We start from the raw sequence: 72089 nt of genomic DNA, 5'->3' as shown, positions 1-72089 counted from the left end.
GTGGAGTGTGACCGGTTTGACTTTCTTCAACTCCATTCGGCTCTGGATAAAAAATTCGATTGACGAATGATTGGACCAGGTTAATTGTTGGGCAGGGTTCACACTGAATCCTAGGAGAGTTAGAAAAAAACTATAATGAAGGCATAGACATAGATGGCAGTAAGACACATTTGAGCAACTCAATCAACTAAGTATTGGTATGATAAATAGTTGATAAGACAAAAAGCAAAAAATGGCATTATAGAAAGGTAATGGCAATCAAAATATTGATAAGGTGTATATCAAACCACACACTTGGTAACAGCATGCGAATAGCCTTAGTTTGCAGGAATAAACTCTAAGTTCCAATCTACCTTTTTTCTGAAACAAGTGTCCCCTGTGAAAGGGCATTATCATAATCTTTGATTGCACTCAAGGCCTAAAGCTGTATGTCGCATACCAAGCACAGAGCCCCAACTGCACATTTTTAGTAATATAAATTTGTGTTCCAAAAGTCCCATTTTATAGTTGCCTTTCCCTTTAAGAGAAAGGTAAGTAAACTTGCTATGATGTCCTACAAAATGAAGTCCATTCAGCCTTTATGCAGCCTCCTGAGAGAAGATGTAAGAGACACATAACATGTTAAGGACTCAGAACTGAATCAATTGTATCAAGTGCAGGTGAAGAAGGAACTTATCCATGCCATATTTTCAGAAGTTCTATATTAAATACATGTACAGAACATACATTTACATCACAATCATGTAATTTAATTATGTAATTAGCCAGTGGTCATCTTGAAAATCTTCATCTTGGATATATTTGTTTCCCAATGTTCCTATTCACCGTTCATCTGAATGTTTCTTTTGGCCACTTTGTTTTGTAGAGGTGCAATGCTGTCAAAGGTAATATTAATCCAGTTAAAGTAGACATCATGCTTAGAATATTACTTGGAATTTTTGTACAATTCCAGCCATGGTTAAATTAAATATCTATGTCAGGACACTAAGGGCCAAAAATGTGACAGATATCCTGCTCACAGTATTACAAATGCATATATCTTATAGCTAGTGTAATATAGAATATGGGATATCCGTCACATTTATGATGGAGTATTCTGTCCACCAAACTCTAAATACTGTGTGAAGTGCCTGACCTAGGCATCTGTGGTAAAAGAAACTCTTTTCTGCAGGCAGTGCCGGATGCATTTAAGATTCCACCAGCAGAAGTATAGTTTGGTGGTTGAAGCTTTATCAAGGACGCTCTACTAGATGTAGCAGTTCCTTTTGAAACCAGCAGTCTTTCCTTTACAACCCAATTCACCACCCAGTTCTAAATTAGGCTTTAAATCATCTACCACTAGTATTCACCAATCACGTATAAGCATATGTTGGATGCTGTGTCTCCTCTATGGCATAAGGTCGATCTGAAAATCATAACAGATTCCTTCATGATCTGACCAACTGAATGATGTCAATACTTATTCCTAATCCTTATGCACTAGTTTGTCACTTTTTGCACTGCAAATCTTCAGCACCACTGACTGAGATTAAGTTGTGGCTGTATCAATCACTAGGCTATGAATCTAGTATAGCTTTTCATCGATCATTGTTGGCTACACTTGTTGTGCAACCCACAGCAAATCCCAGATGATGAAGTTCTACCACTTTGGTGGGATGATGGGATTCCTTTTTGCTTTTTGAATATGTCATATTACTTTTTTTTTTTTTTTTTGTTTAATAAATTTTTATTGATAAGTTTTCAGGTAAAAACAAGGTACATGCCATACATTAGAACATATGAACGAAAATAGGTGGATATTATCGGGCATAACAGTAAGTGAGGAAATACAATAAAAACAAGGGATGCAAAGGAAGGGAAAGGGAAAATAGGAGGCAAGAAAGAAAGAAGAAAAGAAAGAAAGGAAAAAGAGAAAGGAAAAAAGAAGAAGAGAAGAGAAAAGACGAGAAAAGACAGATAGTGGTCAGTGAGATATAGCATTAGAGGAAAGGTAAGAAACAAAGGGTAACCAGATAAGATCAGATTTAATTTTTTGAGGGATAGAGGAGGAGGATACATTGGCAATTCTGTGTTCATCACAAATAAAATTCCACCACATGGATATAGATATTTTGGAATTATCTTTCCAGGACGATAGAATAACCTTAATAGCTAGAGCAATAAATAGGTCAAATAACTTAGAGGCACTAGCCACTGTTGAAGCCTGTAACGTCCTACTTAAAATCAAATCCAAATACCATGGTGGTCAAAACAAAGCGGGTAAGATGTTGGCCAATTACCTGAAAATTAAAGCTGAGCGTAAAACCATCGGACCCATTCTTAATGATTCCACGAACAAACTGGTATCCTCTGATGAAGATATTGCTGATGTCTTCCATAATTATTATCAATCCCTTTACTCAGATGATACTTTACCCTCCACTCAGAACCTTGACTCTTTTTTTTTAGGCCTCCCTCCCCCTCCCAATCTCTCAGATGAGTTTGCCTCTTTAGAGAAGGATATTACCCTCCAGGAAGTGATCTCTGCCATCCATGCACTGAAACGCTCTAAAGCCCCTGGCCCAGATGGCCTCCCTGTCGAATTTTATTCCACGTTTTCCTCGATTTTTGCCCCTAAGTTGTTACAACTTTTTAACTCTTTTATTGCTCAAGCCAGGGCCTCCGGCTCCTTCATGGATGCGTTAATTATTATTATTCCCAAGCCAGATAAAGACCACTCCCAATGTAAAAATTTCCGCCCTATATCCCTGATTAATTATGATTGTAAAATTTTTGCCAAACTCATCGCCACACGTCTTGATAATATTATTCCCCTTTTGATTAAAACAGATCAAGTTGGATTTGTTAAGGGTAGGCTTGCTTCAGATAACGCCCGTATGTTTGCTAATATTATCTCTATAAGTAAAAACTATAAGGACCCCCTTGCCGCCCTTTCTCTAGACGCGGAAAAGGCCTTTGACCGCATCAATTGGCAATTTATGTTTAAGACTCTCCAATGGTTTGGTTTTGGGCCTTCGTTTATTTCTTATGTGAAATTGTTATATTCTTGTCCCCGTGCCAGCATTTTTGTAAATAATCAATTTTCTAAATATTTCCCCTTATCCCGTGGAACGCGACAAGGCTGCCCATTGTCTCCCCTATTATTTATTCTCTGCCTTGAACCGTTCCTTGAGCGTATTCGTAATAACGATTTGATTACAGGTTTTAAGTTCTCCTCTGTTCATGCCAAACTCTCTGCTTATGCGGATGATATCCTTGTCTACATGTCCAACCCGGTTGCCTCACTACCCCATTTTATGTCCGAAGTCCATTTATACTCATCGGTTTCTGGTTATAAACTCAATTTATCCAAGACTGAAGTCCTGCCCTTAAATCCCACTTGCTCCCAATACATGTTTAGTGATACTGAATTTACATGGTGTCCCACTAAACTTAAATATCTAGGTATTTGGTTTTCGTCTTCTCTAAAAGACACCCTTAAATATACCTTTAATAATTTAGTCCAGAAATTACAAGCTCTGCTTCTCCTATGGTCCCCGCTATTTCTTTCCTGGTGGGGTAGGCTTGACACTATTAAAATGATGGTTACTCCTCATGTCTTATATACAGTCTCTATGCTACCTTTCAGAATTCCTAATTTATACTTCTCACGTATAAACTCTCTATGCACAAAATTCCTATGGAATAATAAACACCCTCGTATTGGATTACTCAAACTTACTAGACCAAAGAATGAAGGAGGTGTTCGTTTCCCTTTGTTTAAATCTTACCATTCTGCGTTTCTACTTAAACAATCATTTTCCTTAGCTTATGATTTTCAAGCAAGACCAGTTCCCAAATGGGTTATTTTTGAACGTTCGCTTTTGAAGGATTTTCCTTTTGCTCATATTGCTTTTATGTCCAATTGCTCATTTATATCCAAGTACCCCATTTTGAAGTACTCGCAAACTCTTATTAATGACACTTTTTCTAAAGATGTTAACCCCCTGCACTGTTTTTTGTCTTCTCTTGTTTGGTACAATCAATTTCTCAAATACAAGGGTAAATCATTTTACTACAAATATTGGAAAGAGAAGAATGTTTCCTTTGTATATCAATTTCTTCATGACTTTAATATTATCCCTTTTCAAGAATTGCAACTGCGATATCATTTACCTGATGCCCTTTTATGTGAATATACCATTATTGTTACTGCTATTTCATCACATCTAGCTACTTTTACACTCCCAACTGAATTTCCTGTTGTTACCCCACCATCTCCTTTATATCCTTTGTTCTCTACCCAAATCCCCAAAGCTGCCCTGGTTTACAGCATGTTGTTAGCTAATACCCAACCCCGTCCTAAAAGTCCTGTTGAACTTTCTTGGGAAAATGACTTATCTGTCTCTTTTCCCATTAATTTATGGGAGAAAGTTTGGGCAAAGTTATTTAAAGTCTCCGCAGCGGCCCGTGTGACTCAATCTCTATATTTTGTATATTGTAGAGCGGTTATTACTCCTGTTAGCATTTGTAAATTTTCTCCCACTTCCTCTTCCCTATGTTGGTCTTGTTCTAGTGCCCCAGGTACATTAATACACTTGTTATTTGAATGCCCTAAGGTTTATTCCTTTTGGAGTTCAGTTTGGAAGGTTTGCATGTCAATTTTTAAATTCAAAAATGCTATATCGTTCCCGCATGTTTTTCTAGGTTCCCTTTCCCCTGATCTTGATATGTCATATTACTTTTGACCCAGGCACTTTAGTTTTTCTGCCATTCGTTGTCTTACTGTTTATAGACCGGTAGTTTCTTTGTGTTTTTTCAGGTTGTAGTATGGGGACAGAACACTTCCTGGTCTTTAAATATTGAATACCTAGGTCCCTCTGTGTAAAGTATTTGTGTAGTGGGCTTTCTACAGTAGCCTGCATTACGTAATGTGATTTCTGAAATGTTGATTGATGTCTGTAAGTGTAATTTAATGAGTACACGTCATGGTACCACTTCACACCATGCAAAGGGCATGAGTCTCCAGTGCAGGGAATCAATAAAATATGTTGTTTTGGGATATGTGCCAGACTTTTATGAGACTATTCTCAATAATGTACTTATGACAGACTGTTTTTTCGTTTTGTACTTATGTTTCAGACTTTACCTTGCTCTCTCCACAGGCAGATATCATGTCAGTTCTCTTTTTGCTGTTTTACATAGATATGTTACAGAGTGCTTTCCTTGAGCAGTCCCTATGTCAATTTGCAATTTGTCTCTATACAAATATTTTTGCAAGTTGACTTTATGTGATGCTCTTAATAAAGAGATTTGCGGCACTAGGGATACTCCTACTCTGAAGCAGTTTATGTTACATAGGGGGATTTTGATACACATGATTCCTTGATTGTTGCAAAAAATTTTAATGCAACATTTGATCCACTAGACATCAATGGTATGTCCCCTACTGAGGTTGAGGATGAAGAATGGGGTATCCCTGCTTTATCAATCCCTCCGATAATGCAGCGCACAGACGCTACTTATCAACTGATGCCCTTGGCTGTGCTTTATGGCCTCCAGGCTTGTAATGGTCACACAAGTTCTGATTGTCGAGCCCTGCACACATATGTCCGCCAGGTCACTCCAGCAGAATAGGTTATGTATTTGTTTCCCTGCCCCTATGGAAGTTTGTACAAGATTTGACAGGGGTTCGTAGGCAGGATAATGATCATAATGCTGTATGTTGTTTAATAAGGGATTTTTTAGGGCACTGGGAAGATGGCCTGAAATCACTATCTAGGAAAATAAAGCCAGCAAACAACAAATGCTCTGTGAAACGGACGAGAATGGCTATTTAATTTGAAACCATGGATTTTATAAAAATTATGCTTAACACTGCCCTAGAGGATATATATTAGATTCTACTGAGGCCAGGAACCTTCTCATTCCTGATATTTACAGGGATCTCTTTTCTAAAGTGGATGATTGTTTTTGCCAAGATGACAAGAAGGCCCATGTTCACCATAAACTAAGCTCCTCCTGGCTTAATAAAGAATATATGTCTGCAAAAACCGAACTGCTCCATGCACTGGAAGCTTGTAAAGGTGATCTCATAAAAACCAAGAGGGCACAATATAATAAAGCTTGTTGAACTTGGGACACCAATCTTTGAGATCAAATATTAGATGCCACAAAATCAAAGGAGGGTTAAAGTTTTGCCAGGTATTGGCCAATGGGGGCCAGCACAGTAGCTTAACTCTAAAAAACTTTATCTTCAGCCCCAGGTATGTAGGAAGCACTTCTCTGACCTATATGACATAGCAGGCGAGGATTCTTCTATTATTTGTCACTAGTCTGAGACAGAGTGCCCTATAACTAATTCTGAACTACCCATAGAGTTTGAAGCTACTAGGAGTGCCATTCATAGCATTTTGCCAGGTAAAATGGCAGGACCTGATGGGATACCATGGGATCTTTACAAAGCTGATACAGAGAGCTAGACTTTATACTTTAATAAACTTGCAAATTAAATTTGAGAAGGATCTCAGATCCCCTCCTCTTGGAAAGCAGTTGAAATTGTACCCATCCACAAAAAGGGCCCTACGGATTTACCACAGAACCAGAGACTGATTTGTCTAATAGACGTATCCCAAACAATATTTTGTAGGCAGCTTCTAAGTGCTCTTGAGTCTTGGGATGAAGATGCAGCCGCTTTGTCAAATCTACAAGCTGGTTTCAGAAAATGTGTCAGCATCATAGACCAGGTGCTCAGATTTATGACTATAGTTTGGAAACAGTGGTCATCCAGAAAGTCCATTTATATGTAATTTTTGTGGATTGAAAATTAGCATTGATTTAGCTCCCCTTCACATGCTTTGGGAGATGTTAAGGCAAATAGGGATTCTTTTTCTACTACTTGATCTCTACATTTGTTTACACTCTGAAACATAAGCACAGGTAAGATTGGGCCAGCGAGGTGAGCTCACAAATCGTATCAGAGTTCATATAGGGGTGCAGCAGTTGGATGCACGTTGTTACAACGCATGCTTTTACCACGCATGCTGTAACAACGCACGTTTTAAAACGCATTCCATTACAACGCATTACACTGGGGGGTGCTGGATAGTGAATAGTTCAATTTACTATTCCAACACCAGTCCCCGTGGACACTAGGGAAGGTGTTGGATAGTAAATTAAAACTATTCCCTATCCTAGAGCGCCCCCCAGTGTAATGCGTTGTAATGTTTTTCATTTTAAAGTCTGCGTTGTAATAGCACTGCGTGCTAAAAGTTGCGTGGTAAAGGTTGTTCCCAGCAGCAGTTGTGCGTGTTAGCTCTTACCCTCTTCTCCGTGTACCTAAATGATGTAGTGGCACAGATGGAACAGTGTAGGAGTGATGCTCCAATAATTGCTGGCTGCAAAATACTGATGCTCCTTTTTGCTGAGGACACTCTGTTGGTGTCCAAGACAATGTCAGGACTTCAAACCCTGATCGAAAACTTTGCTGCTTTTTGTTTAGACCGGGGAGAGTCCATTAACCTTAATTGCCGTTGCCTGGATGTGGTGTATAATTTGTATTATCTGGGCATCAGGCTGACCTCTAATATGTCCTGGTCTTCCCAAATCAGAAAGAGTGGCCTAGACCTATGTCATTATGCAACTGGTGTGTCAAGGTTATTGAACTCATCAAATAAAAGACAGAGGTCCCCAGACCTTAATATATACCAGACAAAGGCAATAGTAAGTGCCTTCTATGGAGCCGAGCTGTAGGCAACTGCTGAAAATAAATTTTTAAGATCTATAGTGAAGTTACCCCAGAGAACCCCTACGCTGCCTTTGCTGTCAGACACTGGCAATAACCCAATTATGTGTAAGGCCAAGCTATGCCCCATCTTTTTCTGGTTGAACACTGGCAATAACCCAATTATGTGTAAGGTCAAGCTATGCCCCATCTTTTTCTGGTTGAGACTGAGGAACACCCCGACACCGAAAAAATATGTATGTGCTTCTAAAGAAATCATCAATTTGGACCCGGGTAGGAAAATCAAGTGGGTAGCGAACCTCAAGACCTCTCATATCCTTGGGACTTGAGGTGTATTGGGGTACTGAGACTCAATCGATCCCCTTAACTGGATTCCACTTGAAGGAAGTTTATTGGAAGAATATTTGGACCTCAGAAGTTAGGAGATCCAATTTAGGCACATTTTCCTTAGACTTTATGAATATTAAGAACTGTGGTGGGTTTGAGGATGTTTTTATTACATCAAGGTCCCATTAGCTAAGCATCTATAAAGTAAGTTTTGCTATGGCACTCCTCCTGTGGAGATCTTCAGGAAAAAGTGGAGGGATACTTATGATTCAAATATTGTATGTCCATTCTGCCTCAAAGCTGTTAAAACATTTGTACATTTCTTCTTCTTTTGTCTGGACTATGAAAGACTGAGGAAACATTGGATTGTTTCAGCTTGCATGCAACTTGGAATCATACAAAGTGTCAGGGCACTTAGATTGCTGTCTGCAGATAATACTGTGATGATGTTTGTGCTGTTGCTAATTTCTGACATCAAAATCGGAGCATAAGAGCAAATACTATGAGCCAGTCATAACAGGCTCTGTTGTACTGTGACCTACCCTGATTACATATTTACAGAGGCATTTTTGCCTCCTGGATTAATTCTTTTGCCCTCTTGATCACTACAAGGGAAAGCCACTCTTTGAAGGAGCCAATTGGTTATGTATGGAACAATAAGGGGTACAATTTACTTTTTGTTTTCTTCTATATATTTTTCTGATGGAATCCAAATATGCAGTTGAGCAATCAGAAAACTAACCAATTGGGATACATTTCAGTCTTTGGCACCTGGGCTGCATGTATGGTTTTTATACTGTGTGTATTACGAAATTCTAATGTGTGTCATCATTTGCCTTAAGATGTGCTTTGCATATAAAATCTTTCTCATGTATTATACATTGGATTTTTAAATCTTCCGGTTTTATTTGTACTTTTATGGTTTTAAACGAAATAAAGTTTAATATTTTATGTTATCCTCTTACGGATAATGAATTATTGAATTGCATGACTAACTGATCTTTTTGCTGTCTTTAATAATTCTTAATCTTTAAATCAACCTTCATGGTTTGGGCTTTGAATCTTGCCATGGGTGAGTTTTCCTGTACGGACTTTCCTGTTTAGATTTTCCTTCATTTGCAGGGGGGCTTCCTACTTTGGGACTCATATGGCCAATATGTCCAACTGGCCCTTTATTAGTGGAAAGTGCAGAAGAGTCCAATCACCTCCAGATAGAAAACTGCAATTTAGGAATAGAAAGCATCCAAGTCCTAATCTATCCTATTGAATACACAAATAAAAAGAAAGTGACAAATTAACGATAAGCACAAAGATATATATTCTATGTAAGCCATCGAGTGTACTCAAATAAATGAGCAGTTGTCAAAGTTGATTACTAAAAAGCATACCAATACATGCTACATCACAATGGAGGTTTCAATGTACAGAGTCATTTGAGCACAATGTTGTTCATTATCATAGGCTGTTACCAACAAAGGGGATAGAGAGCTCAAGAGTGGAAACAGAACACGCTTCGACCAATGTCAGGGAAGGGGTGAGTAGAATGATTTATGAACACATACAGGCAAACCATCCTTAAAAAAGGTAGAGAAAAAGTGCACTTTAGGCTTTTATTTGTCTTCATGAAATCCCAAAATTTAGGGATTTTTTTTAATTGAGTAATTTCTTTAGTGTCTTTAAAATAGGAGTTTTGTTTTAAGTAGTGAAGGCTTTTTTGCAGTGAATTTGTGAAGACGAAAGATCACAAATAACTTATAAAGATGAATTTTATCTTTTGCCGAGTTCACTCTTAGAAAACTTTTGAAAGTCAGAGCAAATGTAAATTTTATGTTCAGAGGCAAGCTAGAAAATATATTATACGTCAAACTTGGGTAGACTGAAAGATTAAAATCAATAATGAGTTATGCGGCAAAAACGATTGGACAGTAAACCCTAATCAAATACTTATTTCTCTAGCAAATTCATTTCTCACAGGGTACTTTATTTTTTAATAGGAAGTAGTACTTTCTGTAATTGGGACAGGTGTTTTGATGTCAGTTTGTGTCTGAAGCATGTTAGAGGTTTCACTTGCCATATTCAATAAAAAGCCCAGGATCATGGAGAACACTTTGTAACAGACTTTACGTCCATGTCTAAACAAAATTATTCAGTTCCAGCGTACTCTTCACTAGCTGCCTCAACAAAAAATATATCAATTATGGGACACAGAACTTAAGTTAAGATGCCTGCCCTTAGATCTCTCTGGGCCAGACTGGTGAATATCTTATGCACAAACAGCCTGTATGCCACATATGTTCAATGGATATTGGGACAAACTGTTGTAGGTGAGTGATGTAAGAAGGCACAGGAATCATCACTTATGGGCACATGCATCAAGGGTTTTTGCATTCGCAAACGGTGCGAATCGCAAAATTCGGCCGTTTGCGAATGCAAATCCCTTTTTTGGGATGCATTAAGCTTTTTGCTTTTTTCGCAATTTAAGAAATTGCAATTTATTAAATTGCGATGGCATTAAGAAATAGCAATTTTGCGATTTCTTAAATGCAATGCATGATTTTTTTTAAATTGCGCAATCACAAATAGGTAGTGGTAAATTACCATGAAGTTAACCTTCATGGTAATTTGGGAAAACTTTCAAAAGTGCACAAAAGTGCATTTTTGAAAGTTTCATTTTACACACACACATGCCCTTGGGGCATGTGTGTGTGAAAAATGTACCTAAAGGTACATTTCAGGGGTGCAGGCGGGGGTCCTTTGGACCCCCCCTGCACCCTTAAAATTGCATTCTCATTTTGCGATTCCTTAATTGCGAATCGCAAAATGAGAATGCCTTCACATTCATTCCTATGGGCCTCTAGGCCCATAGGAATCAATGCAAAGGGATTCCTTAATTGCGATTCGCAAATTGTGAATCGCAATTAAGGAAAATTAAGAAATCGCTAAAAAATTGCGATTTCTTAATGCATAGCCGTTTGCAAATTCTTAATTGTGATTCCTTAATTTTCGCAATTAAGAATTCGCAAACGGAACATTAATGCATGTGGCCGTTAGTTCCCTTGAAACATTATACAGAGCCCCCATGGCCTTTAATCTGCTGAATGAACCCCATAGCCAGAGCGAGCCATTGAGCGCCCATTGCCTTATTGAAAGAACAAGCAGTCTGTGTCACTTCAGAGACAACTGGCTTTTGCAATGGAGTGGGTCCGAGACCAACAGTCAGTGTCACTAAATTCTCCAACCACAGAACCCATTATTCCCATGTACTCTTGTTTCTCTAAAAATCCTGAGTGGTGCACCAAGACAGAAGAATCACAACAAAGTAACCTGGGCAGAAGGTTGCTATAACGGGAATCTGCTAAGGTTTTACCTGGACACAGTTTGGCTTGACACAAAAACTAAAAAAGTGATGTGTTTCGGAAAAAAGAGTAAGGCACTCCATATCCCATTAGATAATATTGGTAACACATATGGTTCCCTAAATATGCATTCTCAGCAAATGAACATTAACAGGATGCAGAATAGTTTCCTATAATCTAGTGAACAGGGACTGAACTGAAATTCTTATTTGAAATGTTTGCTCTGTATTTCAAGGATTCATGATGCTTTCAGAGATAATGATCTGTAATTACCAAACCATGAAATGCCTCTGTAAAGTTGGGGCTTAGTAGTAGTAAATAAATAAAGAAGAGACATTTCCAGGTAAGCCCGTTGAAGATTTATTAAGTTGGAAAGCAAACACCACGAGTGCGTCTTTATTCGTTGAAGTATCAGCTAATAATAACTTTACAACAACAAGCTTCAGTTACAAGTTTAACATACAAGTGAATGCACATTTGAAAATATACTTGATATGCATTTAATAGTATGGCACACGGTGGTGCGCATGCAAGAACAATGAAAGAGCGGGCAGGCTGAAAGAGGTGATGCACGAGCTGATGCACAAGCGGATGCGCATGCAAAGTTCAGCTCATTACATTACCCCACCTAGTAATGAAAACAAAAATGTACATATGTACAATGACACCAATAAACTACAAGGTAACAAGTTCATGTATTAGCTGAGATAGAAATCCTTAAATTTTGAGGGAACAGCACAATTCTGAGAGGGTCTTGAAGTGGTGATATTAGGTGTCAAAATCAAACCAGAATGTGAAGATGAAATTGCTGAGGTAGAACCTGGATTGGAAACTGCAATAGAAACCTGGGAATCAACACCATTGAATGTAAGAGAACCATTGAAAGATGAATCACCAGAAAATTGAGAAAAATGTAAATCATCAAGTAGACGCGTTTTCTGGTTTTCCAAAATTTTATAAGCTTGATCAGGAGTTAACCTGACTACCATTTTTTTGTTCCACCAACCTTTAGAATCCAAAAACAAGGATCCTTTGGCAAGCTTGAGAATTTGTAAAGGAAGGGAACATTTGGAAATACCTATTTTAACCTTATTGGACGACTTAACCATGACCCAATCACCAACCTGAAAATCATGTGCATTGTTACAAGATTTCGTGCCAAACGTTTTTTTTTTAACAAGGTGTTAAGTAGCAACATTCTTAAGCATATTTTCTTTATCCTCGCACACCTGTGCACCCCTGACATGAATTGTCCTCTTTTCTTAATAGCGTCAGCCAAGCAGGGCAGAGAGTACAATTTGGTTCTCTCTTTTTCAAAAGTCTATAGGGAGAAACATCTGTAGAAGAGTAAGGTGTAGTGAGATACGACCAAATCTTTTTTTTAAGAAAAATTTCTACAAGTGAGTTAGATGCCAAAGCAGACTGAATACCCTTCTTTATGAATCTGTTCATACGTTCCACCAGACCATTCGATGAAGCAAATTATAATGCTACCTTTAGATGTTTGATGTCATGAGTAGAAAGAAAATTATCCATTGATATTGAAGTGAAGTGAGGGCCATTATCTGTGACCAGTTCCTTGGGAAAAGCTTCTGACAGAAAAACTCTGGAAAGAAAACTGATCACAGATGAAGAACAAAATTCAAACTTTACCCACTTAGAAAAATAGTCAACTAATACAATCAAATATTTCTTGTCACTTGAAAGAACTTCAAAAAGCCCTTAAGATAATTAGGTCCAGGCACCCTCTGGAGCAGCAATATTATGTAAAGAAACTTTAACAGTTTTCCGGTGCTTATCAGACAAGAGACTAGTTTGACACAAATTTATCCAATTTGAAACGTCTTTCTCCTACCCAGGCCACCAACATTTTTCTTCCAGTCTTCTGGATGCGGCACCCACTCCAAGATTCCCTTCATGAGCTATGTTAAAAAATTTAGAACGAAGAGAAACAGGAGGGACAGCAAGATCACCACGCATAAGCAAACCTTCAACCACAGAAAGTTCCTCACTACCTTGGCAAAGAATTTTAAAGGTACAGATAATGACTGCTCTTTTGGCCAGCCCGAAATGATCATGTTCTTTATTGCCAAAAGGATTGAGTCTTGCTCTAAAGCTTTAAGCCAATCTTCTTGGGTGATGAATGACATATCTCCAATAAAATCTTCAATACAAGCCACAACACACTCAACATCATCAAACCTAGAGGAAGATGATTCATCCTCGATGGGCAGTCTAGAAAGGCAATCTACCCTGACGTTGCATCCGAATTTATGACAGAATATCGACAGACAAAATATCGACCTACAGAAACATCGACGCTGGAATATCGAAGGCAAGTATATCGACATCCTATCTACAACCTATTCTTAGGACACCCCCGTGCCGCACGGCCACCAGCTGTAGCGTGTGCTCCCCGCCTGCCACTGCTCTCAGCCTCGCTGAGCCTTCCTGACCACGCCCCCCACCATCGCTCGGTGTTGTCCCCAGCATTTACTGTGTTTGTTTTCTGTATTTAAAGTCGGTCTCCATGTTATTTTGCCCCTTCTGCGTGTTATTTTGTTCCCCCCTGTGCAGTTTTCCCCTGCAGTGCCCCCTGCGCCCATCCGCCCCACTCCCCGCTTCCCGCCGTTAGTGCGGACACGCCCCCTTCCTTCAGTGCCCTCCCCGCTCCCGCCTCCCAGCTGCTCCTCCCTCCCTCGCACTACGCCATAAATGGCGACCGTGCGCACGCGCAGCGTTGACGTGCAGCGGGCGCGCCGATTGTGAGCCGAAGGCGCGCCAAAGGTAAGCCCGTCTGCGCCCGTCCGCGCCTGGACCGCGCCCAGCACCAGGACCCCTGGTCCCCACCGCCGATGCCAGACTTCACGACCGACCTACGACGCCGCCACTCTCAACGCCCTCAATGCCGGCCGGAACCCTGCCTGCTACCGAGCCACCCCGAGACGCACCCACGGACCTTTCACCTGCAAAGCTTGCCGCTTCACCTGCATCCGGACCTGCACCACCCCCACCGTCTCCAACACTAACAGCAACCACCTGAAGTGCATCCTGCTGAACACCCGCTCCGTCCACAGGCACGCCGTGGAACTCTGGGACCTGCTCGACGCAACAGCACCGGACGTCGCCTTCCTCACCGAAACCTGGATGAACGCCTCCTCAGCGCCCGACATCGCCACTGCCATCCTGGACGGATACAAGATCACCCGGAAGGACCGCGTCAACCAGACGGGAGGATGCATCGCCATCGTACACAAGAACACCATCCGCATCTCGACTAACTCGGACAAAACCTTCTCCGCCGCCGAGCACCTGCACTTCCAGATACACAACGAGCCCAAGACCACCCTCCGAGGCACCCTCATCTACAGACCACCGGGACCACGCACGCAGTTCAGCGAAGACATCGCAGACTTCATCAGCCCGCACGCCCTTCCCTCTGCCGACTACATCCTCCTAGGGGACCTCAACTTCCACCTGGAGAAAAACAACGACAGAAACACCACCGCCCTGCTGGACAACCTCACCAACCTCGGACTCAAGCAACTGGTAGACACCCCCACCCATTACGCCGGACACACGCTCGACCCCGTCTTCTCATCCAGCAAGCACGTCTCCTTCAGCCACGCCACCGGACTCCACTGGACAGATCACAGCTGCGTCCACTTAAGCTTCAGTAGAACTACGACCCACCACCAACCGCAACGGGTCCCCCGCCGCAGCTGGAGCAAGATCACCGCCGAGCAACTCACCGCCTCCCTCAGCCAGCACACTCCCACCAGCACAACAGACCCCAACGTAGCAGCCAGCAACCTCACCAAGTGGCTGACCGCCTGCGCCGATGACCTCGCACCACTAAAGAACCCTCCCAGCAGACCCGGCAGCAAGAAAACCCCCTGGTTCACCGACGATCTCAAGGAATCCAAGAAGAACTGCCGCACCCTCGAGAAAGCCTGGCGGCTCGACCACACCACAGACAACTGGACCGCCCTCAAGCACGCCACCCGCAAACACCATCAACTGATCCGCGCCACCAAGAAGACGGCACTCAAAGAACGACTGGACAACAACGCCCACGACAGCAAGGAACTCTTCAGCATCGTCAAAGAGTTCTCCAACCCCAGCGCCGGAACCAACGACATCACTCCCACGCAAGACCTCTGCGACTCCCTCGCCTCCTTCTTCCACCACAAGATCGCCGACATACACAACAGCTTCGACTCACAGACCACGCACCCTACCACCGAACCAACGCCCGCCACCACCACCCTCTGCAACTGGACCATGACCAGCACCGAAGACCCCACCCACACGATGAACTCCATCCACTCAGGATCACCAACCGACCCATGCCCACACCACGTCTTCAACAAAGCCGCCGCCATCATCGCACCCCACCTCCGAGACACCATCAACTCCTCCTTCACACCGCCACCTTCCCGGAGAACTGGAAGCATGCCGAGCTGACCGCCCTCCTGAAGAAACCAACGGCGGACCCCACCGACCTCAAGAACTACTGTCCCATCTCGCTCCTTCCGTTCCCGGCCAAAGTCATCGAGAAGACCGTCAACAAACAGCTTGCCGCCTTCCTCGAGACAAACGGATCCCTCGACCACTCGCAGTCCGGATTTCAGGCCAACCACAGCACCGAGACCGCCCTGATCGCAGCCACCGACGACATCAGAACCCTGACCAACAACAGGGAAACAGCGGCCCTCATCCTCCTGGACCTCTCTGCAGCGTTCGACACGGTCTGCCACCGAACCCTAGTAAAGCGCCTCAGCAACATCGGAATCCGAGAGAAAGCGCTGGAATGGATCATCTCGTTCCTCACCGGAAGAACCCAGAATGTCCGCCTCCCTCCGTTCAGATCCGAAGCCACCGAAGTCATCTGCGGCGTACCACAAGGATCTTCTCTCAGCCCGACCCTCTTCAACGTCTACATGGGCCCCCTCGCAGCCATTGCACGCCAACACCACCTCAACATCATCTCCTACGCCGACGACACCCAGCTGATCCTCTCCCTCACCAACGACCCCACCACCGCCAGAGCCAACCTACACGAAGGGATGAAAGACGTCGCCGACTGGATGAGGAACAGCCGCCTTAAACTGAACTCAGACAAGACGGAAGTCCTCATCCTTGGATCATCACCCTCCGCCTGGGACGACTCCTGGTGGCCCCTGGCTTTGGGCACCGCCCCCAAACCAATGGACCACGCACGCAACCTGGGCTTAATCCTGGACTCCTCCCTCTCGATGACCAGACAAGTCAACGCCGTTTCCTCATCGTGCTTCAACACCCTGCGCATGCTCCGCAAGATCTTCAGATGGATCCCCACTGAAACCAGGAAGACCGTCACCCAGGCACTCGTCACCAGCCGACTGGACTACGGGAACGCCCTCTACGCCGGAACCACAGCCAAACTCCAGAGAAGACTCCAACGCATCCAGAACGCCTCCGCATGACTCATCCTGGACATCCCCCGACACAGCCACATCACCGGACACCTGAGAGAACTGCACTGGCTCCCCGTCAGCAAGAGAATCACGTTCAGACTCCTCACCCACCCACGCACACAAGGCTCTGCACGACCTGGGCCCCAAGGACGTCAACGACCGCATGACCTTCTACACGCCCACGCGCCAGCTACGATCAACCAGCCACGCACTCGCCACCGTACCACGCATCCGCAGAGCCACCACCGGAGGAAGATCCTTCTCCTACCTGGCAGCCAAGACTTGAAACTCCCTCCCCATTCACCTCCGACGTACCCAAGACCATCTCTCCTTCAGGAAGCAACTCAAGACCTGGCTGTTCGAGCAGTGACACACCCCTCTCCCCCAGCGCCTTGAGACCCTCCCGGCTGAGTAGCGCGCTATATAAATGCCGTGATTGATTGATTGAACATGGTAAGTACAAAAATATCGAAACAAAAAAATTGATGTTAAAAATATCGTAATTAAAAATATTGTTTTATATCTGTTAAAAAATAATGTGTAGAATAAAGTAAATAATACTTATAAATAAAATAAACATGGTTAAACATATTTAGTAATTTTTAAAATTAATAAATAATACATATATAATAATGGAACATTAATTAAACACATTTATTTATTTTATTTTATTTTATTTATTTTGAGAGTTTTATACAGCGCGAACAAGATCTTTGCAGATATCAGAGCGCTTTACAGAAAACAAAAGCAAAGGATAAGAAAAATAAGCAGGTATTGAACAAAGTCTCTGTAAAATATATATTATATACTTACCTAATAATAAGTTTTGATAATTACTTTAATTACTTATAAATTATTTAAAAATATTATAAATTACAAATAGATCTGCACACATAAAATAATAACAAAAAAGTAAATAATTAAATATACTTTCAATATTTTTAAAATTAATAAAATAATACATTATCTAAATTCATTCAAAAAATATTTAATAGAGAAATAAATAAAACTACTATTTAAAGACCCAAAAAAACTACAGTATTAAAACCATTAGATAGTGTAAGACATAAAATTACTATTGCCATTCCAGAAAATTGAAAAGTAGGGAAAACATTGGAGGATAGCGTAGAGATATAAATTACTATTCCCGCTCCAAAGAGTGAAACAGTAGAGAAGGCGTTGGATAGCTTAGGGGTAAAAATAGCTATTCCAACTCCAGTGAGTGCAACAGTAGGGAAGGCGTTGGATAGCGTAGGAGTAAAAATTACTATTCCCACTCCAGAGAGTGAAACAGTAGGGAAAGCGCTGGATAGCGTAGGGGTAAAAATTACTATTCCCACTCCAGAGAGTGCAACAGTAGGGAAAGCGTTGGATAGCATAGGGGTAAAAATTACTATTCCAACTCCAGAGAGTGAAACAATAGGGAAGGCGTTGCATAGCGTAGGGGAAAAATTACTATTCCAACTCCAGAGAGTGAAACAGTAGGGAAAGCGTTGGATAGCGTATGGGTAAAAATTACTATTCCAACTCCAGAGAGTGCAACAGAAGGGAAAGCGTTGGATAGCGTAGGGGTAAAAATTACTACTCCAACTCCAGAGAGTGAAACACTAGAATAAGTGTTGGACAGCGTAGGGGTAAAAATTACTATTCCCACTCCATAGAGTGCAACAATAGGGAAAGCGTTGGATAGCTTAGGAGTAAAAATTACTATTCCAACTCCAGAGAGTGAAACAGTAGGGAAAGCGTTGGATAGCGTAGGGGTAAAAATTACTCTTCCCACTCTAGAGAGTGCAACAGTAGGGAAAGCGTTGGATAGCGTAGGGGTAAAAATTACTATTCCAACTCCAGAGAGTGAAACAGTAGGGAAAGTGTTAGATAGCATAGGGGTAAAAATACTATTCCCACTCCAGAGAGTGCAACAGTAGGGAAAGCGTTGGATAGCGGGTGGGTAAAAATTACTATTCCAACTCAGAGAGTCCAACAGTAGGGAAAGCATTGGATAATTAAATATAAAATACTTATAAATTATTTTTTTATTTAAATGTATTAATATTTTAAATTTTAAATAACTAAACATCATTTAGAAATACCCATTAATAATAAAAAAACATAGAATTGAATAGTTAATTAACAATAAATTAACAATTAATACCAATAAATATTAATTAATAAATATTAGTTACCAAATAATAAATATTGAGCAATAAAATATTTTTTTAAAACAAAAGAATATTCTTTATTAAAAATTGATTAGCAATTACAAAACATTAAACAATACAATTATTTGTATACCAAAAACTTTTTATAAGACATTAATTACCAATTATAAAACAAATCCAATAAAAAATAAATAAATTACCAATTAAATAAATTAATTACTAATTACACATATTAATTGCTAATAAATAAACTAATTACCAATTAAATAATTTAATTACCAATTACAAATATTAATTACCAATTACAAACATTAATTAAATTGATTGCCAATTAATAATTAATTAAAAATACATAAATTATCAATACCAATAAATAAAAATAATTCATTACTTAATTACAATTAAAATACTTCCCACCCAATTCCCCTATAAACCCACTACCGTCTACAGAACTTAAACCCAAAAATTAATTCAAATAATTTATAATTCCTTAAAAATAATAATTAATTTAGTATAATTAAATTACTTCCCACCCTATTCCCCTATAAACCCACAACCCGCTCCGGTACTAAAACATAAAATTGACTTAAAAATAACATTATAAATATATGAAAATAGTTCACATATAATTTAAAACAAGTAAAATACTTAAGAAAAAAGATATAACACATACATATTAAATACATATTAAAATACATAACAATAGTACAAATATCGATATTAGTAACATCGAAATTAGTAACATCGATATATTTGATATCGATATTACTGACTTCGATATTACTTACATAGATATAAAAAAATCGATATTACTTACCTTAGTGTCGATATTCTGTCCAAAGATATTCTTGACATCGATATTCTTTACCGTCGATATTTCTAACTCAATATTTCTGTAGGTCGATATTTACAACTCGATATTTTGACTGTTTACCGTTGCATCCACCAGGGAAGTGTTTTATGAGGAAGTGGTGCTCATGTAAACGTGAAAGAAGGCAGACAAGTCTGACCAAGGCTTTCCCCCTGCAATTCCCATTGAGTAAGTGGGTTAATGTTTGTGGTCCGAGCAAATTTCAAAATGTGTGCCCCAAATAAATGTTCTAAATTTCTCTACAGCCCATGAGCAGGCTAAAGCCACCCTTTCAATGCTGCTGTAGTTACTGGCAGAAGTTGTCAATGTCCTCGAAAAGAAAGCAACAGTATTCTCTTTCCCATTGATCCATTGACAAAGAACTGCTCCTATAACATGTTGACTTGCATCAACAGAAATGGTGCATTTTTTAACCAGGTGATGAAGTAGCTAGGGCTGGATCCTCAAGAATGAGTATTTTAACCTTATTAAAAGCCTCCTGAGCTTCTTGATTCTAAACAAAATTTTCATTTTTCTTGAGTAGTATGCGTGAATGTTGAACAACCTGTGCATAACTAGAAATAAATCTAGAATAGTACACAGTCATGTCCAAAAAAGATCTGAGTAAATCCTTATTTTTGGGTATGCTAACTTGAGATATAGCCTGAGTAAGTAAAAACGCTGGTGCAATTCCAGCAGCTGAAATTGTGTGACCTAAATAATCAACGGAGTTGACCATGAACTTACATTTCTCCCCAATGTGACTCCAAACTCTCTAAATTTGTGACAAACTTTTCTTAAAGTGACTAAGTGATCTGACTTTTTTTAAATAAATAAGCACATCATCCTGATATGCCTGCACTGATCCAATGCCTTCTAACATAAAATCCATAAATCTTTGAAAAAGACTGGCCGCAGAGGCCAAACCAAAAGGTAACCTTAAATCATTAAATGCCCCAAAATAGGGTTACAAATGTGGTGAGTTCAGTGGAATTTGATGAAACTCCGATCGCAAATCTAAAATGGTAAAACATGTGGCACCAGCAATGTTAAATAACAGATCTTGAATTGTGGGTAATGGGTGACAATCTACTAAAATATTCCTGTTAAGTGAGCGTAAGTCAGCACACAATAGATTGATCTTTCTTTCTAACTATCACTATGGGACTGACCCATTCAGATGAATCAGTAGGTTTGATAATATCTTCAGCAACTAATTTGTCCAACAAAATCATTAGGTCATCTCTAACACTCAAATGAATGGCCCTGGCTTTGTGAATGATGGGGATGGCAGTGACCTTTAGTTTAATAACATGGTCAACCCTTGAAATGTGTTCTATTTTTGAAGTAAAAACATCAGGAAATTCAGAGATGATTTTAGAAGAAACATCTTGAAAATCAGGATCATTCTCTAAAATTCTTGCAATAAAGGAAACACAAACATCCTCATTGATTGGAACTGGGTTGTCAGAGCCAGAAACCAACTTGAGACCCATTTTTTGCTAAATCCTGCCACTCAACAATGTTTTTACCTTTGGGAGCAACATAAATGTTTGTTCAAATTTTGCGTCCAAGACAAGTTATAAATTCAAGAAACAAACCTAACATATCAATGATATGGTCTCCATAGGCTTTGGGAATGATGTCTAACGTTTCTAATGACTTATGTGATGACCAATGTTCTTTAAATATAATATCTGAAACAATAGTGACATGTGCCCTTGAATCTGCCATCATATTAACCCCTTGACCGCGGCGAAAATTACGCCGCGGTGCGGGTGATTTACGACGTGGGCGTGGTTCGGACGGCCCCCGGCGGTCCTCCGCACACGCTCACCGTGACGTCGGACGGCCGCCGGCCGTCCGACGCATGGAAGGGGTTAAAAACATGATCATCCACGGTAACCTCACAAAATGGGTCATTGGCTCTATGAGTAGAAGAAGCTGTCAAAGAACGTGAGTCAATGGAAAGCATGAGTCTCTCTACATTATCAGATAAAGAAGCATTAGAATCAGACGTATGAATATTTATGTGATCAGAGGTTTGTAGACTGCTAACTCTAGTCACTTTCCTACTTCTACAAACTGTTTGAAAGTGACCTATTTTATTACAATTGGTACACTTTTTTTCCTAGACATGTGCAAACAGGACTATCACCAAAATGACATTTGGATCCGCACCTGTACCAAAATGAATTAGTTTTGTTTTGTTTGTATTGAAAAGGTTTAGCAACCTTTGGCCTGAAAGAAGGAGCATTAACAGTTGAATCCTGTTGAACACCATAAACATTAGTGACATTTTCATTAGAAATGCATTTTGAAGTAATAATAGATCTTTTTATGCCCTGTGACATATTAATAACTTCAGCCAAAGAGGGATCTCTGCAGCTGAGAATGTGTTCTTGAATTTTCTTATGATAACAACTGTATCTGAATTGATCTCTTATATGAAAGTCTAACGTAGGGCATAAATTGCAATTTGCAGCCAGGTTTCTTAATGCTAAGATGACATCCTCAACTGATTCATCAGAGTTTTGCTTCCTTTTCATGAAGTTGAATCTTTCCAACATAATGCATGGCTGCTCTTGAAATTTTTTGTTCAATCTTTGTACAGCGTCAGAGGAAACATTCCAACCCTCCCCTTCACCAGGAGGAGATACGGAAATCGAAAGATTATAAAAAGTTTCATGACCTGCGCTGCCAAGAAAACTGTAAAGAATAGCTAATTTACGCTTAGGTGAGTATTTTTCTGCATCAATTGCCACTAAATAGTATTCAAAAGATCAAAACCACTATTTCCAGGTTTCCTTTGGTTTGCCTTGTTTAGGTAAGAAATTATCTAGCTGGAATAATTGTTGAGAGGAAGCCATTTAGAACAGAAATAAATTAAGCATTAAAATAACAGTACCTTGTATGTTGGAAATTGGATTTTGCTGTATTTTGATGAAAATACGCAGGTAACAAACCGGAGGTTGTCTTCAAATGAAGTTTGAATAAATAAACGTTGCATGCGTGAAAAGCATGTTTAAAGTAAAGGCTGACATGCCTCAAACCAGGAGGTCCACCGTACGTCAATTTCCTAGACGACGTATCGCAGGGCGGGGACTGAAGTTTGGAGATTGGCTCCATAGCAAATGATGAGCAGGAGGCATGTCCATTCCTTTCCAAGTCCGGAAGTAAATGAAGTAGGAAGCAATTAAGCAATTAGCATGTGCTGGTCCGCTGCGGGAAAAACAAGTGCAGAAGACCGAAGGTGAAAAGTTGATAATTGTGCACAAAAATTGGTGGTGAAGCTTCAAAATCGTCGCCAGATGTAAAGTTGGGGCTTACTAGTAAATAACTAAAGAAAAGACGTTTCCAGGTAAGCCTGTTGAAGAGTAATTAAGTTGGAAAGCAAACACCACAGGAGTGCGTCTTTCCTCTTTGAAGTATCAGCTAATAATAACGTTACAACAACCAGCTTCAGTTACAAGTTTAACATACACGTGAATGCACATTTGAAAATATACTTGTTATGCATTTAACAGTATGGCAGGCGTTGGTGCGCATGCAAGAACAATGAAAGAGCGTGCAGGGTGAAAGAGGAGATGCACGAGCTGATGCACGAGTTCAAGCGCATGCAAAGTTTAGCTCATTACAGCCTCATGGTCCCTTTCCAGTCATGGTACTTACTGAGTGTGGTACTAAGTGCTCTGTGATGAAATGTATAGTTTCAGTCATTGTTCTTACTTGCGGGGTTTGGGACTTCCTCCATGAGGCGTCCCTCTGCATTCAGTGCTCTAGCAGCACCACCGATTGCTGAAAGGAAGAACTTTCACATATTAGAAGGAGATATGTGTGTGTGTGCTCCTGTAGGCCAAGATTTGTGTAATAAGATACCTGTCCCCCAACTGAGCTAGGAAATCAGTATTTCACCTGGATCTTGTGATTGCATTCCATATGTGATGATGTAACCCTGAATTAGTTCTTCTTATTAGTTTGTGCAATGTAACCAATCGTTTACTCAACAGGAATCAAAAAATGTTTCAAAATATCATACCAATCATAGATTAATTGCTCTTATTAAATCCAGGGGAGCATCATGCCTAATGGCACTAGTGAATCTCTCTTGTCTGCAAAGCTAAATGCAACCCATAAGTGAGAGTTACGTTTTGCACTACTGTATGTATAAAATCAAATTCAAATGCACCTCGCTGAGAAATTAACTTTTTTATCAGGATCAAAAAGATCACCTTTTTGTTCCATTTGATGTGGTTTAAGTCTTTCTGTTATTGTGCACATACACGGATAATTTGCATCATGTCCTTACTTACAAGTGGTGATTATTCGCGTCTTGGGTCTAGGTTTGTCAAAAATATCAAAGGCAGTGAGTGCTGTGTGCATCCTGCAGTCTCTCGATCTCGAATTGTAAAAGAAAGTACTGCACGTCCGAGTTGTTTCAACAGTAGTTGCTTCGTCCCAGGAGTCCCCGAGCCCAGCTTCTGCCTTGTCAGCCACATTTATGATGTGTTCATAATTAAATGTCCACGGAGCTCACAGCATGCTGACCACAGAGGGGCCATAAGCGCTAAAGATAAATGAGATCGAGAGATGTAATATTGCTTCACTTTTGGGCTTTATCTGATGTGGAACATTGTCAGTGATAATTATTAATGGGAGGCCAGCTTCAGTCGTTCTTCGAGCGCCAGCCATTTTAATAAAATGCCAAAGTAGTCCATCCTCTTCCATTATCCATCTTCATTCAACGCTGTAGCTGATGTTGTTTCACAAAAGTTGATTTTAATTCTGATCAGTCCAATTGTGTAGGGACGATGCAAGTCTTTATCTACACTGGGTGCACAAGTTTATTGTTTATTCTATTAATGTTACAAAAAAATTGAGCTATATTAGGATCTTATCTTGATCGTTGTGAGGTGTTTGTCATAGCAAGGCCTAATTCGGAAAGAGTAATATTTGTTTAAAAAACATACATATTTTTGTAATGAAATATATGAATCGCAAGTAATGCAAAAATATGATATGTTGCATACTGTTGTAACTGTGAATGTATTGAATGGGGGGAACAGTTTAAGGGAAACGTGTTATGTAAGTAGTTTTCACGATCCATAGTTTTTTTCCTCCTTAATCCCCAAAGCATTTAAAAATCCAGCTCTAAATATTTCTTAAATGTGCACAAATGTGTTGGTTTCTTAGTTGCAAGTGTATGTATGATAAAGAAAATGAAAAAAATACATGTAAAAACACACCCTGGGCGGGTAACTCCGCTCTGCCAGCGGAGTTTGCAAATTTTTGCATACTCCGCGCTCCGTTGCAAATGCAGAGTTTAGGCAAAACTCAGACTCTGTGGCGGAGCGGAGTTAGCCAGCCGCTCCACCCTCCCAAATTAATTAAAAATGAAAAAAGAAGGCACTTACCTGTGTGTCTACCTCCTCCTCTGCCTGGCAGCTCTCCTTCCTGCTCCTTGCCGTCCTTCTTCTATGAAAAAACCCCATGTTGTACGTCTTGCGTATGCACGTGCATATGCGCAAGACGTACAACGTAGGAGTTTTTTCATAGAGAAGGACGGCGAGGAACAGGAAGGAGAGCGGCCAGGCAGAGGAGACGGCAGCTACACAGGTAAGTGCGTTCTTTTTAAATTTGTTATTATTTCGGGAGGGAGCGGAGCAGAGTTCCGCTGAGTTTTTTGCAAACTCCATGGAATTCCACGTAGAGGCATAACGCCAGCTCCGACCGCCATTGATAAAACCTTAAGTTTGAAAGTAAATGTGTAACAACCTACAGCACAAAACAGCTGTAAACATCAGTTCCTTGTCAAAACGACTGAGAGAAGTAGGAGGGTCCATTCTTTTATTAGATTTGCCAAATTCCCATCGCTGTTTATCATAATTATTTAGCATATCATTGAATTCAGTATCAAAGAAGATATTTTTTATTTGTTGTTTTCAGGTCCACAAAATCATAACACACAATTTATATAAAGTCAACAACAGTTTTAATACACAGCTAGATAACCTAAACAAATATTATACAATATAGTAAAAGATGTCCTCCGAATACAGGTTTATATATGCATCTAATTTAAGAACACATGAATTAGCTTTTAGATGTTCAATGACAGTACCAATCAGAGTTAGGGCCAGATTACAATTTTCGCGCTGTTGCACTGTTGCACTGGCTCACTGCCGTCAAGGCTGCGCCAAAGGCGTGCAAGGACAGCCATCCTGATTATGAGTTCAACTCGTGCAGGAGGACAATCTTTTTGCCTTTCCCATGGCGATGACAGACAAACATGCAACACAATGGAACGGTAAAAATGTTCCAGCGTGGGCTGGATGGTGATATCCATGCCATTCTGGAATTGGGGGTGCAAGCAGACAGGGGGGCACATGTTGTGCCAATGCATCCCCATGGCGGTGGGCATGGGGACCCTTTAGGGCCCCTTTGGAATCACTGTCTAAATATAGAAGGTCACTATATTGACCTGCAAAATATTGCAGCAAAAATATCGAAGTCAAGAACATCAACATTCTATCAACATTATGGCAAGTACAAAAATATCGAGAAAAAAATATCGAGCTCCAAAATATCGTTGTTAAAAAACCATTGTTTATTTAAGTTAAAATAAAGTAAATAATACATATAATTAAAATAAACCTAGTTAAACATATTTAAAAATGCTTACAAATTATAAGTAATATATATATAAATAAACACATTAAACATATACATATAATATATAATATATACTTACTTATTAATATGTTTTAATATTTATTTTAAAAATTAATTAATTGTTTACTTTTATTTATAAATTATAAATACATCTATACACATAAAACAATAATATAAATACAAAATAAATAAATATATGTAACAAATAAAACAATTCATTTTTTATATTAATTATACATTATATTAGCTAAAATAATACAAAAATAGTAGATAGCAGAGGAAACAAAATTACCATTCCAACTCCAGTGACTGCAACAGTAGGGAAAATGTTGGATATTGTGGGGTAAAAATTACTATTCCAACTCCAGTAAGTGCAACAGTAGGGAAAGTGTTTGATAGCGTAGGGGTTAAAATTAATTTTCCCACTCCACTGAGTTGAACAGTAGGTAAAGTGTTGGATAGCATATGGGTTAAAAGTACTATTCCCACTCCAGTGAGTGCAACAGTAGGAAAAGTGTTGGATAGTGGAGGGGTGAAAATTACCATTCCCATTCCAGTGAGTGCAAAAGTAGGGAAAGTGTTGGATAGCGGAGGGGTAAAAATTACTATTGCCACTCCAGTGATTGCAACAGTAGGGAAAGTGTTGGATAGCGTAGGGGTTAAAATTACTGTTCCCACTCCAGTGAGTGCAACAGTAGGGAAAGTGTTGGATAGCGGAGGGAGAATTATTATTATTCCTACTCCAGTAAGTGCAACAATGGGGAAAGTGTTGGATAGCTGAGGGGCAAAAATTTCGATTCCACTCCAGTGAATGCAACAGTAGCGAAAGTGTTGGATAGCGTAGGGGTAAAAATTACTATTCCCACTCCAGTGAGTGCAACAGTATGGAAAGTGTTGGATAGCGTAGGGGTTACAATTACTATTCCCACTCCAGTGAGTGCAACAGTGGGGAAAGTGATGGATAGCGGAGGGGTTAAAATTACTATTTCAATTCTAGTGAGCGTAACAGTGTGGAAAATGTAGGATAACGTAGGTGTTAAATTAACATACTTATCAATTAAATATTTTCGATAAAATAAATAACATAGTCATAATTATTTAACAATCAAATTATTAATAAATACCCAATAAATTAAATTAATATTTATTTAATACCACTAAATTACTTTCCACCCTATTCCCCTAAAACACACAACGTGCTACACATACAAAAAGAATGATTTAATTATCAATTAATTAATTAATAGAAATTAATTACCAACTAATCATTGATTAACAATAAATTAGTTAACAATAACAATAAATAAAAATGAATATTAAATGAATTATTATGAATGTAATTTAAAATTAACCAATCAATAAAAATGTATTCCCAATTAATAATTAATTACCAATAAATGAATAATCAATAACAATAAATAAAAACATATTAATTAATGTATTAGATTTAAATTATTTCCCACCCTATTTCCCTATAAACCCACAACCCACTACACTTTAAAAATAATATAATTAGTTTAATTATCAATTAATCAATTAATAAAACAATTCGAATTAATAATTAATTTACAATAAATGAACAATAACAATAATTAAAAATTAATATACATCGATTATAATTAATATAATTATAAATTAACCGGTTAATAAAAATTAATTACCAATTAATAATAAATTAACAATCAATAACAATAAATAAAAATGTATTAATTCATTAATTATAATTAAATTACTTCCCACTCTATTCCCCTATAAACCCACAACCCCCTCCGATACTAACATGCAACATTTATTTTTTTTAATGACTATTTTCTAAATATTTAATACATATCCTTAAAAATAATGAAAAAACATTTAAAAAAATGTTAAACTTACATATAAAATACATACTAAAGTACATAACACAAAAAAATTCGTTATTATTTACAACAATAGTTTTATTAACGATAATATTTACTTCAATTTTACTTACTTCGATATTTTAAAAAAACGATAGTACTTACCTTGCAGTCGATATTCTGGCCAAAGATATTCTTGACTTTGATATTTTGTCCCTACGATATTAAAACTCGATATTAGTGTAGGTCAATATTAAAAATGTGATATTTTGACTGTTCACGCCCCCCCCTTTGTTCCTCCATTGCCAGCCTTTTCATGGGAGGGAGCCTGCCTTGAAATGGCTGTCGGTGGAGGAACTCATAATATGCTCAGCGGGACTTCGCCAGTCCCATTCAGCTTGTTGCATTGGGCCTCTGCCATGCCAGCTCATGGGAACCAAGGTTCCCTGGTGTGGTGTGGTCCACCACTGATACAATTTGAAAGTCATAATCTGGCAGACGCTAGACCACCACTGATACACCACTGCGAGTGTTGCGTTCGGAAGACCTCCGCACTCATAATCATCCCCTTTGTCAGAATAGGTAATTTCACACAGTGTATCAGAAGTCACAGTAAAAATGTAATTTCATTATGGTAAAAAAAACACACTGATGTTGGTGCCTTATACTGTTGCCCTCACGGTGCTGTCTCTCAGTGCATTTTAAAAATCCTGATCCTTATGCACCATTTTTTTATTTGTGCAGTCATCAAGGAAGAATACATTTGTTTGCTATAAAGTTACTCACAGAATTTCAAGCAATTAGGTACAAGGACCAGTGCAATCCTTTAAGAGAGAAAAATAGAGGTAGGATTGGTTGCAAAATGCATAAGTGGTAGAATGAGTTTATAAATGCATTATTCATTAAAGGCATCTCTGCTAATTTACAATTGAGATGAACACTCAGAATGTTAAAATATGCGAGAAAGATATATTCTAAGAGGTTTATGGAGGGGTAAAATATATTTGCAGGTGGCGCCACTTTAATTTTAAAAAGACTGGTGAGAGAGTACAACTCAATATTTGATTTTTGTAGAGTTGGATAGAGCAATTTTTACTGTTGTGACATGGTGGTTGGAAATGAGGTAAAACCATTTAAGGGCAGGCTTTTTGACACCACTCATGGTAAAAGATGTTCCCATAGTATTCTTCTTTCAACAATGTTGGGCACCACTAAAAAATCCTGAGTATTAGCACACAAAGCTATCCATTATCCAAAGTCGTGACTAGGCTTTCTCATATGTTGATGACAAACATTGCAATTCCTTGACAGGGTGGAAACCTTGATTAAAAATCACCCACGATGATGTGTTGTTCCACATGAGCTGAATTAGCAAATTTCAGAATCTGGAATGAAGGAAACTTTTCGAAGTTTACTGTCATGGGAAGTAATTGCACTACTTAGTGGCAGAAGAAATTGGAAAAAGGCATTTTTGGTCACTATTTTGTTCTGAAAATAGCAGTGATGATAGATACTAAGCGGAAATAATTAGTGAGATAGTGTGAAACCCTTTTCTAGGGCTGAGTTGTCCATTTCACTAATACAGATTTGAAAGAATTTATAATTAAAGGCGTGCACATGTGTAGGCTCTATGATGGCTGAGTTAATCTGTGTTATCAAAAGACGTTTTTTTTCTTTTCTACTGCGTTTTAGGGTCTCTACCTTAGTGTTTCAGATGGCATTCATCATTATTGTGCCATTTGTTGATTGGTGACTCCACCGATTTAGACTTTCATTTGGTATAAGGGGGCACATGAATGAAAGCAGTGGGTAGGCAATTTCCAAGTAGCATTAGGATATAAAGAGATATGATAATCAGTAGGAGGTGATCCCTGTATGGTTGGAAGATGGAGGAAGCTGTAATCTTTTGTGGGTTTTGGAGCATACAAAGAGTTTTCAATATACAGAGAAGCACGATAGCTGAGCGAAATTGTTGTCAAAAGTGGGGATATAGTAAGTAAAAAATTCTGGAGGTTCACACAAGCGATCAGGGGCCAAATGTACTAACCTATTTTGCTGTCACCAACAAAATTGGACCATTTGAGACCGCAAAATAGGCTTTTGCTTTGTATGGACCCAATTTTAGTAGATGGTAAACTATGACTGTGCCCTAAAATGAGTTTTCAATTGGTTACTGATTAACTATTTGTAAGGGGTGTCTTGTAAGTGTCCCTTCCAAATTTTGAATCGGTAACATATGTATCATTGATTAATTCTGGTTGCAAACCGTTGAAAAGATATTGACTCCCAAGTTTTTCAAAAATTATTGGGTCCCATTTGGCCCTCTTCATCTTTTTGAATTGTGGAAAACATTTTTAAAAATATATATTTTTTGAGACAGCCCTTTTCCTTTAACGAAAACGGGCTGTTTTAGAATAAAATATTCCTTTCCAAATAAGGAATCACTGACATGCTTATCTGCTGATCCTTGCAGCTCACTATCCCAGTGATGGCCACCAACTGAAATGAGTTGCAATTAGCGACCTACCTTATATGAATATTAATGAGGTAGGTCAGAGAGACCCATTCTGATGAAGACATTTGGGGAACTGATCTATTAGCTCATAGTTTGGTTTAAAACATGAAATACTAGTCACAAATATACTTGTGGCAACTTGCAACACGTTTTTCCAACCAATGTAATAATACATCTGGCACCAGTTTTCCTACACTGTGAGTTATAGGAATCTATGTAGACAATGTCACCTGGTAATGATGAGGAATCCTATTGGTTTAATGCTACCTCTAGATCTCTTCCTCAAATATATTTTTTTAATAGACCTCCACTCTGAAATGAAACCTGTATTTTTCATCTAGTTACAATATGGTCCCTTTAATGGATTCCTCATTCATCCTGGTTAGAGCCACAGTTGTAAAAGAAGTGAGGCTAAGTACCCCAAAGTGATTGTCTGCGTATGTGAACAGATATCCCTTCCAGCCATTGTGCAGATGGTAAATACAATGGAAAATATTTGTTTACCTGAATGATTATTTGCCTTGCTTTTGTGCCTTGATAATGAGCACTGTTGTGCATAATGATTCCACTGGCCAGCATGCTATTTAACATATCCACTGAATTACGAGCAAGACAATTCAGATAAGGGACAGTTTTAAGATATAACAAGATATCAGTATTAAAAACACCAAGAGAATTGTCTGGGGATTTTAGGGACAGGGCTGACCTATAAGTAGGGCTCTTGACATGTAAATGAATCCAAGTGAAAAAGTTGTTGTTCTCCGAAACGAAAAAGTCCAACAAATTAAATGTCCAATTGTCCATGACCGTCCATAAATAAAGTGAAAACCCCAACGCCCGATTCTCACCCACCAAACAAAGCAATAAAAAAGGGGCAAACAACAGGGTCTGTTTATCGGCGGTCTCACCTCTCCAGGACACAAATTCGCTCCTCTAGGCGTGCCACGCAGTGCTTCAATGCATGGCAATTACATCCACAGACGGGAGCAGCAGTGCTACTAAATGAAGTGCAATAAAACAAATCAATTGCCAATACTGAGCACCAACTCGAAACACTTTTGTTGAAAAACCAGAACCCTATGAATGAAACATATGGTCCGTACTTCTTACTCAAACCACAATTATTTATTCATTAACTCATTTTTAGAGTATATTTCTCAGACATTTTTTACATGTGTGTCAATGAGAACATACAAAAGAGACTATATACACCACTTTACTTATTCAACAAAGAAATCTCCTCAAGAGACCACCTACAAATTAATTCAACCATTCAACCATTGTTGTTTTGGCCTCTTTTTTAGAAATTTATGGTCCTGATGAAAACCCCAAAACAGCTGGGTTTGAAACGCGTCAACTCTTTTCCCTGGTCAAACAAACCATTTCTATTAAATTAAGTTATATTTTCAAAATGATAGTTGTTGATTGTAGTAAATAGTGTGGAGTTGTGCTCTCCTACAATCGCCTTTGATTTAATTTTTCATTGATATGGTTGCTTGTTTCAGGGTGTGTGAGTGTGGCACACCAGATTTGGGGTCAAGTGATATGATTTTTTGATTCCCTCTGGTGTGCAGTTTGGATGATAGGATTATTGGGGAAGAATGTCTGATTGGATGAGTGTGAGGTATATCTGAATGGTTGAATTAATTTGTAGGTTGTCTCTTGAGGAGATTTCTTTGTTGAATAAGTAATGTGGTGTATATAGTCTCTTTTGTATGTTCTCATTGACACACATGTAAAAAATGTCTGAGAAATATACTCTAAAAATGAGTTAATGAATAAATATTTGTGGTTTGAGTAAGAAGTACGAACCATATGTTACATTCATAGGGTTCTTCTTTTTCAACATAAGTGTTTCGAGTTGGTGCTCAGTATTGGCAGTTGTTTTGTTTTATTGTTATATTGACTCAGCCTTACTGAGTAGAGTCAAGGCCCTTTGGTGTTTCTTGACTAAATGAAGTACATGGGCGTGCGGCTGCCAGACGGTGGTGCCGTGACATTGGAGGTGGCTGGCTGGGGTCCGGGGCATTGTAGGAGGCTGCGGCTGCTGCCGCCTCCTGATCTACCACCAGTACCACCAGCCAGCAGTATTCCGTTTGTATGGCCTCCAGCTTCCAGCGCCAGGCCATGGCTACCAAGTCCTTCCTATCTGGATTCCCTTTGGAAGGAGTAGCTATATCAAGAAGAAAAACCAAGACTAATGTAAAATATACACTTAGCAAAGCAGTAAGACAAATGAGTTCTACACATAGTGGCACAGTAGCACTAGCAAGCACAATACATAACATGTGTGGTATGTATCTATCCTCCCACTTCCTCGGCCTCCAACTTTTGTGGGAGTTTCAGGCATGCAACCACCCATGCATCTGATTCCTATCAGCCACCTATACATGCATCCCATGTATCCTTCTCTGCCAGTCATAAATATTAAATCTCGTCCGTCCTTCCTCCTTCCACCCTTCTTTCCCTTTTCATTCAACCCATCTATAAAGGTAATCTGATCTGACTTTTACTCTTCTCCATAAAACTTTCACAGCTGAGATGAAGTCAGATAGAAGAGGCCATTGGTTACTCAACACTACTTCCACTAATGCTTTTGCTAATGATAAGTAGAGGGTGTCTTCTTCAACCGTTCACAACAACTTCCTACTTAACTCTCAACAGTACAGTATACAGTACACCCTTGCAGCAAGTTTAATGTCAATAAGTAAGGATTAGGAATATAACTTACCACCTCCCGCCACTGCTGCTGGCTCACCCCGGCCACTATTTCTGCAACTGTCGCATCTCCTTCTCCTGCACCCTAAGCTGCCGCGTCACCATCGCCGCTGGCTCCGGCACTGCTGGTCGGCAGTAAGCCTAGAAAAAACATTACATATTTTTTAGATGCCATAACACCTCCCCCAATTTATTCTTTTTCACTAGCAAGATTGAAAAAAAGTCAATACATACACATACAACATACATCACTAGTACAAATCAGTTAGTAGAGTAGACACTAGTAGTGGCATATGGTCCATAGGGTCATTCTAGTCTTTGCTAAGTTAGCCCGAGTCATGCAACCATTTTAGCTTTGTGTCTTTTATTTTTGCGCATGTTACCTCGCAGCTTGTAGTTTAAGACGCATTTGAGCCAACATGAGCTCATACTGCTACTGTCTGAGTGCTGCATACAAGGTAGAAAAACCAGCCACTTTGTTATGTAGTTCGGTGTTAGTCCATATTGCTTATCCATAAAAATGCTACACTTTTTGGCACGACTGAGAAATGCTTGCAATATACTAACGCGCACCATTTTTCACATAACAGACGGAAGATTCCCTTCTAGGAACCACAGCATTGCAGAGCTTATGATGCAACCAGTACTAGGTTCTTCTAAGGTAAGGGGTCCCCAGAATTCGCTCAGAGATCTTCATTTATAATGTATATAAACTATATTCCTACTAAGGGGAGGGTGGTTCTTCCACCACTGTTCATTTATCATGATTTCAACTTTTGTCTTCTACGGACTTGTAGTGTAACTAAGTGTAACAATGTTTATTATTTTAATCTTATGCATTTTGCTGTAGGTGTTGCATTACAGAACAATGTACAGAGCTTGTCTGTTGAAAATAAACCTTTTAAACTTACATAGACTCAGTGGTATTTCGTGTGGGCTTACACGAGTGAGTGAGCGAAAGGGTGTGCATTGCTTCCGCAACTGAGAGGATGGGAGTGTTATGTTCTGGGTTGTCTACTCATTGGGTATCTGGGGGGTTCGGAGAGCTAATGAGACACTATAATTAGTGGGTCATGGGATTGTGGTGGGTTCTGATTGAGGTGTGAGGAAGGTCCAACCTCCCATCGCCAATGTCCTATTTTATTGTGAAAAGTTCTGCATGTGCAGAATCCCTACAACAGTAGTAGTATGTCCTATCCTATCAAAAATAGTAAAATCTCCTTTCTTTTTCCCTTTTCCCTTCTTCACAAGAGATGTGGCATACTATCCTGAGCCGCTTAATTCCTCGTATCTGGGTGTCGAATGTTAGATTTTCATATCCTGTCTTCTGGGCTGGCGGGTTCCGATGATGTTTGCTTAAGGTTCTCTGTACCGTATTGCTTTGCCCCAGCTCTAAGCTGGTGTTGTTGACTTTTAGATGCCTATAATTGTTGTGTATTTCCTCAAATCATTTGCCCGTTCGCCTTTACAATATGTTCCTCCAATGACACCAGATATGTACATTTCTTCTCTTGTGTTATAATTAATAAAAATATATATAAAAAAAAATAGTAAAATCTGGTTGGGCATTTTGTTGGTGGGAATTGTCAAAAAGCCTCAAGATTAAGAAGACTAGAAGTAGTGGAAGAGGACATCCCATAGGACTGGACTCAATGGCTAGAGATATTGGTGAATCTGAGTTTTATTAAAAACCTTTTAAATAAAGAGTGGCCAACTGGGCAAGCTTACCTCAAGGCAGACTAATAGTAGTAGTACAGAGAGTCATAGCAGAGGCAGTTAGAGGCAGGGGTAATAAGAATTTAGAAATACATAGTCTAGTTTGAAGAAGAATTTGTAAAAAATAGAATTAGGAAACCGAAATAATAGTTAGGAAAAATTAAAGTGCATTAAAAGTTAGGGAAATATAATTATTAATATTAACCACACTGGAGGACTTACTGGGGCCAACAGCAGAGCCCTCGGTTGAGGAGTGGTCCTGTGACTGACCCTGGGAGGCATGTTGTTGTTGTCCCACCAACTCTGAGCCCGTCTTCTTGCCCATGGGAGCTGATCATGTAAGATTTAATAAAGAAAGAGACAAACATTAATGATTGGTGTGAAACAAATAAAATATTTTAAAATACGCTCCAAAAACATTTTGGGGAACAACAATTGCAATAAAATTGAGCTATCTTATCTGATCGACTAGTAGTATTGCGAGATTCACTGACCGTCTAGTAAGCCTAAGTACCACCTGACCTAGCCCACCTATTCCAGACCGGCCAATTGTTCACTAAGTCTGCATTTCCATTTATTTTAGTCCTCAAAAATTCATAGATGGAGAACACATGCATACATTTTTGCATACACCAAATTGTTGGTTGTATGCTGCTGATGTTCTGCTAGTGATGATAAGCCTTTTAACACCCACTAAACAAACTACAAAAGGTTCTATTAAGGACTTGGGTAAGCAGCACTCATTAATACGTGACGTGACAGAGGATGTGTCATGCACACCACTTAAAAATGACCAACTAATACTATTAAGTAACTAAACCTGTCAATCCACCACTATCTCTTCTTAGTGGCAGGAGGACAAAGGAAGGAAAAGAGTCTTTCTAGCATTACCTAACTTAAGTTCTCTAAAGTAAACTCTTACATAATCAGGCCAAGCGAGTGCATATTTCTAGGACAAGAGCATTATGGTCACTATCATGGCAGGGACTGATTTTAAAGCCTATCACCCTGTTCCATGACGCAGAATCTAACATAGTGTAATTAATGATTGAAGTATGTCCCAGTCCATTAAAGTGTGTTTCCCCGGGCTATCAGATGTAGTGTGTCCATTGCATGCTCTCAATGAAAAGTTTAATGTTAAGGTGCATACCAGTATTGGTCCTCCTCGTCCATTGTGCCTGTGACCAGACCGGTCAGGGGCTCAAATTGGCAGTTGAAGATGCTGCCAATAATTACCCCACAGTTTGGGGGATGGTTGGGAGAAGGGTACTTAATTGGTCAAGGGTGGTAGACTCTTGGCCGCGGGATGTTGGTTGCAAATATAAGTTTATTAGGAGGATACTTAATCTTGTTTGGAAATTTAAAAGGACAAAGAGAATGTCACGTGAGGAGCTCTCAATTTGTTTTGCTCACAACCCAGATGCACTCCTATCCAAGTGGACAGACCCCCTGAGTGTCTACCTCTCCCGCATGGGTGGCTGGGATATTGAAAGACGCATAACCCGGTCCATTTGGTTCATACCTAGCCCTTGTATCTTGGAACATACAGATCTCGTAATGTTCGATGAAGAGTCCCCAGTCCAGATTATCCAGTTTAGACCCTAGTTCCGCTATGTTCCAAGAAAGTATTTTTATACTTGGGGGGTGCACTAGATTTATATGCGAGGGGAGTTTGGTGATATAGCTGACTAGGGTGCACTCCTTTGGCCCAGATGAGCTTAAGCTGGGTTTCAAGGTATGTGTGCCTTTGGCACCAACACTAACAAAGGCAACATGCCTATGTATAAGGATTGCAAAAACGGCCCAAAAGGAGGGCCCCAGTATTATATACCAATAACCCGGGCGGACAGATGCATATTTACAAACAGTTTGACCATACAGTTGATAGCAAAGTTTATGTTTCTTTTATTGTCATCATGTCAAAACAAAATTATCAAGCTTCAGCAATACATAAATAAATACATGAGAATCATTAATAATAATATACAATGTCCCACCACTCGCATTCATAATTGTCATTCATACTAGCATTCACTCACAATAATATTCATTCATTCTACGACAAAGAACAACTTACTGCAACATCACACATCAATCAAGATGGTAAAACTGCCAAATGATGTTAAGATGGAAAGGTCTTGGGTATCATCCCAATGGTAAGTGGGAACGAAGTCCAGAAACACAGGAATAGTTAAACTCCTACGCACATTTCGGTGAGTAACCCAGGACGGGGCAACATCTTCATCAGGGCGGAGATGGTTTAGGCAGTGTGGGACACGCAAAACACCCCTGAGATCACAAGAAATTATATCATCAGTATGTACATCTGTATAACTATAACATTTTATATCTACATTCATAAAAGCATGAACGAGAGTCAGCCCAAGAGGGGAACACCCATCTTTTTTCTGATAAAGAATACACAATGGTCAAAAACCGGAATAGTGTGCACCAAGAAAAGGCTAAGAAACAACAGTTTGAGAAAAAGGAGAAAAACACCTGTGTTCATTTGAGTGCTATACAAGCTGTCTGTATAATTAAAATTCCCAGTAGTGATAGACAGGTGGTGAGAGCGTCATATCATGCAGCGACCCAAAATAGTAGGACTCATAAAGTGCTCAGAATATACCTAAAGGAGTATTCGCTAGAGTTCTTTTTACAAGGTCAGGAGATAGACCTGACGGTAAAATGAAACAGGATCTGTAACAAAGATCAATGGATCAAGTTTATCAAGCAGATAATGCGGTAGTTGTCCCATCCAAGGGGAAGGGATAGTCATATGTTGACAAGAAACCTACTCGTATTCCGCAGAACTACATATAAATCGATAATAGGTCAAGTCCAGGGGCCGTTCAGGCTACCAGGAACATGAATAAGGAATAGTTTGAAGATTTATGCAAAGAGTGAGTCACTCGATTTCATCGATGCTGGCGGCAGCAATTCTGGATGGTACAGAAAAAGTAATATACAGCTGGTCAGGGACACAGCAAAGTTTTTACCACATAATTGCATAGAAACCCGGGCCCATTCTTAGCCGAGGTGTCAAGACGGTAGTTTAAAGGGAGAAAGTGGCTTCTAAACACTGGGGGATCAAAAGGGAAATATAACTAACAAACATATGTGTAGGGCACCCTGCTCGGTCTCATCAATTAGAAAAAAGCCTCAAGACGGGGCAACATCTTCATCAGGGCGGAGATGGTTTAGGCAGTGTGGGACACTCAAAACACCCCTGAGATCACAAGAAATTATATCATCAGTATGTACATCTGTATAACTATAACATTTTATATCTACATTCATAAAAGCATGAACGAGAGTCAGCCCAAGAGGGGAACACCCATCTTTTTTCTGATAAAGAATACACAATGGTCAAAAACCGGAATAGTGTGCACCAAGAAAAGGCTAAGAAACAACAGTTTGAGAAAAAGGAGAAAAACACCTGTGTTCATTTGAGTGCTATACAAGCTGTCTGTATAATTAAAATTCCCAGTAGTGATAAAAGTTAAATAGACAGGTGGTGAGAGCGTCATATCATGCAGCGACCCAAAATAGTAGGACTCATAAAGTGCTCAGAATATACCTGAAGGAGTATTCGCTAGAGTTCTTTTTACAAGGTCAGGAGATAGACCTGACGGTAAAATGAAACAGGATCTGTAACAAAGATCAATGGATCAACTTTATCAAGCAGATAATGCGGTAGTTGTCCCATCCAAGGGGAAGGGATAGTCATATGTTGACAAGAAACCTACTCGTATTCCGCAGAACTACATATACATCGATAATAGGTCAAGTCCAGGGGCCGTTCAGGCTACCAGGAACATGAATAAGGAATAGTTTGAAGATTTATGCAAAGAGTGAGTCACTCGATTTCATCGATGCTGGCGGCAGCAATTCTGGATGGTACAGAAAAAGTAATATACAGCTGGTCAGGGACACAGCAAAGTTTTTACCACATAATTGCATAGAAACCCGGGCCCATTCTTAGCCGAGGTGTCAAGACGGTAGTTTAAAGGGAGAAAGTGGCTTCTAAACACTGGGGGATCAAAAGGGAAATATAACTAACAAACATATGTGTAGGGCACCCTGCTCGGTCTCATCAATTAGAAAAAAGCCTCAAGACGGGGCAACATCTTCATCAGGGCGGAGATGGTTTAGGCAGTGTGGGACACTCAAAACACCCCTGAGATCACAAGAAATTATATCATCAGTATGTACATCTGTATAACTATAACATTTTATATCTACATTCATAAAAGCATGAACGAGAGTCAGCCCAAGAGGGGAACACCCATCTTTTTTCTGATAAAGAATACACAATGGTCAAAAACCGGAATAGTGTGCACCAAGAAAAGGCTAAGAAACAACAGTTTGAGAAAAAGGAGAAAAACACCTGTGTTCATTTGAGTGCTATACAAGCTGTCTGTATAATTAAAATTCCCAGTAGTGATAAAAGTTAAATAGACAGGTGGTGAGAGCGTCATATCATGCAGCGACCCAAAAAAGTAGGACTCATAAAGTGCTCAGAATATACCTGAAGGAGTATTCGCTAGAGTTCTTTTTACAAGGTCAGGAGATAGACCTGACGGTAAAATGAAACAGGATCTGTAACAAAGATCAATGGATCAACTTTATCAAGCAGATAATGCGGTAGTTGTCCCATCCAAGGGGAAGGGATAGTCATATGTTGACAAGAAACCTACTCGTATTCCGCAGAACTACATATAAATCGATAATAGGTCAAGTCCAGGGGCCGTTCAGGCTACCAGGAACATGAATAAGGAATAGTTTGAAGATTTATGCAAAGAGTGAGTCACTCGATTTCATCGATGCTGGCGGCAGCAATTCTGGATGGTACAGAAAAAGTAATATACAGCTGGTCAGGGACACAGCAAAGTTTTTACCACATAATTGCATAGAAACCCGGGCCCATTCTTAGCCGAGGTGTCAAGACGGTAGTTTAAAGGGAGAAAGTGGCTTCTAAACACTGGGGGATCAAAAGGGAAATATAACTAACAAACATATGTGTAGGGCACCCTGCTCGGTCTCATCAATTAGAAAAAAGCCTCAAGACGGGGCAACATCTTCATCAGGGCGGAGATGGTTTAGGCAGTGTGGGACACTCAAAACACCCCTGAGATCACAAGAAATTATATCATCAGTATGTACATCTGTATAACTATAACATTTTATATCTACATTCATAAAAGCATGAACGAGAGTCAGCCCAAGAGGGGAACACCCATCTTTTTTCTGATAAAGAATACACAATGGTCAAAAACCGGAATAGTGTGCACCAAGAAAAGGCTAAGAAACAACAGTTTGAGAAAAAGGAGAAAAACACCTGTGTTCATTTGAGTGCTATACAAGCTGTCTGTATAATTAAAATTCCCAGTAGTGATAAAAGTTAAATAGACAGGTGGTGAGAGCGTCATATCATGCAGCGACCCAAAATAGTAGGACTCATAAAGTGCTCAGAATATACCTGAAGGAGTATTCGCTAGAGTTCTTTTTACAAGGTCAGGAGATAGACCTGACGGTAAAATGAAACAGGATCTGTAACAAAGATCAATGGATCAACTTTATCAAGCAGATAATGCGGTAGTTGTCCCATCCAAGGGGAAGGGATAGTCATATGTTGACAAGAAACCTACTCGTATTCCGCAGAACTACATATAAATCGATAATAGGTCAAGTCCAGGGGCCGTTCAGGCTACCAGGAACATGAATAAGGAATAGTTTGAAGATTTATGCAAAGAGTGAGTCACTCGATTTCATCGATGCTGGCGGCAGCAATTCTGGATGGTACAGAAAAAGTAATATACAGCTGGTCAGGGACACAGCAAAGTTTTTACCACATAATTGCATAGAAACCCGCGCCCATTCTTAGCCGAGGTGTCAAGACGGTAGTTTAAAGGGAGAAAGTGGCTTCTAAACACTGGGGGATCAAAAGGGAAATATAACTAACAAACATATGTGTAGGGCACCCCGCTCGGTCTCATCAATTAGAAAAAAGCCTCAAGACGGTTGCGGTGTTCACGTGTCGACTAGAAAACAAACTTGGCGACAGCCTCACAACAATGAAATCAAGTGAACCAAGTGAATCATCGGGTTAGTAAAACCGAGAAGGATAAGTGAGGCCCTCTCTTAGCACATGTCAATAGAATTCGCAAGCCCAGTACCTCAGCTCTGAGGGGATCGATAAGGCAGTGCACGCAGTAACATGCTTACCAGACAGAGTTTTAAAAGTCCATCCGCAAAGAAATTTCCTATGGCTATCCACCGGGCGGGGAAACCTCCAGCCATGAAAAGTCAGAGCAAACTCAATATTTTCAATGGTCTCCATCCCGGCAATCCTCCAATAGGAGGATGGAATAGCCTCAGCATGGAGGTTGAAAGCGGACTATGCTGCAATACACTCCAAGCAAAGGCTGCAGTCATAAAGGAGATAGAAAACGAAGTGATCAGTAGTAAAAAGTCACATAAGAACCATATTGTCGGGTGCCGGAACAGGATCGTAGAGTGAGTGCCCACTCGGTACCAGATCAAGCCTACAGTTAGGAGTTCAGTGCCGACTTTTCAGATACCGCAGAATTATTAAACAGAACAATAAAAAATAAGAAACAAGTTTGAAAAATAAAAGATAAGGAACAAGTAAACAAATGATTTGCTGAAATAGATACCGGGACCAGTATTAGCAAAAAACCCATTCAAATTGCCAAAAAAGTACACTAATCATGTCGCAGCAGAATACATTCTATGTGGCTTGTCCAGGACGGGCCCCCCACTTCATCAGGAGGGGAAAGTCAGGATTAGATGATGGCATTCTCCCATGGGCAGTGCTCATTCAGGCCTTCATTTACAGGATTTAAAAGATAGATTAAAAACACCTCTCTTTTCTTTCTAACCAGATTCGGATCCTTTCCAGGAGCAGCTATAATTTTCTCCAGGATAGACCATTTGAGGTCACTTTCAGCATGATCCTTTTCTAGCCAGTTATTGACCAGGGGGGCTGAAACCTTCTTAGTTCTAATGTTAGATTTATGCTCCCCGATTCTGGTCCTGCATTCTCATCCTGTTTCTCCAATATATGTAAGATCACAGGGACATGTTCGAGTCTCGGCAATGACGCTGAACATCCTGTGATTCTGGGCAAATCACTTAATCTCCCCGTGCCTGACAAAAAAAATCATGAATGTGTCCTCATGTAATGCAACTGGTGCTTTGTAAAGCGCTCTGATACCCGATACCTTCGGGTCAAGTTCGCGCTATATAAAACTCAGCAAAAAAAAAAACAGTTTGTCATTCCCAGGAGCAAAATCCCATGCTCGTTGATCTGATAGTGTGGTCTACGATGGCATTAGGGCAAGCCTCGCATGTGCAGCAGCGATGGTTCCCCTTAATCTGTTCAAGACCCGAGATGGCGGTTTGGCGGGAAGCAGCTGATTCCAGGATTTTTCTTTTACAAGGTGATTCTTGAGGTTCTTATTTCTCTTAAAAGTAAAGAGAGGTTGGGGAATCTTGCTATCACTGTTATCGATGTTCAGTTGGCTATTGGTGGAGAAACTATTTCCCAGAATGCTGATTTAGTTGTTTGCGTGTCCTTGAGGGATGTGTCAGTGTTCAATGTACCCGTAATGTTGATTTTAGTTTGCCCTCAGATAATCTATGTTTTCCTGCTTCATTTACCTGGACCATAGCCACAGACTGAAACAGGGGGTCTCTCCTTTGATCAGTCTCCCTTAGCTGGATGGTGAGCACTCTATAGTGAGTTTTATCTTCTATTAGGGGCTCTGCCTTCAGGAGTCAATCCACTGCCTCAAGAGGGCTAAACCTATTATTTCCAGGGATATTAAAATATGGTGGACTCGGCTGTGCCTACATAAATGGGGAGAGTAGATGACTTTGTTGCCATTCCCTCCTCGTGTGATTGTATCCTCTAAGGTCCTACGGGATCTGGCCTGGGGGGTAGAAATAGGCAAATGGCAGTGAGCTAATGGACCCCGTAATCCTGTAGTAATGGCGATCTAGGAGGAAATCTGCAATTGCCATGTTCCTGAAATTAATCACAACACAGTCACCACTAATGTCTTTCGGTCTCCATCCCACCCAGCCCACCCTGTGAATCATGAGACTTTTGTTTGTATCTCTAAGGACAAACTGTTTGTGATTAACTAGCCAATGTGTGCATTCATTGCTTAGATCAAAATAGGGTTCCCTAGTTTCTTTTTGAGTTCCGGGACTCCTGCTAGAATGACTACATAAGGGGTTGAAGCTGGAGGGAGGTTGATACATGGGAGGGCTGTCCCTGCATCGTTGGGTCCCTCCTGTGGCATGCTCTGCTGCCTAGCCCGTTCCAGTAGTTTTTCTCGCATGGGACTTTGCTACCCCTGGGTCATTTACTTTTCCCATCTGTGCCCCCTGCTTGAGCTCCTGTCAATGAGTACTATTCCCTTTCCCAACCCCTTAGGCCTACTGGGTCGCTTTCCCTCATTCGCCTGATTGGGCTGTGTTATCTTGCTAAGGGGGAGCTTGTTATCTTTAAGGGCCCAGGGCTGGGGCTTATGGGAATCATCTGATTGGCCATTTCCTGTTCCCTCAGAGTCACCTCAGTCCTGTCCACCCATCGTTCAACCAATTTGGCGAGCTTATCATCCCGATCCCAAAGATTTTTTAATTCGTCCCTCACAATTGTCCTTACTTGGACAAGCATGTCCACCACCACATCCATGACCCAGACTGGCTATTCTGGACCTCCTTTAGGTGATGGTCTTGGTCCATCCGCCCTTGTGGCGCCAGGTGTTTTGAGGGTCAAAGCTTAATGTTTGTGCACTGTAGATGCAGTGGTTTAGGGTTTAGGTGCCCCTTGGGTATAGTTTATCCACCCTACATGCTGCTTGGCTTCTTGTAATGCTGATTGTGTGTTCCTGGTTGGATGTGATCCTGTTGTGTCGAGGGGGCTAAGGGGAGGGGCTAAGTCAGGTGTAAGGGACAGTCGTCTTTCTGTTAGTTTGATCTCTGTTGCCAGCAACACCAATGGCTCTCTGTAACATCCGGTCAATTTATGATTTTTGGACAGAAGAGGCCGGTTGCACTGATGCCGCATTGGGTTTCCCCACCCCATCTTGTCTCCCCATATTTGCAAGGAGGTTAGGATAATGCCCAATAGTATTCTGCACCTAGGGCCTAGAGTCACTGACCTTAATAGTGGCTTTCGTAGGGTCCACTCTCCATGGACTGGTTGATCTCCCCTTAGGAATCTTAGAGGGGTGGCCCAGCCCGGTCTCCTCTGGCCATGGACGGGCAAGGACAGGCCCACCCTTGGCCCAGGTTTTGCCTGGGTGCGCCCGCACGTGGCCTGTGCAGCAGGGAGGGAAGCAGTCCTTTGAGCGTGATTGTAGCTCCTCTCCCTCGTTAGCAGCGGTGGGAGAAAGAATCGGTTGCACCCTGGGACTTGTGGTCCACCAGGGTGTGGTGCAGGTTGGCAGGAATGCGGGTAGTGGCAGGCGATGGTCCCTGGGACTTCGGTCACACCAGGGTGTGGAATAGAATGAATTCTCTCCATGGAGTAAACACTGTTTACAGTACTCATTTCTCTACAGATATCAACTTCATTTCCTAATTTAGATTTGGTGTGTGTCTGGGGTTTCATACAGATAAAATCTAAATGCTGTTGTTTGGAATTGGCATTCACTTTTTTGGCTTTCTGTGAACAGTTTTATACTAATTCAACAGTGTACATAATGAAGATTTCCCATATATCTGTGGTTGATTGTTGATGGATACTATGCTACCTATAAAGTGTATGCTATATGGTCAATGTTGAACTTAATGCTTGTTTTCAACACCTAAGAGTTTTGTTCCCATGTTGGTAGTAACGATGCCTGATCTTCTCCTGAGCTATTTAATACTTACTGTCAGACCTCTGATGTCATAGTAATTTGTGGGGAAAAAAGCTTGGATGATGTCATTAGTGATGTTATCAATGATGTCATTTGAGGTGTCCTCAGTGATGTCATAAATGATGCCATAGAACATGTCATGAGTGATGAATGTCATTTGAGGTCAAACAGTGCATGGTGGGGGTGCAAAGTATAGTTAGTGCTGCTAACTATAACTGATTAGTTTATGTGGGTTTTTACACTTCAAATCATTAATATTGTCACTGACAAATTCACCTAACTAGAACAATTTCTTTATTTCAGTGAAAAGATCCTTATATCACACCGAACTATAATGTTACTTTAACATTTCTAGTGTTTTTTTAACGTAATGTAATACTTAATTACTATACGTAAATGCAACCGCGCACAGCCTTTGGCTGTCTGGGGCAGGGGGTTGGCTGCCTACAGCCAACACCCCTGTATTTAGCCAACCTCACCATTTGCACAGCCTTTGGCAGTGCGCAGTAGGGGTTGGCCATGGAGCCTAGACCTGGGACCCCATCGTTAAAGACTTTTTTTTATTAAAAAGGAGGGGAACAAACACACACATATGTATATATATATATACACACACACACATATATTAACAACTGGCGATAGTCAGTAGGTATATATAGTTAGGACCTAGCTACCATAGGAAATCCGCAACATTCTATTGGGAATAACTTTGGCGCCGGTTGAGGAATTTGCGTGTAATTTTCAAAAATTTTGGCCAGCTCCGCTGCGCCCCTTCCCTGAAAGTTTCGGGGAGATTCGTGAACTTGGGGCTGAGAAAAAAGGGGGGTCCCAAAACGTGTTTTCCCCATGTTAATTTCCATAGGACGTTCTGACAAGGCTACAGCCCGAACCGCTGAACGGAATTACACCAAACTTGGCAAAATTGTAGGGACTGGTGTGCAGAAGTGCCTTTGCTATATTTGGTGAAAATTGCTCCAGTGGTTTTTATGAAAATTAACTTCAAAAACACATATATATCTGGGCGGAGCCTAACCACACATCTCATCGTGAGATCTGATTGGCTGTCAGTACTTCATCCAAGAAGTGTTGGCAGCCATCTTGGGACCAATATACATGATAGCACCTCATTAAAAAGCATTGTAGTTAATAGAGGTTTTTAGGACTTTAGTTACATTATAAATCATTTGTTGATGGTACCATACTCATTTTAGGAATTGTGGTGTGTTCTAAGGTGATTTTACCATGTGAAAAAGCCTTCTGCTGGGATAGCATGAATCATGTTTGAAAGAAAACTATTATCTCATGCTTTTCCCACAGTGGTCTGGAAGGGGATCTATAAGCTAAACTGAAAGCATATTTTCTGTAAATTCACATTATCTTTCTCAGTCATGTGAGAATGAAGTCTGACATTCTCAGTAAAACATGTACATCCAACAAGGACAGAGACTGTCAGTTGATTCCTTTGTGTTCTACTGCAGCCTCCTAGAGTGTTCTAAAGAACAACTAGAGTGCTAACAGTCCTACTTATTAAAAGGTATGGCACACCAGAAGCCATCTTGATTGGAATAAAGTGGTAACTCTTAAAACATTTAATTTAAAAAGGAACAAAATGAGGGGGTATATTTTGCCATAGAAAGTATGATTAGTGCTGCAGAAAGAAAAATGTGGGCACATTTTGAGTGACTTCCCAAATCCTCTTCTATTTCATTAAAAAATTCTGACATGCAGTCTCCCAAGATGGCCACCAGAGACAAAAGAGCCCAAATGTAGCCCAAATATCACCCAGATGTAGCCCAAGTATAGCCCAATGACAGAATGTCCCAGAGTGTTCTAAAGAACAACTAGAGCGCTAACAGTCTTACTTATGACAAAAGTATGGCAAACCAGAAGCCATCTTGATTGGAATAAAGTGGTAAGTCTGAAAACATTTAATTTAAAAAGGAACAAAATGAGGGGGTTCATTTTGCCATAGAAATAGAAAGTATGATTAGCAGCAGACTTCCCTGGTGAGCAGTAGCTTTACTACAGTGATCTAATGAGCAACTAGAGTGCTAACATTCAGAATTAATGGCAAATGTGTGACACATCTGAATGCCTTCTTGATGGAACCAAAGTAAACAAGCATTGAAAATGCAATAGATCTCGCCCTCGTTTAAGTTAAAGCCATTCTGTTTGTAATGAGGTGGCTTTTTAGCTTTGCTTTTATTAGTGTTTTTAAAACGTTCATGTGAATAACATGCATATGTATGCATATATGTATATGTATGCATGCATTTATATTTGTATTTATATAGATATGCAGATTATATATGTTTATATATACACATACATACATGCATATGCATATATATGCATATATATATATGTGTATATGTGTGTGTGTAGAGAGAGGTGGAGAGGTAGAGGTGTAGAGGTAGAGGTAGAGAGGTAGAGGTAGAGAGGTAGAGACTAGTAGAGAAAGAAGTAGAGAGAGGTAGAGAGGTAGAGAGAAGAGAGTGAGTAATAGAGTAGAGAGTAAGTAGTAGAGAGTAGTAGGGAGCAGTAGAGAGAGTAGCAGACAGTGAGTAGTAGAGAGTAGTAGAGTGAATAGTAGAGTGAGTAGTATAGAGTAGTAGAGAGTGAGTAGTAGAGAGTAGTATAGAGTAAGTGTTAGAGTGAGTAGTAGAGAGCAGTAGAGAGTGATTAGTAGAGAATAGTAAAGAGTGAGTAGTAGAGAGTGAGTAGCAGAGAGAGAGAGAATAGTAGAGAGTAGTAGAGAGTGAGTAGTAGAGTGAGTAGTAGAGAGTAGTAGAGAGAGAGTAGTAGAGAGTGATTAGTAGAGAGTGAGTAGTAGAGAGTGAGTAGTAGAGAGTAGTAGAGAGAGAGTAGTAGAGAGTGAGTAGTAGAGAGTAGTAGAGAGTGAGAAGTAGAGAGTGAGTAGTAGAGAGTGAGTAGTAGAGAGTAGTAGAGAGAGAGTAGCAGACAGTGAGTAGTAGAGAGTAGTAGAGTGAATAGTAGAGTGAGTAGTATAGAGTAGTAGAGAGTGAGTAGTAGAGAGTAGTATAGAGTAAGTGTTAGAGTGAGTAGTAGAGAGCAGTAGAGAGTGATTAGTAGAGAATAGTAAAGAGTGAGTAGTAGAGAGTGAGTAGCAGAGAGAGAGAGAATAGTAGAGAGTAGTAGAGAGTGAGTAGTAGAGTGAGTAGTAGAGAGTAGTAGAGAGAGAGTAGTAGAGAGTGATTAGTAGAGAGTGAGTAGTAGAGAGTGAGTAGTAGAGAGTAGTAGATAGTGAGTAGTAAAGAGTGAGTAGTAGAGAGAGAGTAGTAGAGAGTGAGTAGTAGAGAGTAGTAGATAGTGAGTAGTAGGGAGTGAGTAGTAGAGAAAGAGTAGTAGAGAGTAGTAGAGTAGTAGAGAATGAGTAGTAGAGAGTGAGTATTAGAGAGTAGTGGAGTAGTAGAGAGTAAGTAGTAGAGAGTAGTGGAGAATATTCCAAAGTTTGGCACAGCACCACTTGCACAATAAGTCTAATCAAATCATATCACTTAGAGTCCTTATTGATGCGCTGAATCTTGGTGTATATTCAAATGCTTTTATTTTCCTTAAGTTTATGTACCACAGCCAGCTGACGCGTTTCGTTCTGTACAACAGAACTTCTTCAGGGCGTTCTTATTTCCTTCAAGTTATGTCGGTATCCTGTTGTCATATAACTAGATATTTCTTCCAAATGTTAGACGAGACGTAAGTACATTCTTATTCAAAGTGACTAGGTATCAATTTTACCCACACAATTCGGGCAGACTTGAGTAATTTATAGCATCCTCAAAGTCAGTCTTTCAAAAATTCCAAAGTATAGGACATGATAATCCAAATCCAAATGTTTCTCAAGAAAAGTAATTTTCAATCATTCGGAATTTCGGCGTTTGGGCAGATATGAACCAGGGACCCCCAGTATGCAAGGGGAATTAGTCCCCCCTCTGCAAACGCGCCAGTGGCCTGCATTGCAGAGAGGTGTAAAAAGAGGCATAGCCTCATTAAACCTCTGTGCAATGCAGCCCCCTGGCGCATACTGGAGGTTCCAGGTGGGGTAGTTGGCCCCCAGGGATCCCCAGTATGCAAGGGGAATTAGTTCCCCCTCTTCAAACATGCATGGGGGCTGCGTTGCAGAGAGGTGTAAAAAAGGGTGTGGCCTCATTACACCTCTCTGCAATGCAGCCCCCTGGCCCATACTAGAGGCTCCTGGTGGGCTAGTTGGCCCCCCGGGACCCCCAGTATGCAAGGGGAATTAGTTCCCCCTCTGCAAACGCGCCAGGGGGCTGCGTTGCAGAGAGGTGTAACAAGGGGCATAGCCTTGTTACACCTCTGCAATGCAGCCCCCTGGCGCATACTGGAGGTTCAAGGTGGGCTAGTTGGCCCCCAGGGGCCCCCAGTACGCAAGTGGAATTAGTTCCCCCTCTTCAAACATGCACGGGGGCTGCGTTGCAGAGAGGTGTAAAAAGGGGCATGGCTTCATTACAACTCTCTGCAATGCAGTCCCCTGGCGCATACTGGAGATTCCTGGTGGGCTTTCAGGTCTTATATAGTTAGGAATTAGCATTAAAAAAACCTTTGAAATTCACTGAAAAAACATAGGTTTCAGGCCTTATATAGTTAGGAATTAGCATTTAAAAAACCTTGCAAATTCAATGAAAAAACCATAGGTTTCAGGCCTTATATAGTTAGGAATTAGCATTTAAAAAACCTTTAAAATTCACTCAAAAAGCTATAAGTTTTAGGGGTGTTATAGTTAGCTGGACATTTCACTCATACAAAACCATTGAAATTGCTCCTATATAGTTAGTTGTACTAACTATATTTAACGCACCCGCAATCCACTGCTGATGATGTCACATAATACATCATTCATGACATGATCAGTGACATCACTGATGACATCTCAAATGACATCACTGATGACATCACTGATGACATCATCCACGTGACAATCACATACACCTTTTCATACACTAGTAAAATCTTTCATCGCTCTTTGTAAAATACAGAGTATCATATTTGAATCCATTGACACAGCAATAGAAGTATTTAAAAACCCACTCATTGATTCCTAGATGTATACACACATCTAATCACTTACCTGTAGATTCACTCATACATGCTGTCAATGAACAATAGAACATTAACAAAAATACGTATACACCTATACAGACATTACACACCAGCACACAACCTATTCACATATGAAGTTATCCTACTCACTTATGCAAACAATGGATCATACTTATCTACTTACTTAGCTACACACTTATACAAACACCACTTCATCTATTCATTTAGATAGTAAGTCATATTTAGTATATTATAAAATCATTATTACAAGCATACAGTTATCTATACAGTCACTCACACAATCATTGAGTCTTATGTATACTTATTTATATACAACAACTGACACATACACTGCCTTTTATTTTTCAAGTTTGTTGGACATGTACCATTGAGAAATATATTTGCTCATCACCACACCCATAAAGATATTTATTCACCCAAACAACTGTTAGAACATGTAGTTTTAACTTCATATATCTACTGAATCAACTATTCACACATCTTTGGGCAGTCACACACCCTCTACCGAACTACACACACATTCACTCTCCCATACAAATACTCAGTTAACTAATCAATACCTAACATAAACTTTCACATAGCTAGTAACCAACTGGAGAACCACTTTACACAACAACTGACAAAGTGATACAGATATTCACACAGTTTAGTCACTGTCCACTATATATAGTTAGACACTATAAATTGTTAAAGTCCTCCATCCAAATATTTATTTTTATATATCCACTCATACTTCAATGCAAATTGCTATATATATAATGCATATTAAAATATCGAAGCAAACCACATTCACTGGATGATGTCATCAGTGATGTCATCATTGATGTCATTTGAGATGTAATATGTGACATCATCAGCAGTGGATTGCGGGTGAGCGAAATATAGTTAGTACAACTAACTATATAGGAGCAATTTCAATGTTTTTTTTAAATGCTAATTCCTAACTATATAAGGCCTGAAACCTATGGTTTTTTCAGTGAATTTGCAAGGTTTTTTATATGCTAATTCCTAACTATATATGGCCTGAAACCTATGGTTTTTTCAGTGAATATATATATACATATATATCTTCAAGGTACAAAGATGTGCGTTTAAGAATAGTAGCTCCATACTTTCCCTCTGTGCACTTACCTTTCAATATATTTTTCTCAATATCAGTGTTTCACTATATACTCAACATTCAATAGTGCAATCCTCCTTGAAGGCAATTAAAAATGAGCTGTCCATCTTTTGATAGTGGTTTGTTTGTAAGATGTTATCTTTTGCATTGCTTTTAAGATGAACTCCACTTTGCCGTGAATGTCATCAGACAATGAGTCATGAGTGAGGTCAGGAAAAAAGAATCATAATGCAAGTAGCAAGCAGAGATCAGTGAGGGAGGAGAAGGCATAGACACTCAGTTAGAGAACAGTGCTGCACTGACATTGTGGCTTTTCAAACATAGCACACATCCCTTTGGCTGCTCTGTTTTCTAAAAACTCTAAAGATACTGACGGAAGACTAATTTTTTAGAGCAGCCATACGTGCATTGCAGACTTGAAGGCAGAAGGAAACTAACAGCATCAGTTGCTAAGGTAAGGTCTCACTGTCCCCAATTCATAATCAGTCATCCAGAAGCAATGTGTGTTAGAAGAAGGAAAGAGATTGTAGAAGACAAAACTATACTTTTGCATTGTTGGACATCTATGGAAAAATGTGAAGTGGCAGAACTATTGTGACTAAGAAAACAATAGTGTTTTGATAATTTAGCAACATCACCCTTAATGGTGAGTGCCTCAGGTGATGCACAGACACAAGACCAAGCCAACAGTGGTTGCCAATTTTGCTACATGCTGGACACTATGGAGGTGGTCAATTAGAATCCTGTTGCGAGTCCACAAGTCAACTATTAGGCAATCATCTCCACCATAGGAGAAAATATCCATTCTCTGTTAGGTTCCTCCCCAATATTTAGTCTGGAGAGGCTTCAAGGGACCCTTTGAGAGTTGCTTCAAGGATAAATATCACGGTCAGGTGAGCAATGTGCCTGTGACATAATAAACTATCATCCGAAATGTTAGTGTGAAATGGTACCATCACAATATGGGCACTTTTCCTTTACCAGTGTTTGAAATGTACATGAAGAGCAGGGAGCTTTCTCCTAATATGTGAGGAATATAGTGCGCTTTTTTTGTACTAGATCATCATGGTTTTCATGGCAGGTTTGCATAAAAGTGGCGCTACCAGAAGGGTGGAAGACTTGCAACTGTAATTCAGACAGCTAGATAATTGGCCTGGTGTGCCACATTTACATCGCATAGTGTAACTGCATCAAATGATGTACGAAATGCTGAATGATTCAAACATTCTCCCACAGTCAAGAGATCTGGGTTAAATCCACTGTTCTTCTGCCCACTACACCACCCCAGTTTGGACCCTGCCATATAAAAATCAGTCTTGACCCTGTGCCTCATGGGAGCAGTCCAGACCAAACTGCCAAGGCAGGTCCTCCCTGGACTCAAAACAAGCATCCTGGGACAGATTTCGGGGGTATGTCATCCTTCACCAGCCAAGCTAGCTTGAATCCAGTGGCACAGTGAGCAAGGGACCCAGGTCTGGACATACCCGTTCCACTTAAGGCGAAAAGTGTAACTGCAACAAATGATGGACGGAATGCTGAATGATTCAAATATTCTCCCCCAGTCAAGAGATCTGGGTAAAGCCATCATTTTTTTTGCCCACTAGGCCACCCCAGTTTGGACCCAGCCATATGCAAATCAGTCTTGACCCAGCGCCTCATGGGAACAGTCCAGGCCGAACTGCCAAGCCAGGTCCTCCCTGGACTAGAAACAAGCATCCTGGGACCGGTTTTGGGTTTGTCACCCTTCAAAAGCCAGGCTAGCTTGAAACCAGTGGCACAATAAGCAAGGGACCCACGTCTGGGCATACCCGTCCCACATCGCAAGCAGTACCTCGAGATTCATTATATCTCACATACATTTCACTACATCAGCAGTCGCTACTTCTCAGGTAAGTACTATAACCCCTTTGCTGCTTCTGTCAGCCAACGGCCGTCGCGAGCACCACCTCTGTAGTGCTGCGCACGTCCGTTGGCCGACGCGGCCCCGCCCACTCAATGGAACGCCCCGCACCGAGGCAAATTATATGCATGTGACCTTTAATAATAATAATAATAATAATATTCATAACAACAATACTACTACTACTGCTACTACTGCTAAACCTGCTACTACTACTACTAACAATAATAATAACACTAATAATAATAATAACATCAATAGAAATAATAATAACAACAATACTACTACTACTGCTACTACTAATAATGATAATGATAATAATAGCACTACTGATTATCATAAATGAACATTACTGTTATTATTATTATTGTTTTCAGTATTATTCTTACCTATTGTTGTTATTAATAATGGTTTTGTTATTATTCATAATAATAATAATAATACTGATGATAACAATAGTATTATTGATGATGGATTATAATAACAACAACAACAACAATAATAATACTGTTATCAGTGGTGGTAGTAGCAGGATTTCTATTTGTGATAACAACACAGCACGCAAGCATTAGTCCTGTTTGTCATGATGCTATGGTATGTTATGATGCGAGGTAAAAAGTACTTCTTTTTTGTTATCGTCAATGTTCACAGATGTTCATCTTTCCGTGGTCGATATAACGAACCTAAATAGCAATTGAGTTAAAATATTTTAAGCGTTATTACATGTTGGTTATTTGCACTTGTACGAACAGTCAATAGACATTACCGTTAGCAGTGATATATGATATTCTATTTCTTTTACCTGCTCGGCTGGTGAAAGGATGGCGGGCAAAGACGAGCAATCATGAGGAAAAAAAAGCCTCCTGTTCAAAGTAGAATTTTGGAAGCATGTGTTAAGGATGTAGGCTCAGATTACATTGTGTAGAAGCCTGTGTGAAGGTCTTCAAAACAAGATCACTGTCATTGAACCCGGCTTCGCTTCACTGCACGTAGGAGCGACCAAAGACGCGAGAACACAGTGTGCTTCCCACAGAGGTAGCGAGTGCCACATCCGCCGTTGTCAGCCCGGAGCTCACGGCGAGCTGTGACATCAGCCTCCAGAGGCCTCCCGGATCTAAACTTGCCTGGATTGGGCTTGACTGCATTAAAGCTAAATTACATGACACGGGCTTTAGGTGACTGGTTTATCTGCTTGCAGCGCGCCTTCAGCAGTCAGACTTCCTTTACAGCTTGTTACTTAAAGACCACGGGGGTCAAATTGTGTCAGCTGATATGTCACAGTCTGAGCCGTATCAAAATAAGTGCTGGGATAATGGACACGAAAGCGCCGACCATGCTGAAAGTTCACGCAGCAGGGCGAGGGGTAGCTGTTTTGCCTGTATATTAAAGGAAAGAATTCGGATAACGAATCTATAGCGGCGGCCATATGGTTTAGAGGAATGAGATATTGCGTTTTCCCATAGGTGCTGTCCATGGTACTGGCTGAGCTGCAAGGAATGGCCACGGATACAGACTTAATGTAGCTTTTGAACAAACGCGAGGACCCGTACTGAACCTCTGCCTTTGAGATGCATACAATCCGTCCTGGCTCGTTGCAAGAATGCAACGTGATTGCTGCACGCGGCACGGCTGTCACGGACCATTTTAATTGTTTCACCAGAGGATGAATCGGCGTCAGATCCGGCCGCGAGGCACATTTGAAGGGCCAAGCAAGGGTGCTCCCAGAGCCAGCGCGTGGGTAAATGAGCATTGTAATGTCCTGTCAGTGGAATCTAAACATTTCCATAAAACTGTTAAGACACTGTAGAACATCGTGGACAGAGTGTCCCGTGCAGCAGTGTTTTATTACAGTAATAGACCATCATGGGACATACTCGGCACATCACATTTTACACAAAATTATTGATACAGAAGCTGAGCGGCTGTTCAGAATAAAGGGCTAGTGTGGGTGGAGTCGTGGTATACCGTTTCACCGACTATATTTGAGAAAAATGCCTTTTTTTGTACATGGCACATTTTTACCTACTACTAATTATTTAGTTTTTTACCCCAGTCTCCGCCCACCTCTTCACGTTTTATTGAAAATTGAAAAATACGGTGCTTTGTGTTTGTGAATGCATGTACTCCTGTTCATTAATGCCTGCATGTGTTTGTGTAATACACTCTTTAATGGAAGAAACAAGGCAGGTATTTCATTAGGTAGGGAGTTTTACTGACTTCGTATATGGGAACAACCACTAGTAAAGATGAATGAATAAATGACTGGATTTGTAAAGCTCAAAAATCAACCCGGCAGGGGTATCTCTGCGCTAAGGAACAGAAATCAGATAAATGAAGGGCGTTCGTAGGATTAAAGAATCCCAGAGATTGGCAGTGGAATTTTCAAAGTTCTTTATTTATCAAACTTATACGAAGGTTCAAAACAGAAAGTTCAGCCAACGCATTTCATTCTTGAAAGAGAACGTCGTCAGTGTTTCTAAGGGCAATAACCCTCTCGAAGGAGGAATGCAGATTAACCAAATATCAAATGGTTACATGGACAAAATGCGATGTCACATAAACCCTGAAGAGGGCGGGAATCCAATGACCGTACAGTATTCTTCATATAGTGATAAACGTACGAAAGGTCATGATCGCCCTCTCAAATGACGACATCAAGTTTTATTCTTCAGCGAAGTCAACGTGTTCAGAATCTGAACAGTAAAGACGCAAAAGTGCAATAAAGTGAATCCTCCAGACAGTAACTCTGGAGTACTTAGGAAATTATAAGTCAACAAAAAAAGAGAGGTCTGTGGTAAACCAGTAACCACTTGGAGGAGCTCAAGGAATTAGGAGAAAGATCAGTACCTGACCCAACTTAGGTAGGTAAGAAAGCCCTCACACACCGACCTGGTCGGTGTCATGCTTCACCATCGGGCCCACCAAAAAGGTCTAGTACCTTTTTGGTGTGCTGCGACGCCAGAATTACTGCGGAGCAGGTTTTCGTGAAGTAGACGTGCAGTGAGAATACTTAAAAGTGTCTAATTAGTATCAAAAAACGTATTTTAATATTAGATCCCTCAGACACAGTTAAAAGTTATGTGATTGGAATGGTAACCAAGTGCAAAGGTTTGGTCAATTCCACTTATTCTTAATATCAGTCGACATGTTTCAGCCTTTGAAACGGTGTTAATTTACCAGGCATTCTTCAGGACTTATGTAGTATAATAAACCCTGGCGGTATGAGCGCTCTAAGGCTCACCCTTACCTAGGGACGTGTAAGTGAAAAGAAAATAGAAAAAGTGAAAAAAGTGCAAAAAGGAAGAGCGGTTGCTCATTCCCAGTCACTCCTGAATTAGGAGGATTGCCGCACCTAAGGAGAAAGAGGGGACAGACATACATAAAAGACAAAACATACACTTAAGTTGTTGGTCTAAAATGTACATTGTTGGTGCTCCAAACAAGTGGTAGAATCGTGGATGGCGTATGAACAGTATCTTTATCACCAAAACTTCATACCCCTATAGGAGATGCCAGTTGTACGTAATGGTGACGTGAACTAGAAGTGAATTAAAAGCCACAAAAAGTTAAAGTAGTTTAAAAACACCGGAGTAATCTACTCCCATGGTAGGATCAATGGACCAAATGGTCGGTGACCCCACCTATCACCTAATAAACAGAAGTTGGTAGAACATCTCACTTTTTAATTGGATGCAAAATGCACGCGGGTGCCGGGCTTTGAGGGCCTGAGTTCACATCATCTACCCACGCATTCTCACGACGTTATTAAGATAAGTACCTAGGGTGATTGTCTTGTCTGTGACGTGCCACTTTGTTGTTTCTCCGACAGGGTGTGCCAAGTAAGCCTCCACCCCCCTCCTGTGACCCATGGTGCATTTTGCATTTTTCTAGTTCACGTCACCATTACGTACAACTGGCATCTCCTATAGGGGTATGAAGGTTTGGTGATAAAGATACTGTCCTCCTAATTCAGGAGTGACTGGGAATGAGCAACCGCTGTTCCTTTTTGCACTTTTTTCACTTTTTCTATTTTGTTTTCACTTACACGTCCCTAGGTAAGGGTGAGCCTTAGAGCGCTCATACCGCCAGGGTTTATTATACTACATAAGTCCTGAAGAATGCCTGGTAAATTAACACCGTTTCAAAGGCTGAAACATGTCGACTGATATTAAGAATAGGTGGAATTGACCAAACCTTTGCACTTGGTTACCATTCCAATCACATAACTTTTAACTGTGTCTGAGGGATCTAATATTAAAATACGTTTTTTTGATACTCATTAGACACTTTTAAGTATTCTCACTGCACGTCTACTTCACGAAAACCTGCTCCGCAGTAATTCTGGCGTCGCAGCACACCAAAAAGGTACTAGACCTTTTGGTGGGGCCCGATGATCAAGCATGACACCGACCAGGTCGGTGTGTGAGGGCTTTCTTACCTACCTAAGTTGGGTCAGGTACTGATCTTTCTCCTAATTCCTTGAGCTCCTCCAAGTGGTTACTGGTTTATCACAGACCTCTCTTTTTTGTTGACTTATGATAACCGGGGAATAAGAGGGTGTCCTATCTCTCCCTGCCTCTCTTCTTGTTGGTACATACTCAGGAAATTATCCAATAGACAAATAAGGCCCAAAAGGTCAGGGAACCAATTTGTCAGTATCAATTTTTGTTTGTTTTTCAACGGTTTTATGTAAAAACTATTTAACAATTATTTATTAACTGTTTACCCCATGCTGCTATATTTATTGATTACGTGTGTAAACTATCACCTAGGGCCAGATGTAGGTAAATCTATTTTACCACTTCTTAAATACCGAATTTTACCGATGTAGGTAACACAGACTCGGTAAATACCGAATCATTAAGATTCGGTATTTACCGATTCTGTAAATACCGATTCGGTAATGCCCATTGATTCCTATGGGCATTGAAGCCCATAGGAATCAATGGGCATTACCGAATCGGTATTTACCGATTCGGTAAATACCGATTCCAGCAAGGGTGCAGGGGATGTCACTTTGACACCCTCTAGCACCCCAAAGACGGGCATGTGTGCCATGTGGCACACAGACATGCCCTAAGGGCATGTCTGTCTGTCACATGGCTAGGTGTGCATGCACACATGTGCATGCACACCTGGATTCGGTATTTTACCACCCAATTGGATTGGGTGGTAAAATACCGAATCTGTAAGGCCTTTGGGACTCAGAAGAGTCCCACCTACATCTGGGATTTACCGAATCGGTAAAAATACCGATTCGGTATTTGACAGAATCGGTAAATTTACCGATTCGGTAAATTTACTGAATCTGTAAAATGATGCCCCTACATCCCAAATACCCATTTACCGGTCGGTAACTGCCGAAATCGGCTGTTACCGGTCAGTAAATGGCCTCCTACATCTGGCCCCTAGTTCTTTTTAACATGCTTTTCAGCGGAGTATTTTTTCCATTTTCACCAAGTCACATGACACTTGCATGGTGAGGGTGCTTTAAAAATGAAAAAGAAATTGTAATCTGGTCATGTGATCAAGCCTACTTGTTGGGTGAAACGCGTCATCTACCATGTCGATCAGTGTCAGCAAATAAAGAAGATAATTCTTGCACTTAACTGGTGTCCGTGCCCCGCTTTTCAGTTACTTGTTGTTGGGAATTTGATGAACTGCATCATTATACTTCGGGAACAGGCTGCGCCCGATTCACGGACCCCCTCTTCCATTGTGGGACATTCAGCTTACAGCCTACATTGTCTTTATCCAATTCCGGAAGTAATAGTCACTATTGATCCCCCGCATCCGGAAGTATATGGTGAATGGATTCGGACGGTGAAAGTGAGGAGACGTGAGTCGGAGGATCCACGACTCCCTGCGGGAACCAGCCGGTAAGACACCACTACAAGGAAAAAGAGCAGGGGGGGTGCTTGAAGCCCTAAGTACGCCCAGGAAACGTTGCATTATTGAGGATAATTACCGGGGCTCCAGTGATTCATCATCGTATGGAACTCTGCCATTCAGACTGGGGGCCAAACCAACCTGCCACGCTTGTCACACCATCATCGCTGGGGCCCTGACGCTGTGTGTTCTTCCCTGCCGCCGCTGCCAGACACATCGCACGGCCGCTGTGGGGGAAGACTACAGCTCCCAGCACTCTCAGGGGCTAGAAACGCCAACTTCCGGTTGGAGCGCACCCGGAGGCGCTTAAACAGCAGCTGCTTCCTCCGCGTCGTGGACGCGCGTGGGCGGCGCCGGGCGGAGCCCGGGCAGAGGGCGGGCCATCTGTGGCCATCCGGGGTCAGCAGTGGTCGGGCCACCCCCCTTGGCTCCAAGATGGGGAAGCGAAAACTAAACTCCAGAGAAGGGGAAGGTAAGAGGGCCAAGGTGCCTCGAAAATCGGAGTCGATCATTTCCTATTTAACTTCTGCCGTAGGGGCCTTAAAGGACCAAATCGCAAATGTAGAGAAGGAATTGGGTCTTGATTTACTCACAGACGTTGCGCCCACTCTGAATGCAGAAATGTCCCCAGGTACTGCACCCTCCATCCCCCTAGAGCCAGACATCACTGTAGTTAATCCGCTCCAGGGTGCCCAGGATAACCCAGTCTATGATGAAACTTCCCAAACAGCAAGCTCGAGGGTGACAAGGACATGCGATGAAAACCCAAAAAGGATTAAGAAAGATACCAAAAGGAACAAACCTCGGACCCAGATCAAAGGGGGTGTGGGTAATACATCGAACCATGGGCTTCCAATAAATGTTGCGGAGCTGATGGAGGAACTAATTGAATCCCATTTGGAGCCTGTACTTGTGAACATTGGTAAGGACATTGTGGCCTCCCTGAACCTCTGTGTTGCAAATATCGCCAAGAAATGTGAAAACATTGACAATTTCCTGAAGGACCTAAGGGCCCACCTGATAGGTCCCTCTGATGGCAATGCCTTATGTCTAAACCAAGCTAGGGTGTCTAGTCAGGATATAGACTAGAGACCCCCTCGGATGAGGACTCGCAGACCATTTTAGGAAGCCTAAAAAAACAAGCAAAGAGGTCAGATTCCACCCCGGGGGTTCAACGCCATCCCTTACCTAACGAGGTTATGCATGCCAATCCCTAGCCAAAGATCGACACACCCCTGATTCCCGCACCCCAAAATTACCCACATTACACCTTCCCCCACAAGCTGCCCCTCTAGTGGTGGTTCTCTCCGGAATTCCATCCTTAAAAAATGGTGCTGTGGAAAAAGAGAATGACCTTCTAGACAGAATTAAAAGATGATGCTCACAGTTCAGTAGTGGGAGCACTGATATTGCTACAAGCATCATCGCGGCTAGAAGGGTTGAATGGGTGGGGAAACGGAAAAAGACCATTCCAGGAGATTGTGTGGTTGTAAATTTCAACAGAGCAAACATTGGGGACACTTTGCTGTGGGATGGCTCTGAGCTTGATGGTCAAGGCATTAGGCCACTCCCTCTGGGTTATTTTTATCCACCTTCCTTCCCGCAACCCATAGCAGGTCGGCACACAGCTCCTCTGACTCTTGGTTCTACCCTAAATGCTAATTATACCAAAAGCTACTCGTATCAATCACAACAGGCATCCCTGAGGGCAGTAAAAACAGGCTCAACGGTCATGAGTGGTACAGGAGTTAATTCGGAGATAACATTAACAAATAGATTTTCTGTTCTATCTAGCCTAGAAATAAACGATTGACAACTACCCACTGACAATGTTAACATGCCTAGTATTGCCCAGATTATTCAACCGCAATCCCCTTCCTTGCTCAAAATAATTAGTTGGAACGTGGCTGGGTTGGGTAAGAAAGTAAAAGATGATAGATGGCTAAACTACGTGAGACAACATGATATCATAGCCCTACAAGAGACCTGGGTCACAAGCGATCTCTTTTACTTAGATGGTTACTGTAGCTTCCAAGTTAAGGCTACTTCCGGCCTGGGAGGGAGACTCAAAGGTGGTCTATGTATCTTAACCTCACTTAGACTCCCAGGCTCATTTATCGATTTGGGAACTCTTTCAGCTAATTTACAAGGATTAGAATGGAATCGTCCTAAACATCCAAAGATCCTATTTTTGAATTTTTATAATGCGCCAGAGAAGGGTACACAATATATACACCTGAATACACTGGCCTCTTTTTTAGAACATTACAAGTCAACACAAAATGCTATATTTGATACAATCCTAATGGGAGATTTTAATATACACCCCTGTGCCTGGGACTGTCTGGCCAAAATAAACATAGGCCCACCCGGTTCAACCTCTACCCACTTCGAACACTCGCCACAGGGTGAGTTGTTGGAAGAACTCCTTGCAAACATTAATTTATATGAAGTGGAGGGAAGCGGGGGGGAGGAAAGGGCCCCTACCTTTGTAGGTAGAGAGGCGGAGACTGTTATCGATTATATTTTCGTCTCCCCCAGGTACTCCAGGTGTGTTCCTCCATTGAGGTCGCAACCTCAGTTTTCAGCGACCACAACCCCCTGACTCTGTCCCTACACAAGGGGGAGGACGCAGACAATCAAATGGATACTGAGGAATGTAATTCCGACAAACTTATTCGTAAAGACCAGGGGAGGAGGCTGAACTGGGCTAAGGTGGTCCCAGACACTTTTATGCAGGAATTAGAGAACAAAGTAAAAGAAGACATGGCAATATGCCTAGATAATCAGGCAGATGGGAAAGTGGTTTTAAACTCTTTCACCATTATTTGTGCTCAAGTTAAACTTCACCTGAAACGTAATAAGAAGGGGGATGGTCTTGACCAACCAAGGTGGTTTGACGAGACGTGCTCAAAAGCCCATAAAGAACTTATTCATGCATTAAAACAAAATCCAAGAAATCGGGAGCTGGTGGTGGTACTTAGGAAAAACTACAAATTAGCCACGGCCAACCGTAAAAAATGCATAAAAAAGGAGGCTTGGGATAACCTCCTGTCGATTGATGTACTTAGAGATAGCTCTAAATTCTGGGCTGTAATTAACCATCCCTATTTCTCTGATACAGATAACACGGTGTTGGACTCCGTGATTCCTGATGAGACATGGGTCGCACACTTTAGTAAAATATATAATAGTACAGAGGATTATATTTTGAAAATGGGGTGGTGATGAACAGAGTGTCTGAATTAAGCAGACCACTCTTACCCAGTCCAAAAATCAGGGCTTGATCCATCACCGTTATTTAGCTCACTGCCCCATCCCAGCTCAGAACCTGGCTATATGCAAATTAGTCTGTCCCTGGCCCAGTGCATCATGGGAACAGGGCAGACCAAACTACCAAGCCAATTCTTCACCAGAAAGGAGACAAGCTACCGGGGACCGGTTTCTGGCATTTCAGCCTCGTCGGCCCGGCTTGCTTGAATCCTGATGGAGCAGTGAGCAAGGGACCCATGTCTGAGTATACCCTGCCACACCTATAGTGGCCAAAAAACGATTCAGAAAATGGGGTGGTGATGAACAGAGTGTCTGAATTAAGCAGACCACTCTTACCCAGTCCAAAGATCAGGGCTTGATCCATCACCGTTATTTAGCTCACTGCCCCATCCCAGCTCAGAACCTGGCTATATGCAAATGAGTCTGTCCCTGGCCCAGTGCATCATGGGAACAGGGCAGACCAAACTACCAAGCCAATTCTTCACCAGAAAGGAGACAAGCTACCGGGGACTGGTTTCTGGCATTTCAGCCTCGTCGGCCCGGCTTGCTTGAATCCTGATGGAGCAGTGAGCAAGGGACTCATGTCTGAGTATACCCTGCCACACCTATAGTGGCCAAAAAACGATTCAGAAAATGGGGTGGTGATGAACAGAGTGTCTGAATTAAGCAGACCACTCTTACCCAGTCCAAAGATCAGGGCTTGATCCATCACCGTTATTTAGCTCACTACCCCATCCCAGCTCAGAACCTGGCTATATGCAAATTAGTCTGTCCCTGGCCCAGTGCATCATGGGAACAGGGCAGACCAAACTACCAAGCCAATTCTTCACCAGAAAGGAGACAAGCTACCGGGGACCGGTTTCTGGCATTTCAGCCTCGTCGGCCCGGCTTGCTTGAATCCTGATGGAGCAGTGAGCAAGGGACTCATGTCTGAGTATACCCTGCCACACCTATAGTGGCCAAAAAACGATTCAGAAAATGGGGTGGTGATGAAAAGAGTGTCTGAATTAAGCAGACCACTCTTACCCAGTCCAAAGATCAGGGCTTGATCCATCACCGTTATTTAGCTCACTGCCCCATCCCAGCTCAGAACCTGGCTATGTGCAAATTAGTCTGTCCCTGGCCCAGTGCATCATGGGAACAGGGCAGACCAAACTACCAAGCCAATTCTTCACCAGAAAGGAGACAAGCTACCGGGGACCGGTTTCTGGCATTTCAGCCTCGTCGGCCCGGCTTGCTTGAATCCTGATGGAGCAGTGAGCAAGGGACTCATGTCTGAGTAAAGACTAATTTGCATGTAGCCAGGTTCTGAACTGGGATGGTGCAGTGAGCTAAAAAACTGTGATGGATCAAGCCCTGATCTTTTGACTGGGTAGGAGTGTTCTGCTTAATTCAGATACTCTGTCCATCACCACCCCCTTTTATGAATCGTTTTGGCCACCACAAGTGTGGAAGGGTATACTCTGATGTGAGTCCCTTGCTCACTGCACCATCAGGATTCAAGCAAGCCGGGCCGAAGACGGCTGCAATGCCAGAAACCGGTTCCCGGAAGCTTGTTTCCTTTCCAGTGAAGAATTGGCTTGGTAGTTTGGTCTGCCCTGTTCCCATGATGCACTGGGCCAGGGCCAGACTAATTTGCATGTAGCCAGGTTCTGAACTGGGATGGTGCAGTGAGCTAAAAAACGGTGATGGATCAAGCCCTGATCTTTTGACTGGGTAGGAGTGTTCTGCTTAATTCAGATATTCTGTCCATCACCACCCCCTTTTATGAATCGTTTTGGCCACCACAAGTGTGGAAGGGTATACTCTGATGTGAGTCCCTTGCTCACTGCACCATCAGGATTCAAGCAAGCCGGGCCGAAGACGGCTGCAATGCCAGAAACCGGTCCCCGGAAGCTTGTTTCCTTTCCAGTGAAGAATTGGCTTGGTAGTTTGGTCTGCCCTGTTCCCATGATGCACTGGGCCAGGGCCAGACCAATTTGCATGTAGCCAGGTTCTGAACTGGGATGGTGCAGTGAGCTAAAAAACGGTGATGGATCAAGCCCCGATCTTTTGACTGGGTAGGAGTGTTCTGCTTAATTCAGATACTCTGTCCATCACCACCCCCTTTTATGAATCGTTTTGGCCACCACAAGTGTGGAAGGGTATACTCTGATGTGAGTCCCTTGCTCACTGCACCATCAGGATTCAAGCAAGCCGGGCCGAAGACGGCTGCAATGCCAGAAACCGGTCCCCGGAAGCTTGTTTCCTTTCCAGTGAAGAATTGGCTTGGTAGTTTGGTCTGCCCTGTTCCCATGATGCACTGGGCCAGGGCCAGACTAATTTGCATGTAGCCAGGTTCTGAACTGGGATGGTGCAGTGAGCTAAAAAACGGTGATGGATCAAGCCCTGATCTTTTGACTGGGTAGGAGTGTTCTGCTTAATTCAGATACTCTGTCCATCACCACCCCCTTTTATGAATCGTTTTGGCCACCACAAGTGTGGAAGGGTATACTCTGATGTGAGTCCCTTGCTCACTGCACCATCAGGATTCAAGCAAGCTGGGCCGAAGACGGCTGCAATGCCAGAAACCGGTCCCCGGAAGCTTGTTTCCTTTCCAGTGAAGAATTGGCTTGGTAGTTTGGTCTGCCCTGTTCCCATGATGCACTGGGCCAGGGCCAGACTAATTTGCATGTAGCCAGGTTCTGAATTAGGATGGTGCAGTGAGCTAAAAAACGGTGATGGATCAAGCCCTGATCTTTTGACTGGGTAGGAGTGTTCTGCTTAATTCAGATACTCTGTCCATCACCACCCCCTTTTATGAATCGTTTTGGCCACCACAAGTGTGGAAGGGTATACTCTGATGTGAGTCCCTTGTTCACTGCACCATCAGGATTCAAGCAAGCCGGGCCGAAGACGGCTGCAATGCCAGAAACCGGTCCCCGGAAGCTTTTTTCCTTTCCAGTGAAGAATTGGCTTGGTAGTTTGGTCTGCCCTGTTCCCATGATGCACTGGGCCAGGGCCAGACTAATTTGCATGTAGCCAGGTTCTGAACTGGGATGGTGCAGTGAGCTAAAAAACGGTGATGGATCAAGCCCTGATCTTTTGACTGGGTAGGAGTGTTCTGCTTAATTCAGATACTCTGTCCATCACCACCCCCTTTTATGAATCGTTTTGGCCACCACAAGTGTGGAAGGGTATACTCTGATGTGAGTCCCTTGCTCACTGCACCATCAGGATTCAAGCAAGCCGGGCCGAAGACGGCTGCAATGCCAGAAACCGGTCCCCGGAAGCTTGTTTCCTTTCCAGTGAAGAATTGGCTTGGTAGTTTGGTCTGCCCTGTTTCCATGATGCACTGGGCCAGGGCCAGACTAATTTGCATGTAGCCAGGTTCTGAACTGGGATGGTGCAGTGAGCTAAAAAACGGTGATGGATCAAGCCCTGATCTTTTGACTGGGTAGGAGTGTTCTGCTTAATTCAGATACTCTGTCCATCACCACCCCCTTTTATGAATCGTTTTGGCCACCACAAGTGTGGAAGGGTATACTCTGATGTGAGTCCCTTGCTCACTGCACCATCAGGATTCAAGCAAGCCGGGCCGAAGACGGCTGCAATGCCAGAAACCGGTCCCCGGAAACTTGTTTCCTTTCCAGTGAAGAATTGGCTTAGTAGTTTGGTCTGCCCTGTTCCCATGATGCACTGGGCCAGGGCCAGACTAATTTGCATGTAGCCAGGTTCTGAACTGGGATGGTGCAGTGAGCTAAAAAACGGTGATGGATCAAGCCCTGATCTTTTGACTGGGTAGGAGTGTTCTGCTTAATTCAGATATTCTGTCCATCACCACCCCCTTTTATGAATCGTTTTGGCCACCACAAGTGTGGAAGGGTATACTCTGATGTGAGTCCTTTGCTCACTGCACCATCAGGATTCAAGCAAGCCGGGCCGAAGACGGCTGCAATGCCAGAAACCGGTCCCCGGAAGCTTGTTTCCTTTCCAGTGAAGAATTGGCTTGGTAGTTTGGTCTGCCCTGTTCCCATGATGCACTGGGCCAGGGCCAGACCAATTTGCATGTAGCCAGGTTCTGAACTGGGATGGTGCAGTGAGCTAAAAAACGGTGATGGATCAAGCCCTGATCTTTTGACTGGGTAGGAGTGTTCTGCTTAATTCAGATACTCTGTCCATCACCACCCCCTTTTATGAATCGTTTTGGCCACCACAAGTGTGGAAGGGTATACTCTGATGTGAGTCCCTTGCTCACTGCACCATCAGGATTCAAGCAAGCCGGGCCGAAGACGGCTGCAATGCCAGAAACCGGTCCCCGGAAGCTTGTTTCCTTTCCAGTGAAGAATTGGCTTGGTAGTTTGGTCTGCCCTGTTCCCATGATGCACTGGGCCAGGGCCAGACTAATTTGCATGTAGCCAGGTTCTGAACTGGGATGGTGCAGTGAGCTAAAAAACGGTGATGGATCAAGCCCTGATCTTTTGACTGGGTAGGAGTGTTCTGCTTAATTCAGATACTCTGTCCATCACCACCCCCTTTTATGAATCGTTTTGGCCACCACAAGTGTGGAAGGGTATACTCTGATGTGAGTCCCTTGCTCACTGCACCATCAGGATTCAAGCAAGCTGGGCCGAAGACGGCTGCAATGCCAGAAACCGGTCCCCGGAAGCTTGTTTCCTTTCCAGTGAAGAATTGGCTTGGTAGTTTGGTCTGCCCTGTTCCCATGATGCACTGGGCCAGGGCCAGACTAATTTGCATGTAGCCAGGTTCTGAACTAGGATGGTGCAGTGAGCTAAAAAACTGTGATGGATCAAGCCCTGATCTTTTGACTGGGTAGGAGTGTTCTGCTTAATTCAGATACTCTGTCCATCACCACCCCCTTTTATGAATCGTTTTGGCCACCACAAGTGTGGAAGGGTATACTCTGATGTGAGTCCCTTGTTCACTGCACCATCAGGATTCAAGCAAGCCGGGCCGAAGACGGCTGCAATGCCAGAAACCGGTCCCCGGAAGCTTGTTTCCTTTCCAGTGAAGAATTGGCTTGGTAGTTTGGTCTGCCCTGTTCCCATGATGCACTGGGCCAGGGCCAGACTAATTTGCATGTAGCCAGGTTCTGAACTGGGATGGTGCAGTGAGCTAAAAAACGGTGATGGATCAAGCCCTGATCTTTTGACTGGGTAGGAGTGTTCTGCTTAATTCAGATACTCTGTCCATCACCACCCCCTTTTATGAATCGTTTTGGCCACCACAAGTGTGGAAGGGTATACTCTGATGTGAGTCCCTTGCTCACTGCACCATCAGGATTCAAGCAAGCCGGGCCGAAGACGGCTGCAATGCCAGAAACCGGTCCCCGGAAGCTTGTTTCCTTTCCAGTGAAGAATTGGCTTGGTAGTTTGGTCTGCCCTGTTTCCATGATGCACTGGGCCAGGGCCAGACTAATTTGCATGTAGCCAGGTTCTGAACTGGGATGGTGCAGTGAGCTAAAAAACGGTGATGGATCAAGCCCTGATCTTTTGACTGGGTAGGAGTGTTCTGCTTAATTCAGATACTCTGTCCATCACCACCCCCTTTTATGAATCGTTTTGGCCACCACAAGTGTGGAAGGGTATACTCTGATGTGAGTCCCTTGCTCACTGCACCATCAGGATTCAAGCAAGCCGGGCCGAAGACGGCTGCAATGCCAGAAACCGGTCCCCGGAAACTTGTTTCCTTTCCAGTGAAGAATTGGCTTGGTAGTTTGGTCTGCCCTGTTCCCATGATGCACTGGGCCAGGGCCAGACTAATTTGCATGTAGCCAGGTTCTGAACTGGGATGGTGCAGTGAGCTAAAAAACGGTGATGGATCAAGCCCTGATCTTTTGACTGGGTAGGAGTGTTCTGCTTAATTCAGATACTCTGTCCATCACCACCCCCTTTTATGAATCGTTTTGGCCACCACAAGTGTGGAAGGGTATACTCTGATGTGAGTCCCTTGCTCACTGCACCATCAGGATACAAGCAAGCCGGGCCGAAGACGGCTGCAATGCCAGAAACCGGTCCCCGGAAGCTTGTTTCCTTTCCAGTGAAGAATTGGCTTGGTAGTTTGGTCTGCCCTGTTCCCATGATGCACTGGGCCAGGGCCAGACTAATTTGCATGTAGCCAGGTTCTGAACTGGGATGGTGCAGTGAGCTAAAAAACGGTGAAGGATCAAGCCCTGATCTTTTGACTGGGTAGGAGTGTTCTGCTTAATTCAGATACTCTGTCCATCACCACCCCCTTTTATGAATCGTTTTGGCCACCACAAGTGTGGAAGGGTATACTCTGATGTGAGTCCCTTGCTCACTGCACCATCAGGATTCAAGCAAGCCGGGCCGAAGACGGCTGCAATGCCAGAAACTGGTCCCCGGAAGCTTGTTTCCTTTCCAGTGAAGAATTGGCTTGGTAGTTTGGTCTGCCCTGTTCCCATGATGCACTGGGCCAGGGCCAGACTAATTTGCATGTAGCCAGGTTCTGAACTGGGATGGTGCAGTGAGCTAAAAAACGGTGATGGATCAAGCCCTGATCTTTTGACTGGGTAGGAGTGTTCTGCTTAATTCAGATACTCTGTCCATCACCACCCCCTTTATGAATCGTTTTGGCCACCACAAGTGTGGAAGGGTATACTCTGATGTGAGTCCCTTGCTCACTGCACCATCAGGATTCAAGCAAGCCGGGCCGAAGACGACTGCAATGCCAGAAACCGGTCCCCGGAAGCTTGTTTCCTTTCCAGTGAAGAATTGGCTTGGTAGTTTGGTCTGCCCTGTTCCCATGATGCACTGGGCCCGGGCCAGACTAATTTGCATGTAGCCAGGTTCTGAACTGGGATGGTGCAGTGAGCTAAAAAACGGTGATGGATCAAGCCCTGATCTTTTGACTGGGTAGGAGTGTTCTGCTTAATTCAGATACTCTGTCCATCACCACCCCCTTTTATGAATCGTTTTGGCCACCACAAGTGTGGAAGGGTATACTCTGATGTGAGTCCCTTGCTCACTGCACCATCAGGATTCAAGCAAGCCGGGCCGAAGACGGCTGCAATGCCAGAAACCGGTCCCCGGAAGCTTGTTTCCTTTCCAGTGAAGAATTGGCTTGGTAGTTTGGTCTGCCCTGTTCCCATGATGCACTGGGCCAGGGCCAGACCAATTTGCATGTAGCCAGGTTCTGAACTGGGATGGTGCAGTGAGCTAAAAAACGGTGATGGATCAAGCCCTGATCTTTTGACTGGGTAGGAATGTTCTGCTTAATTCAGATACTCTGTCCATCACCACCCCCTTTTATGAATCGTTTTGGCCACCACAAGTGTGGAAGGGTATACTCTGATGTGAGTCCCTTGCTCACTGCACCATCAGGATTCAAGCAAGCCGGGCCGAAGACGGCTGCAATGCCAGAAACCGGTCCCCGGAAGCTTGTTTCCTTTCCAGTGAAGAATTGGCTTGGTAGTTTGGTCTGCCCTGTTCCCATGATGCACTGGGCCAGGGCCAGACTAATTTGCATGTAGCCAGGTTCTGAACTGGGATGATGCAGTGAGCTAAAAAACGGTGATGGATCAAGCCCTGATCTTTTGACTGGGTAGGAGTGTTCTGCTTAATTCAGATACTCTGTCCATCACCACCCCCTTTTATGAGAGGATTATATTTTAACGGCAAACCCCACAGAAAATGGAGCAGCCCCTCCTTTATGTTTCAAGGAACTGGAGGTACAAAGGGCTATTGTAGAGATGACAAAAAATAAGGCTCCGGGCCCAGATGGTGTGCCCGCAGACCTTTATAGGACCCCCTTGGAGTTTTGGACTAAGACACTCACAAATGTATTCAACTCCACAATTACTTCGGGGTTCCCCTCGTCCTGGGCTACATCATCTATAGTACCCGTCTTTAAAAAAGGCTCAAGAAATGACCCTGCCTGTTACAGGCCGATCTCTCCTATTGACTCTGCTGTCAAAATCTTGGGCAGAGTCATTCTGCAGAGACTCGGTGAACACCTGGAAGAGAGGAGGGTCCTTTCTGAATTACAATACGGGTTCAGGGCCAAAAGGGGCACTCTAGACCAAAGCCTAAACCTCCACATGCTAATCAGTAAATACACCTTGGCTAAAGAGGGTCATCTATACATGGCCTTCATGGATTTATCGTCGGCTTTCGACTTGGTTAATCGGTCCAAACTCTGGGCGATTTTAATTAATATAGGGATAGACCCACCTTTGGTGAATTACCTAGTGGCACTGCTTCATGATCTGCGTGCCTCTATTAGAACCAATAGAGAGGGTGGAACTACTAGCTTTTTTAGATCAAAACGAGGAGTTAGGCAGGGGTGCATTTTGGCATTCCTCCTATTTTCCTTATATATAAATTCCCTCGAATCAACCCTGAAGGGGTCCACACCCGACGTCCCCCGCGTGGGGGAGTACACAGTTCCGGTACTCCTCTATGCGGACGACACAGTTTTGCTGGCCCGTACTGTGGTGGGGTTACAGAAACTCTTGGACGATTTTGGGGTATTTATGTCCTCCCTGGATCTACAGATCAATAACAAAAAATCGCATGTTATGATCGCAGGGAAACGTCTAAAAAGTATAAAGGCAAAAAAGTTTCTATGCAGTGGCGAAGAAATCACCAAGGTCCCGGTTTTTACCTACCTGGGTGTTTTGTTCGATGAAAGGGGCACATGGAGGCCACAATTAAATGCCAAAGGCCTAGCTGTCACCAGATCAAATTCTGCTCTACTGAGTTTTTCAAAACGTTTAGGATCGCGCCCAGTAGAAGCACTGCTGACAGTTTACAAGTCGAAAAGCCTTTCAATAGCTAGGTATGGTGCTTCCCTATGGGGCTATCTACCACAAGACAAACTTCAGGTGGTGGAAAATAAGTTCCTTAGATCCTTGCTTGTGGTTCCCCAATCAACCCCAGTACTCTCAGTCCACACAGAGTTGGGCCTTGGCTTCATCAGTGACCAATTAGAGCTTGCACCTCTGATCTGTTGGGCCAAGACCTGGCTGAATTGAGAAATCAGTCGAAACCATTCCATTCTCACTGACTGTTTGGCACTGGATAAAGCCAACAAAATCCCTTGGTTGGCCTACATTAAAAATATGTTCTGTAAACTGGGCAGGCCTGAACTATACTTCGCCCCGAGCACCATCAAGAGAGGTGATGTATCATGGATTAAGAATAATTTCTTGGGACGCAGGGAGATGGAACGGGAGGAAGTAGAGCTCCAAAAACCGGGAGTAAGAGCTAATTACATACTGCAGACTACCCCGAAATTGTAATCCTACTTGATTATTGTAAGTCGGCACTTCCACCGTAATCTCCTTGTGAGATTTAGACTTAATATCATTCAATATTCCTTGGGAAATTATCCAATATGGGGAAAGTCAGTTCCATCTATTCCCTGTAGCTGTGATAATTTCTCTGAACAGACACTGATGCACTTTATTATGTTTTGTGGCAAATATGAGGAATGTAGAAAACAATTTTTATTACCTATTTTGAGAGAAGCAGGGTTCATACAAGTCCGTCCCGCTCTCCGTTATCTACAGCTCCTGAGTAGCATCAGAGTAATATTTGAGGTCGCAAGTTTTT

The sequence above is a fragment of the Lissotriton helveticus genome, chromosome 12 (genome assembly GCF_964261635.1).
Source record: "Lissotriton helveticus chromosome 12, aLisHel1.1, whole genome shotgun sequence".
Taxonomy (NCBI): Eukaryota; Metazoa; Chordata; class Amphibia; order Caudata; family Salamandridae; genus Lissotriton; species Lissotriton helveticus.
This window is presented reverse-complemented; position numbering follows the sequence as displayed.